Source organism: Gossypium hirsutum, chromosome D05 (genome assembly GCF_007990345.1).
Source record: "Gossypium hirsutum isolate 1008001.06 chromosome D05, Gossypium_hirsutum_v2.1, whole genome shotgun sequence".
Taxonomy (NCBI): domain Eukaryota; kingdom Viridiplantae; phylum Streptophyta; class Magnoliopsida; order Malvales; family Malvaceae; genus Gossypium; species Gossypium hirsutum.
The window spans coordinates 46,853,822-46,925,910 of record NC_053441.1 but is presented as its reverse complement, the minus strand read 5'-3'; the positions used below and the strand labels follow the sequence as shown (position 1 = coordinate 46,925,910).

Genomic DNA, 72,089 nt, shown 5'->3' with positions numbered 1-72,089 from the left:
ATTTCATGGTAAGAGAAGGCATTGTTTTGGGACACAAAATTACAAGGAAAAGAATAGAAGTTGACAAGGCAAAGATAAATGTTTTCGAGAAAATCCCACCGCCAGTGTCTGTAAAGGGCATTAAGAGTTTCATGGGACATGTTGGATTTTACAGGAGATTCATTAAAGATTTCTCCAAAATCTCCAAACCATTTTGTAAACTGTTGGAGAAAGATTCAATATTTACTTTTTATGATGATTGTTTAACAGCTTTTGAAGAGTTAAGGAAAATATTAATTTCAACACCAATCATCATTACCCCTGATTGGAGTTCACCGTTTGAACTGATGTGCGATGCAAGTGATTATGCAGTAGAAGCTATTTTTGGACAACAGAGGAATAAGATTTTCCATCACATCTACTATGCTAGCCAAAGTTTGACAGGAGCACAATTAAATTATATGGTAATAAATAAAGAGCTACTTGCTGTTGTTTTCGATTTTGTCAAATTTCTTTCATATCTTATAGGTACAAAAGTGACAATTTATAGTGATCACATGGCCATTAAATATCTAATGTCAAAGAGAGATGGAAAACCATAATTAATTCGGTGGATTTTGCTACTCCAATAGTTTAATTTGGTGATACAGGATAGGAGCAGAATAGAGAACCAAGTGGCAGATCATTTGTCTAGATTGGAGCAGAAAAATGAAACCCACTCCTCAGTTCCTATCAATGAGTATTTTCCAGATGAACACATCTTCGAGGTAAGTCATTTCCATAAAGCTCATTGGTTTGCAGATTATGCTAACTTTTTAGCTAGTGGTTTAATGTCACTTGATTTAACATATCAACAAATAAGGAAATTCTTTCATGATGTTAGATATTATTTTTGGGAGAACCATTTTTGTTTAAGCAATATGAAGATCAAATTATTAGAAGGTATGTAGTTGAGAACGAATTAGCCAAAATTTTGTACCATTGCCATTCATCCTTGAGTGAGGGACATTTTAAAGGAATAAGAATTGTAGCCAAAGTATTACAAGCTGGTTTCTTTTGGCCAACCCTGTTTAAAGACGCATATGCCTACGTGAAAGGATGCGATTGATGCCAAAGAATAAAACATGTGCCTAGGAGAAATGAGATGCTGCTAACCAATATAGTTGAGGTAGAGTTATTTTATGTTTGGGGTATTGACTTTCTTTCCTTCTTCTTATGGTAACAAGTACATCTAGGTGGCTATTGATTATGTGTCTAAATGGGTGGAAGCCGAGGCATACCCAACTGACGATGCCAAGGTGGTGATGCAGTTTCTTCCAAAACACATATTGACAAGATTTAGGATTCCCAGCGCTATAATTAGCTATGAAGGTTCCCATTTCATGAATAAATGGCTAAAGTGGTTGCTAGAAAAATTTATTGGAAAGTATAAAGTTACTGCAGCTTACCATCCTCAGACGAATGGTCAAGCTGAGTTTACGAATAAAAGAATAAAGGGCATCTTGGGAAAGTAGTGTGCCCAACTCGAAAAGATTAGTCTTGGAGACTTGACGAAGCATTATGGGCTCTTAAACAACTCAATTTAGACCTAAAATCCACTGAAGACAAACGAATGTTACAATTTAATAAGTTGGAAGAGATGAGATTATTCTCTTACGAGAATGCCAAAATTTTTAAAGAAAAAAAAGATGGCATGATAAGCACATCTGTCCCCGTATGTTCAAAGCTGGACAACAAGTCCTTCTCCTTAATTCGACATTGAAGTTTTTCTCAAGTAACCTTAAATCCCAATGGTCAGAGCCCTTTACGATTAATCAAGTTTTTACATACAGAGTTGTTGAACTCCAAAACAATAAATGAGGTACGTTTAAAGTTAATCGTCAACGACTGAAACTGTGATAGCCCAAAATTTACCCTAGTCGGGAAGTGGTTTCGGGACCGCTAAACCGAGTCATAAAAATAATTAGCTATCATATTTGATGCTTATTATATGTATACATGCATGTGTGAAAATTTCATATTTGAATTTTGTTTAAATTGTAGGTGAATTTTAGTAAATAGGACTTATGTGAGAAAATTTTGAAATGTGATAGGTCAAAGCATAAGGATCTATTAGTGCATGAAATAAAAAGGGGGGACTTGCATGTCAATTTCCCCCCTAAATAGTAGTGGCCGGCCATGACAAGGTGGATAAACAAATTCTGATGGGTAAAACATATTATGAAAAGTTTATGACAACATGTTATGTTAAGAACAATAAAATATGAGGGGAGTGGGAGGAGAAACCAAAGTTGTTTCATCCTTTCTCCCCCATTTTGCCGTAACTAGAAGAAAAAAAAAGGCTTCATCCTCTTTGTTCTTCTTGACCGAAAAATCAAAGGAAGAAGAAAGAGTTCTATTGCTTTATGCTCGGTTTGGATGAGGATTAAGAAGAGGTAAGTACCTTGAAATTCTTGGAAAATTTTATATAAAGAAGGTGGTTAGTTCAAGTTCTAATCATTCCATGGCTTAAGTTTTGATTGTTAGGAGGTTTGGTATTTGGCCAAGTAGTTTGAAGCTCTTAGCACATATATTTTTTTCTTCTTTCTTGAAGGTTGAAATTTGGGTTGTTATTAAGAAGGTGCCGAATGTGGTCCTTGAAGGGCCTTGAGGAACAATATATGTGGCTTGGGTTATAACATTCGGCCATGGTAGTTTGATGATTAGGATTTTATTTCTTGTTAAAATTGGATGGATCTTAGTGTGTGAGTGTTTGAACTAACTAAGGATCAAATAGATGCATGGGTACAAAGTAGGAAGAATCGGCTACTATGGTTGATACTAATGCCGAATGTGAAAATGTTATATTAAATAATGTATGTGATTTGAGTTAATAATATGAAAAGAATAACTAGATGTATTATAATTGATTAAGTATTAAATCAAAAGTTGCTAAAATTGCCATTTCTTTAGCCGAATATGTGTTTGATCAATGAAGAATTTGTTGAAGAACATAGGTGAACTTGGTAAGAGTATTCGGCTTAGTGTATAAATGATATAAAGATTTTAGAAATTATTTTGGTTAGGTGTATGTATGATTAAGTATATTCGGCAATATACTTAAAGTGAGTACATGATATTATATTATAATTATTGAGCTTAAGTATATGGATATGTGTATATGTGGTCATATAATGACATTTTGGTTTGAAAATTTAATGATATGTGATTGCCGAATGTGATAAATAAATTCATATTATTGGTTTAAATATTGAATACTCCTATTCGTATTCTTTAAGCTCAAGAGCAAAGGGGAACTAAATCCGATAAAGGGAAGGAAAAAGTAATTGAATAGCCATTAAAGTTGTTCGACAACATCCGAGGTAAGTCTTCGAGTAATGACCCTACTTGAATTATATTGAAATGATTAGTCATACTATGATGGATAGCCGAATGTGCATAGAGACTATGTTATAAAGCCAATTGAAATCATGCTCTTTGTGTGTGGCTATTGAGCCGAAATTGGAAAGGTTTAATAAATGCTTTGTGTTTGAGCCTTAGTAACGAAAGTGAAATATGGATGTGTCATGATTGTTGATATATGTGTGTATGAGCATTTGAATGATATCCGGGCTAAGTCCCGAAGGCAATTGTGCTAGTGATTTTATCCGGGCCAAGACCCGAAGGCATTTGTGCGAGTTGCTATACCCGGGATAAGACCCGAAGGCAATTGTGCTAGTGATTTTATCCGGGCTAAGACCCGAAGGCATTTGTGCGAGTTGATATATCCGGGCTAAGACCCGAGGGCATTTGTGCTTGTGGTTATATCCGGCTAAATTCCGAAGAAACTTGGGTTCGAAGGTGAGCGTGTTGTGCTGTAATACATTCAATTAATAGTATTCGTTTTAATAGTATTCGTTCAATCGACTAACGAACTTTCAACTTTTAGATAGGATAATACCTTGTGTGTATATATTGATGAAGTGTGAAGTAAGTATGTGTATGAGAATGTGTATTAATAAAGTGATCCATTTAGCTATGTGAATGTAATACCTTAGTCAAAGCCGATTTCATTACTTGAAACTTACTAAGCTTTAAAATGCTTACCCCGTTGCTTTGGCTCTCTGTTTTATAGATTTTGTTCGTCGGATATTGGATTCGGGATCATCGAAGTCGAAGTCATCCACACTATCAAAGCCCTTTTGGTACTCTTTTAGTTGAACTCTGGATATGGCATGTATAGGACTACCCTTTTGTTGGGGGTCATGGACCCTTTGGACTTGTATAATTTTGGATAGCCATGCGAAAATGGCTTATATATGTTTGAGTATAATGTTATAATCATTTGGTATGGATATGGTTATTGAGAGGTGTGGATATGCTTAACAAGGATTGGCCATGGGAATGGTTAATCACTATCATAATTTGTGCTATTTATGCTAAAAGGGCTAGTTGAATCATGGAAACTATGAAATAGGTAAAGTCTACCTTAAAGGCAGATGCTGACAGCAGCAGTGATGTAGATTTGGAAAATCACTAAAAATAGTAGGAAGGGAAGTAAATAGTTAATAAATTATGTAAGCGAACCTTGATGAATCTATTTTCATAGGAAAGTAACGAAACGATCATATGGACAGTATGTTAAGAGATATTCAGGTTCTCGTAAGACAGGGCCAGAACGGTTTCTGGATTCCCTGTTTCGACTTTGGAAATTCATTATAAATTAACCAGAGATAATTAGGAGTCATTCCATATATTTATAGATTCCTCTTTGAGTCTAGTTTCTATAGAAACAAACGACATCAGTATTGAAGCCCTGTACAGGGAGATATCCAAGTCGTAATGTGCAAAGGTCAGTGTAGTCGATCCCTGTAACATGGGAGACTTTGAATAATAAACTTTACTAATTGGCCCATCCAAAAATTCTAGAAAAAAATATGTTGATGGGCATATGAGTCTAGTTTCAGGGAAAATTTACGGAACTGGATTCCGAGTTTCTGAACTCAAGATATGATTTTTAAAGTGACTAGTACGCAGATTGGCAGTGTCTGGGAAATTTTTTTTACAAGTGGTTTAAAGTCTATTAACACCTCGTGTTCGACTCCGGTGACGGTCTCGGGTTTGGGGTGTTACATTTGATTGGTATCAGAGCTACGGTTTAGTCGATTCTAGGACTACCGTAATGCGTTGGGTCTAGCTATACATGCCATTTTATGTGATTATTTGATAGTGTGGTGATTTCTAACAATTGTAAATGTGTTTATTTATAGTAATGGATCCCAATCCCGACCGAGCGGTAGCTGATGATCTTGAGAGTGTAGCGCCTGCTCCCGCACAAGGGACAGCGCCGGCGAACTCTCAACCTAATGCTAGTAACCCGAATGATGAAGCTAGACAAGCTTTCTATAGCGTGATGAATGATTGGTTCAACCAATACATTCGAACTAATACGGCTGTTCCACAACCTCCATTCCCGACTAATACCACCCCTGCACCTACAATACCTCCGGAAACTGACCAAATAAGGTCAAATAAGCCCCCAGTTGACAGAATCCGAAAACATGGGGCTACTGAATTTAAAGCTACGGATAGCGACGATGCCGAGCAAGCTGAATTTTGGTTGGACAACACTATCCGGGTACTCGATGAGCTATCTTGTACACCCAATGAATGCCTAAAGTGTACTATCTCCTTGCTACGCGATTCTGCCTACTATTGGTGGAGTACTCTGACTTCTGTTGTGCCCCGAGAGCAAGTAACTTGGGAGTTTTTCCAAACTGAGTTTCGGAAAAAGTATATCAGTCAGAGATTTGTTGATCAAAAACGGAAGGAATTTCTTGAGCTTAAGCAAGGTTCTATGTCAGTTACTGATTACGAGCGAAAATTTGTTAGACTTAGTAGGTACGCTCAGGAATGTGTTTCGTCCGAGGCTATCATGTGTAAACGCTTCGAGGATGGGCTGAATGAAGATATAAAAATGTTCGTGGGCATTCTTGAAATACGAGAGTTCGTAGTACTTGTCGAGCGAGCTTGTAAAGCCGAAGAGCTTAGAAAAGAAAAATAAAAGTTGATGTGGGAAATGGAGAGTTTCGTAAAAGATCCTCGGGAAAGTCTCTTCAACAGGCATCGAAGAAATTTCGAGATGATGTGGGCCGGTCTAGAGGCACTTCGGGCCTTTTTAGACGAGATCGTGATCGACCCCCTGTGGGTACACGAGGCACTTCGGTCGCCAGTGTTGGGAATGAACGTCGAGACAGAACGAAATGTCGATATTGCGGTAAATGGCATTCGGGGAGTTGTAGATTCCCTGACCGCTCCTGTTACAAGTGCGGATCAGTTGACCACTTCATTAAAGATTGCCCGAGGTTGTCTGAACAGAATGTAAATCAGAGTGGGAAACCGGGTGCTACCACTGCTCGAGGTAGACCATCTGGAAATACGGGCAATGCTAGTGGTGGTCAGAGAGGATCTAGAGATGCTACGACCAGATCTGAGGCTCGTGCGCCTGCTAGAGCTTATGCTATACGTGCCCGCGAGGATGCTTCTTCGCCTGATGTTATTACCGGTACTTTTACTCTCTTTGATACTAATGTAATTGCTTTCATTGACCCCGGTTCTACTCATTCTTACATATGTGAAACCTTAGCATCCAGTAAGACTTTACCTATTGAGTCTACTAAGTTCGTAATTCGGGTGTCAAATCCCTTGGGTCGTTACGTGCTTGTCGACAAAGTGTGTAAGAAATGTCCCCTAGTAATTCGAGGTTCCTGTTTTCCGGTGGACTTGATGCTTTTGCCGTTTGATGAATTTGATGTTATTCTTGGTTTGGATTGGTTGACCGCGCATGATGCGGTTGCGAATTGCAAAAGCAAGACTATTGATTTGAGGTGCGCAAATAACGAGATGATCCGAGTTGAGTCTACGGACTTAAAGGGGTTGTCAGCTGTAATATCCTCAATGTTGGCCCAGAAATATATAAGAAAAGGGTGCGAAGCATACCTTGCGTATGTACTTGATGACAAAGAATTAGAAAGGAAACCCGAATCTGTGCCAGTGGTTTGTGAATACCCGGATGTTTTTCCTGAAGAATTACCGGGTTTACCACCTGTTCGGGAGATAGGGTTTGGTATTGAGCTTGTACCTGGGACTACGCCGATTTTGATAGCTCCGTATCATATGGCACCAACCGAGTTAAAAGAGTTGAAAGCTCAGTTGCAAGAATTGACGGATAGAGGTTTTGCTCGACCAAGTTTCTCACCTTGGGGTGCACCAGTATTGTTCGTGAAAAAGAAGGACGGAACCATGAGGTTGTGCATTGACTATCGTCAACTGAATAAAGTGACGATAAAGAATAAATATCCGTTACCGCGTATTGATGATTTGTTTGATCAACTAAAAGGAGCCTCAGTGTTCTCAAAATAGATTTGAGATCGGGCTATTACCAGTTGCGAATTCGAGATTCGGACATACCCAAAACTGCCTTCAGAACGAGATATGGTCACTACGAATTCTTAGTGATGCCGTTTGGGCTCACTAATGCCCCTGCGGTATTTATGGATTTGATGAATCGAATCTTCAGGCCATATTTGGATCGGTTCGTAGTTGTGTTCATTGATGACATCTTGGTCTATTCAAGAGATGAGACCGAACATGCTGAGCACCTGAGACTAGTGTTGCAAATTTTGCGGGATAAGCAGTTATATGCTAAGTTCAGTAAGTGTGAGTTCTGGTTAAGAGAGGTTAGCTTCTTGGGTCATGTGGTATCCGCATCGGGTATTCGAGTTGACCCGAACAAAATTTCAGCCATACTTAACTGGAAACCTCCGAGAAATATTACTGAGGTTCGGAGCTTTTTGGGACTCGCCGGTTATTACCGACGATTTGTCAAAGGTTTCTCGATGATAGCCACACCAATGACGAAGCTACTTCAAAAGGATGTTAAGTTCGAATGGACGGAGAAATGTCAGAAAAGTTTCGATCAACTGAAAACTTATTTGACTGAAGCTCCAATTTTAGTGAAACCCGAATCAGGCAAAGAGTTTGTCATTTATAGTGACGCATCCCTACTTGGGTTGGGTTGCGTATTGATGCAAGAAGGTTGAGTGGTGGCCTATGCATCGAGACAATTAAAGCCACATGAGAAAAATTATCCGACCCATGATCTTGAACTAGCTGCCATCGTATTTGCTTTAAAAATATGGCGACATTACTTATTTGGTGAAAAGTGCCATGTATTTTCGGATCACAAAAGTCTCAAATATTTGATGACTCAAAGAGACTTAAATCTGCGACAAAGACGTTGGCTTGAGTTGTTGAAAGATTACGAGCTTGTCATTGATTACCACCCGGGAAAGGCTAATGTGGTTGCGGACGCCTTAAGCCGGAAATCATTGTTTGCTTTACAAGCGATGAATGTACACTTGTCTGTTCTACCCGACAATGCGTTAGTAGCTGAATTAAAAGCCAAACCATTATTGATTCATCAAATTCGTGAAGCCCAGAAAGTTGATGATGAATTGGTTGCAAAACGGGCTGAGTGTGTTCCGAACAAGGAATCGGAGTTTCAAATTGATGATGATGATTGTTTGAGGTTCAGAAGTCGTTTGTGTGTTCCAAGGAATTCGGAACTCATTTCGATGATTCTGAACGAAGCCCATTGTAGCCGAATGTCAATTCACCCGGGGAGTACGAAAATGTACAACAATTTGAAACGTTGGTTTTGGTGGCATGGTATGATACGAGACATCTCCGACTTTGTTTCGAGATGTTTAATATGTCAACAAGTGAAAGCGGAACATCAAGTGCCTTCAGGATTACTTCAGCCGATCATGATACCTGAGTGGAAATGGGATCGAGTCACAATGGACTTTGTGTCCGGACTGCCATTGTCAGCAAGTAAGAAAGATGCGATTTGGGTTGTTGTCGATAGACTGACTAAGTCGGCTCACTTTATCCCCGTGCGTACGGATTTTTCATTGGATAAACTAGCTGAATTGTACGTTTCTCAGATTGTGAGATTACACGGGGTACCTATTTCTATCTTGTCGGATAGAGATCCGAGATTCACCTCACGATTTTGGAAGAAATTGCAAGAAGCTTTGGGTACCAAGCTGCATTTTAGCACTGCTTTTCACCCCCAAACCGATGGTCAATCCGAGCGGATAATTCAGATACTTGAGGATATGTTGAGATGTTGCATCCTCGAGTTCAGTAGTTCATGGGAACGGTATTTACCTTTGATTGAATTCGCTTACAACAATAGTTTTCAATCAAGTATTAGGATGGCACCTTATGAGGCTTTGTACGGTCGTAAATGCCGTACACCATTGTTTTGGACCGAGCTCGGTGAAAGTAAAATTTTCGGAGTTGATTTGATTAAAGATGCCGAACAGAAAGTAAAGGTAATCCGTGAAAGTCTGAAGGCAGCCACAGATCGTCAGAAATCGTATGCAGATTTGAAACGAAAAGACATTGAATATCAGGTGGGAGATAAAGTGTTTCTTAAAGTTTCGCCTTGGAAAAGGTACTCAGATTTGGCCGAAAGGGCAAGTTGAGTCCGAGATTCATTGGGCCATACGAAATATCCGAACGAGTCGGTCCAGTTGCGTATCGATTGATTTTACCCCCTGAACTTGAAAAGATTCACGACGTCTTTCATGTTTCGATGCTTCGACGCTATAGATCTGATCCTTCACACATAATTAGTCCATCAGAGGTTGAAATTCAATCTGACTTGAGTTATGAAGAAGAACCGATTCGTATCATAGCTCGTGAAGTGAAAGAGTTGCGAAACAAAAGGGTTCCGTTAGTAAAGGTGTTATGGCTCAAACACGGAATCGAAGAAGCTACTTGGGAAACCGAGAACTCTATGAGAGAACGATACCCAAACCTATTTACCGGTAAGATTTTCGGGGACGAAAATTTCTTAAGTGGGGGAGAGTTGTGACAGCTCAAAATTTACCCTAGTCGGGAAGTGGTTTCGGGACCGCTAAACCGAGTCATAAAAATAATTAGCTATCATATTTGATGCTTATTATATGTATACATGCATGTGTGAAAATTTCATATTTGAATTTTGTTTAAATTGTAGGTGAATTTTAGTAAATAGGACTTATGTGAGAAAATTTTGAAATGTGATAGGTCAAAGCATAAGGATCTATTAGTGCATGAAATAAAAAGGGGGGACTTGCATGTCAATTTCCCCCCTAAATAGTAGTGGCCGGCCATGACAAGGTGGATAGACAAATTGTGATGGGTAAAACATATTATGAAAAGTTTATGACAACATGTTGTGTTAAGAACAATAAAATATGAGGGGAGTGGGAGGAGAAACCAAAGTTGTTTCATCCTTTCTCCCCCATTTTGCCGTAACTAGAAGAAAAAAAAAGGCTTCATCCTCTTTGTTCTTCTTGACCAAAAAATCAAAGGAAGAAGAAAGAGTTCTCCTGCTTTATGTTCGGTTTGGATGAGGATTAAGAAGAGGTAAGTACCTTGAAATTCTTGGAAAATTTTGTATAAAGAAGGTGGTTAGTTCAAGTTCTAATCATTCCATGGCTTAAGTTTTGATTGTTAGGAGGTTTGATATTTGGCCAAGTAGTTTGAAGCTCTTAGCACATATATTTTTTTCTTCTTTCTTGAAGGTTGAAATTTGGGTTGTTATTAAGGAGGTGCCGAATGTGGTCCTTGAAGGGCCTTGAGGAACAATATATGTGGCTTGGGTTATAACATTCGGCCATGGTAGTTTGAGGATTGAGGATTTTATTTCTTGTTAAAATTGGATGGATCTTAGTGTGTGAGTGTTTGAACTAACTAAGGATCAAATAGATGCATGGGTACAAAGTAGGAAGAATCGACTACTATGGTTGATACTAATGCCGAATGTGAAAATGTTATATTAAATAATGTATGTGATTTGAGTTAATAATATGAAAAGAATAATTAGATGTATTATAATTGATTAAGTATTAAATCAAAAGTTGCTAAAATTGCCATTTCTTTAGCCGAATATGTGTTTGATCAATGAAGAATTTGTTAAAGAATATAGGTGAACTTGGTAAGAGTATTCGGCTTAGTGTATAAATGATATAAAGATTTTAGAAATTATTTTGGTTAGGTGTATGTATGATTAAGTATATTTGGCAATATACTTAAAGTGAGTACATGATATTATATTATAATTATTGAGCTTAAGTATATGGATATGTGTATATGTGGTCATATAATGACATTTTGGTTTGAAAATTTAATGATATGTGATTGCCGAATGTGATAAATAAATTCATATTATTGGTTTAAATATTGAATACTCCTATTTGTATTCTTTAAGCTCAAGAGCAAAGGGGAACTAAATCCGATAAAGGGAAGGAAAAAGTAATTGAATATCCATTAAAGTTGTTCGACAACATCCGAGGTAAGTCTTCGAGTAATGACCCTACTTGAATTATATTGAAATGATTAGTCATACTATGATGGATAGCCGAATGTGCATAGAGACTATGTTATAAAGCCAATTGAAATCATGCTCTTTGTGTGTGGCTATTGAGCCGAAATTGGAAAGGTTTAATAAATGCTTTGTGTTTGAGCCTTAGTAACGAAAGTGAAATATGAATGTGTCATGATTGTTGATATATGTGTGCATGAGCATTTGAATGATATCCGGGCTAAGTCTCGAAGGCAATTGTGCTAGTGATTTTATCCGGGCCAAGACCCAAAGGCATTTGTGCGAGTTGCTATACCCGGGATAAGACCCGAAGGCAATTGTGCTAGTGATTTTATCCGGGCTAAGACCCGAAGGCATTTGTGCGAGTTGATATATCCGGGCTAAGACCCGAGGGCATTTGTGCTTGTGGTTATATCCGGCTAAATTCCGAAGAAACTTGGGTTCAAAGGTGAGCGTGTTGTGCTGTAATACATTCAATTAATACGCTCGAAAAACCGAAACGATAAGGTATGTTTGCGTGTGCATCGAAAAAGTCGATTCGTTTTAATAGTATTCGTTCAATCGACTAACGAACTTTTGACTTTTAGATTGGATAATACCTTGTGTGTATATGTTGATGAAGTGTGAAGTAAGTATGTGTATGAGAATGTGTATTAATAAAGTGATCCATTTAGCTATGTGAATGTAATACCTTAGTCAAAGCCGATTTCATTACTTGAAACTTACTAAGCTTTAAAATGCTTACCCCGTTGCTTTGGCTCTCTGTTTTATAGATTTTGTTCGTCGGATATCGGATTCGGGATCATCGAAGTCTAAGTCATCCACACTATCAAAGCCCTTTTGGTACTCTTTTAGTTGAACTCTGGATATGGCATGTATAGGACTACCCTTTTTGTTGGGGGTCATGGACCCTTTGGACTTGTATAATTTTGGATAGCCATGCGAAAATGGCTTATATATGTTTGAGTATAATGTTATAATAATTTGGTATGGATATGGTTATTGAGAGGTGTGGATATGCTTAACAAGGATTGGCCATGGGAATGGTTAATCACTATCATAATTTGTGCTATTTATGCTAAAAGGGCTAGTTGAATCATGGAAACTATGAAATAGGTAAAGTCTACCTTAAAGGCAGATGCTGACAGCAGCAGTGATGTAGATTTGGAAAATCAATAAAAATAGTAGGAAGGGAATTAAATAGTGAATAAATTATGTAAACTAACCTTGATGAATCTATTTTCATAGGAAAGTAACGAAACGATCATATGGACAGTATGTTAAGAGATATTCAGGTTCTCGTAAGACAGGGCCAGAATGGTTTCTGGATTCCCTGTTTCGACTTTGGAAATTCATTATAAATTAACCAGAGATAATTAGGAGTCATTCCATATATGTATAGATTTCTCTTTGAGTCTAGTTTCTATAGAAATAAACTACATCAGTATTGAAGCCCTGTACAGGGAGATATCCAAGTCGTAATGTGCAAAGGTCAGTGTAGTCGATCCCTGTAACATGGGAGACTTTGACTAATAAACTGTACTAATTTGCCCAACCAAAAATTCTGGAAAAAAATATGTATATGGGCATATGAGTTTAGTTTCAGGGAAAATTTACGGAACTGGATTCCGAGTTTCTGAACTCAATATATGATTTTTAAAGCGACTAGTACGCAGATTGGCAGTGTCTGGGAAATTTTTTTTATAAGTGGTTTAAAGTCTGTTAACACCTCGTGTTCGACTCCGGTGACGGTCTCGGGTTCGGGGTGTTACAGAAACATAACTGGACCGGTAAAATAAAGCAACAAAACACTTCGCTCATTTTAACTGATCCATGAAATTTTTTCTATCGAAAAACTATTACTTTTGTAAATAAATAAATTTTATCTTTATGTTTAATTTTAATTTTAATTTTATACTATCTTTTTATTTGTAAATTTAATTACATTTTCTTTTTTAGATAAGTTTTATAAATAAATAAATGGATAAATAGAAATAATAGTGTAAATAGAACTCTTAATTAAAATTAAGTTAATCTTTTAACTTAAGTGAAACTAGGGTTATTTTATTTTCCTTCCCTATTTTTTTTTCTTTTTTTTTAGTCGTCGCCCACCTCACCATTAGCACCAGTCTGGTGCTGTCTGAATAGCATTAGCTGATCCCCCAGCCCAGTAGACCCATGCGTGCGCGCACCCTTCAGTAGCAAGCCATTGCATGCTCCTCTGTCACACACCGTCAGCCACCATCGACCATTTATGGCAGTCCTCACGCACCCTCAGCCTTTGTTGATCAGGCCACTATTGGACACTTACGAAACTCATTGTCCACCACCAGCCTATGTAAGATGAAACCCATCGAGCCCTGTAGATCACAATCAATAGAAATCGGACACCATCAACAATAATTGGGCCTTGTCGTGCCGTGTGCACCAGCAGTTGACAACAACAGATTTTTCGGCAATCCCCTTGGCGATAATATCTGACCCCTCAACACTCAGCAAAAACTAATTGCCGCCCCTATCCTATCTTAAGGTAATTGTGGGATTCAATTTTTTCTACTAAGTCATTTTTTTCTTGATTGCTTTTGACAGATCAAATAGAATCATGTCACTTTCACACCATTTTTCCATTTTCTTTCGTCCTTAACCCTAGCTTAGCTGACGTTCTCGAGCTTAAAGTTCGATTGTGCATACCAAAATGCCCCTGCTTCGTGTTTTATTCTCATCACAAAGTTGATGTCCCAACACACTAGGACCTGTGTCGAGACATAGCAACCAGTATGCTCCTCTGTAGCCATCTTCAGGGGTATGTCGTGACATCCTCAGCCTGTGTCGCAACATTGAAGGCAGTTTCCAACTTTCTCTATTGTGATGTTTATTTTACGACATTGGATCTCCCATGTGGCGACATAGCATCTAGTATTGGCCCAAAATGCCTTCTAATGGTCTCCTGTGCACTCACGAAGTACATTAGCTCTCCTTTAGGCCTCGCTCTGTCCTTAAGATCAATAAAAGACTCAATGTGCCACATTTTCTTGAATGTAAGTAAAACTAAAGAAACTTAATTAAAACATAATGAAAATACTTGTATTCAAGCTCCTTAAATGTGAAAGCTACTTTAATCTGCTACATGGAATTACGACAGACCAATAACCAAAACCTTTAACATAGCAAACTGAAATTTCAAATATCCCAGTCTGTACTTAATCTTTTTGCCTAAAACGAATTCCATTCATCTAATTATTCACTTACAACATATTCTCAACCTTTAAACTACGCAAAACTACTCAATTCAAGTATCAAAATTTTTGACATGCTTATGGTAATTTTCACGAAAATTAATTAAATCCTTAGAAACCTTTAACAAAACTTCAATGTTATAAACCTTTTAATCACTTCAAAAAAAGATTAAAAAACACTTTGAAACTATGTTTTTACCTAAAATCCTGAAATTCACCATTAACAACCCAATTTTTGGCTTTTATTGATGATATGTAATTCAATAGCTAAAAACTTAGTTTTAAAGACTAATTAATATTAAAAATTAATGGATAGATGAATGGTTACCTTCGAGTGAAGAAAAACGAGCTTTTGGTTGAAAACACGAAAAACCCACAACTTGACAATGGAAAAATCTATGGTGTTTTGAGTATTTTTCTTCAAATTTTATAGAGTTTTATGGCTTGGGTGTTGATAGAAAATCAGAGGAATATAGTTTTGGAAATCAAAATTCGATGAACTAAGGTTTGGGACAAAAGGACAACCTAAGAATGAAAGGAGAAGAAACTAACATGATATGCTGAAGGTGGGAGATGATATTAGGTTGTATTTTTAAAACTTGGCTTAACTACTTCATAAACACACATAATTTTTCCCCTTTTACAAATCAGTCCCTATTTCAAAGTTGAAAACCTTTTGAACATTATTTTGAAAATTTGATTGGATTTTCTAAATACCATAAAGGAGAACATCTTTGATTACCATGCTTACAAAATTCTCGAGCTCACTAGAGCTAAAATCCTTAAAATACCCATAAAACTCCTAGTCCTAATTTTGGGGTGTGATAATTCTCCTCTTCTAAAAATAATTTCGTCTTTAAAATTACATGAGCTAAACAAACAAGTACATTTTGTTGCATTTTAGGACATTTTAGTTAGCATTTTAAATATTGCATTAGGACTTGGATTGTGTTAGAATTAGGTGCTTCTAATCGCTTATGGTGGAGTTTTTGTGTATTGGTGTGGAAAGAACAGGTTTTGAACAAGAAAATGAAGGACTGAAGTTTTTTCAGGGTAAAGTGCAGACAGTTTGCTAGCACGGATGTCATGGCAATGTCGGGAAGACCAAGTCAATATTTTTCGCACAATAGTCCGAGTTAAAATTCAAAATTTTACCAGATAAATCCCCCTAAAAGAGGAGAAGATAATCATGAGCTATTAGCCGACCCTAACCTAATCTATTTATAAAAGTTGATAAAGGGGACCTCACAAATGGCGAACAAAAAAAAGTGGGAGAGAGCCTTAGGCGAGAATAAGAATTCGGATGTGCAAAGGAAAGGAAGTCAAAAGTAGTCCTTCTAAGCCATCACAGGACGTTGTGCTGCCGAAGTGTGGACTGGTCAAGTGAAATTTGTTTCCCAAAGTTCTTCCGTTATTTACATTAGTGTTCCTTCAAATGATTGAATTGAAGTAGTTGAACACAATGTCGGATGATATTTTGGTTTGGAATTGTATTTATCAGCCCATGAGCTAAATCTCATAGGGTTGGGCTTACTTTCGATGAAACCTTAAATTGTTTTTATGGATGCAATATATCTCTAATTTACTTTACTTTTTCATTTGATTATTCTTATTTCTTAATTAAAATGCAAATGATCTTTAGACATATAGGATTGTTCGAATACTTATAAACTGATTCTAATTCTTAAAAGGTTGGATTGGTTGGATTAAAATTAAATGAAATGAGTAAGTATTCAATATACACTTGTAGTCAACTTTAGACATAGAGTCACAATCATGCAGAAGGAACCCATGCAAGATACCTAAAAAGCCTATAGACACGGGCAAGGTAACTTAAGGTTTTCCTTTTGCTAGAGGCAAGCCATTTTAGAACTCTTCTGTGCAGTAATGTAGATACAATTTTGCCAAGCCATTATTGACAGTAAGGGTTGATTCTGGGTAATCTCGACCTTTCGAACCAACATCACTCTATCCTTATTCTTTGTCATAGTAACTTTGCCACAGCATCTTTAGTTGTTTATTTCTTTGTTTACATACTATTCGGATAATCACTCTCGTTATTGCCATTACATTTCTACTCACTTTTGCCATAGCATTTCCAATTAGTCATCAATTCCATCTATTGCATACATCATCATTCCTTTGAATTATCACTGCATGCTTATCTTAGTTTACCATAGCATCTTAGTCGTCAGTCTTGCCATAACATTAACCATATTGCAATAACTTGACCAATTTTGTGCCTCAATCTGGATCTCGTGGGAATGATACTGGCTTATCACTTTATTACGTGAACTAACGTGTATACTTGCACAAAATCGCGCATTATTTTACACGTGACAAGTTTTTGGTGTCATTGCTGAGGATTAGTAATTTGGTGAAATTTCATTTGGTTATTTTACTTAGTAGTTTTATTTAACTTAGTGTATTAACTTTTTACTGATTTGCCATCAGTGCATGAGAAGAGGCATTTCTGCTAACACAGAGTATCTTTGTGACAACCCAAATTAGACCCTGGTCGGAATGTGGTTTCGAGACCACATTACCGAGCCAAAAATTTATTTTTTTGTTTTAATTGCATAAATTGTTGTGTGACAGTGAATATATGAGAAATTAAATGCTTAATATTAGCATTAGGATTGTGAATTAATTCAAAAAGGACCTAGTTGACGAAGTTAGAAAAGATGATAGATGAATTATAAGGAGTAATTAATAATAGGGTGAGGAAGCATGGCTTTGCATGTCAAATTGCCCATAAAATTCATGGTGGCCGGCCAAGGAGTGATGATGCTCCACTCATTCTAATTTAATATGTTTTCTTTTGGTGAACAAATGATGGGGATAATAATAGAAAAGGGAACAAAAAAAAATGGGTGTCATACTTGCCATCTCCTAGCCGAAAAACCAAGAAAAAGAAGGGGAGAAAAAAAACTTGGAAAGAATTCGGCCATTGCTTGTGCCTAGGAGGAGTGTTTGATGTTGTGGCATGAAAAATGAGGGAGTTTGAATGCTTAATAAGGAGGGAAGAAGGAGTGTTCATGTTTTCTTTCTTTTGCAATTGTTCTAACTAGAGGAAGAAGAGGAAGCAAGATTCGGCCAAGGTGGTCCTTTAAGTGGATTAAGCTCAAGGAGTTAAAGGAGGTGAATCGAGCAAAGGCAAAGAAAAGGTTATCGAGTAGCCGAGTTGGAACCGTCTTACCCAACACGAGGTAAGTCATTAAGCATGTAGTTGGTATTATTTCAATGGTCATAATGTTATGGATTGATGCTGAATGGAATGAATAAATATACATATATATATATGCATGTACGTATGTGATGATGAAATTGTTGAATGAAAGAAAAGAGGTAAGATGTACTGAGTTGTTGATCTCGGCACTAAACGTGCGGGATAACCATTTATGACCATGAGATTGGCGCTAAGTGCGCGGGATTAAATTGTACAGCACTAAGTGTGCGGTTTGACTATGTTGCACTAAGTGTGCGAAATGAATATGATGCACTAAGTGTGCGAATTGACCATGCGGCACTAAGTGTGCGAGTTTGACTATGTAGCACTAAGTGTGCGATTTGATTACGTAGCACTAAGTGTGCGAGTTGATTATATAGCACTGAGTGTGCGGGCTCAATATACATTCGTGAATCATTATGGACACTATGTGTGCGACACTATTGAGTCGATCGCGGACAGCGGATCGGGTAAGTGTCTTGAGTACATGGCTAATATGTGCTATGCTTATACTTGGTGTTGAGCTCGGTAAGTTGAACCTATGTGACAACTATACTTGAAGTCACGTACATAAAATTTATCGTAGGATGGGTGAAAGGCCGTTTTGTTGTTTGATTGTAACGAAAATAAATTGATTTATGGAAATGCTTCAATGTCCTATTGATGAGTATATGGATTGTGAATGCATGAATTGATATGAAATTGAATCGATAGGTTGGAGGAACTATGGTATGGTTCGGTATGGATGGAGTAAATTGTCTCGTTCCATTCTGTTTCCTCTTGTGATAATGTTATTGATGGATGGTAGTGCATTGCTTATGACTTACTGAGTTATAAACTCACTCGGTGTTTCCTTGTCACCCATTATAGGTTGCTTGGACTCATCTATTTTTGCGGGGTCAGGCCGTCATCGAAGTCATCACACCGGATAGCAAGTTTTGGTACTTTCTTCTTAGTTGGCTTAGAAGAACATTTTGGCATGTATAAGCTATTACGTTGTGTTTGAATTTTGGCATGTAAACTTTAAGCCATGCGAAAATGGCACGAATGTTCGATTGAGTTGGATCAAGGGTAGGCATGAGATGGACCTAGTCACTTTCGTAACAGATGCGGGCAGCAGCAGTGTCATGAGATTGAAAAATCACTAAAAATAGTAGGAGTGGAATTAATTGATGAATAAATTATGTAATCGAAGCTCGATGAGTCTGCTTTCATGAGGAAGTAACGAAAAGATCATATGGGCAGTATATTAAGAGATAATCAGATTATAGTGGGACAGGGCCAGAAAGGTTTCTGGATTCCCTGCTCCGACTTTGGAAATTCATTATAAATTAACCAGAGATAATTAGGGGTCGTACCATATATGTACAGATTCCTCTCTGAGTCTAGTTTTCATAGAAACAAACGGCATCAGTATTGAAGCCCCGTGTAGGGAGATATCCAAGTCGTAATGGGCAAAGGTCAGTGTAGTCGACCCCTGCAACTTGGGAGACTTTGACTAATAAACTGTACTAATTGGCCCGACCAAAAATTCTAGAAAAAATTACATAGATGGGCACATGAGTCTAGTTTCTGGGAAAAATTATGGAACTGATTTTCGAGTTACGAAACTCAAGATATGATTTTTAAAACGACTAGTACACAGATTGGGCAGTGTCTGGAAAATAAATTTTATAAGGGGTTAAAGTCAGTTAACACCTCGTGTTCGACTCCGGTGTCGGTTTCGGGTTCGGGGTGTTACAATATTTTTTATTTAGAGATTTATAAGACCTTGTGAAGAAAGAGAAAAGAATTGAGAAAATTGGCTGGAAACAAGAATCATCTGAATAGTAATCCAAATGATCGAAATGAAAATCCTCCCATTGGACGTGTGGTGGATGATCGAGATGGGCTAATTAGAGAGCATGTCATCCCAATGCTAGATGATCTGAATATAGAGATAGTTAGATCAAATATACAAGCTCAGCAATTTGAGTTGAAACCGGTAGTGTTCCAGAAGTTACAAACCATAGGACAGTTCAGTGGACTCCCTACTAAAGACCCACGATTACATTTAAGACTCTTTCTAGAAGTATGTGTTTCATTCAAACAACAACGTGTTCCTGAAGATGCCTTAAGACTTAAGTTATTCCTATATTCTTTAAGAGATTGTGCGAGAGCATGGCTAAATGCTTTGTTGTCAGGATTAGTGGCACCATGGAATGATCTTTGCCAAAGATTTCTGCTACGGTATAACCCGCCTACTCTGAATGCCAAGTTGAGAAATGATATTATGTCTTTTCGACAGATAGAGGATGAGACGCTATATGAAGCTTAGGAATGATTTAAGGAGTTAATTCGAAAATGTCTGATGCATGGAATCCAACACTGGACTCTCGAATGGAGATGTTTTATAACGAGTTGAATGCGTACACAAGGATGGTAGTTGATGCATCTACCAATGGTACGTTGTTGGAAAAAAACTTAGAATGAAGCATACGAGATCTTGGAAAAGATTTATAACAACGATTATCAGTATCCGACCATGAGAGTTGGGACGGGTAAGAGAGCTGCTGGTACCATCGAGCTTGATGCAATCACTTTGTTAACGGTCCAGGTATCTTCTCTAGCTAATATGATTAAAACAATGAAAAATCTAACTGCTATCTATGAGAAGAAATCAGTCAAGCTGTCATGCGTTTATTATGGTGAAGATCATGTGTTCGATGAATGCCCATCAAACCCAGCGTCAGTATACTACATGGGTAATTTTAATCGGAATAATAATCCCTATTCAACACTTACAACCTAGGGTGGAAGTAGCATCAAAATTTTAGTTGGAAAATCAAGGTGCGGGTAGTTCACACAATGTTGCAAGACAAAATATCCACAATGCACCGCGCGGTTATAATCATCCTATGCCGAGAAAAATGCTCAGCAAGGTTAGGTATCATCTTCTCATTCTATTGAATCTTTGTTAAAGGAGTATATGGCCAAAAATGATATTGTGATTCAGAGTCATGTTGCGTCTCTCCGAGCTCTTCAAAATCAAATAGAGCAAATTACAAATGCTCTAAATTTAAGGCCACAACAGGCATTGCCAAGTGATATTGAAAATCCGAGAACCCAAGGGAAGGAGCAGTGCAAGGCCATCACTCTTAGAAGTGGAACTCAGTTGGATAAAGTTGTTCAAGATGCCACGGCAGAAGAAGACAAATCCAACTACAATAAAAAAAAGATCTCTAAATGTAGTAAATGGCAAACAGCACCTAAAAAGAGTACACAGAAAAATGTTGTGACAAAATTAGAGCATGTTGCCAAAAAAATGCCACAGCAAAAGAATATCAGTAACCTGAAGGACGACCACCTATACCATTTCCTCAGCGATTCCATAATTGTAAACAAGAGGCCAAATTCAAAAAAAAATTAGAGGCTTTGAAGCAACTCCATAGTAACATACCGCTAGTCGAAGCTTTGAAGTAAATGCCTAATTACGTGAAATTCATGAAAGATATATTATCGAAGAAGCATAGGTTGGGAGAATTTTAGACTGTTACTCTTACAGAAGCATAGGTTGAAGAATAAGCTGTCTCCAAAGTTGAACGACACAGGGAGTTTCACTATCCCATGTTCAATTGGAAATCATTATGAAGGAAAAGAATTATGTGACCTAGGCGCAAGTATAAATATAATACCTATGTCTATTTTCAAGAAGCTAGGAATTGGGAAAGCAAGGCCTACCACAATGACGTTGCAATTAGCTGACGGATCTTACGTCCATCCAAAAGGTAAAATTAAAGATGCATTGATAAGGGTGGATAAATTTATCTTTCCTATAGATTTTCTTATTTTAGAATGTAAAGCTGACCATGATGTCCCAATTATTCTTGGAAGACCGTTTCTTGCTACTGGTAGGACCCTGATTGATGTGCACAAAGATGAGCTAACCATGAGAGTGAATGATCAGCAAGTCACTTTTAATGTGTTTGATGCCTTAAAATGCACAGATGAGAATGAGGAATGTCACATCATTGACTTTATAGAAATAATAGTTGGATGAATTCAAAATAACTTTCTACGACAATTCTAACAGTGAAGACGATTTGATGGAGCAAGGTGACACAGTAAGTTTTGAAGAGCTTGGTGAATTTATGGAAGTCCGGCATATAGTGGATAAGATAGGGAAGAAATTTGAATCCTTGGATTTATTAGATAGATCTTTTAAGCCTCCTAAACCATTTGTAAAGGAATCTCCCATACTAGAGTTAAAGCCTCTACCACAACATTTGAAATATGTGTATTTGGGAAATAACAGTACTTTTTCAGTTGTAATTTCTGCTAAGCTAACACCTGAGCAAGAGGACAGGTTGTTCGAAGTGTTACGGCGATCTAAAAGAGCACTGGGTTGGACCCTTGCCGATATAAAGGGAACTAGCCCTACATTTTGTATACCCAAAATTTTGCTAAAAGATTACCATAGTAAATCCATTGAACAACAGAGATGACTGAATCCAATTATGAAGGAAGTTGTTAAGAAACAAATTATCAAGTGGCTTGATGCTAACATTATTTACCCAATTTCAGACAGCTTGTGGGTCAGTCATGTGAATGTGTACCCAAAAATGAGGGTGTCATGGTAGTAAGTAATGACAACAATGAGCTCATACCGACTCGTACTGTTATGGGATGGAGAGTGTGTATAGACTACAATAGGCTTAACAAGGCAACTAGGAAGGATCATTTCCCTTTGTCATTCATCATTTCCCTTTGTCATTCATCGATCAAATGTTGGACATATTAGCTGTTAATGCTTTTTATTGATTCCTAGATGGTTATTCAGGATATAATTAGATTAGCACTTCAAGATCCAGAGAAGACAAATTTCACATGTCCATATGGTACATTTGCATTTAGGCGAATATCGTTCAGATTATGCAATGCCCCGACAACTTTCTAGCATTGCATGATGGCCATATTCTCGAACATGGCGGAAAATTTCCTTGAAGTTTTTATGGATGAATTCTCTATGTTAAAAATGATTTTGAAGATTGCTTAAGGAATTTGGAGATGGTTCTTATGCCACTATAAGAAACGAATCTAGAATTAAACTGGGAGAAATGCCATTTCATGGTCTCTGAAGGCATTGTCTTGGGACATAGGGTGTCATAGCAAAGAATTGAAGTAAACAGAGTGAAAATAGAAGTGATCGAAAAATTGCCACTGCCAACCAATGTTAATGGTATTAGAAGTTTTCTAAGACACGCAGGATTTTACATGAGATTTATCAAGGATTTTTTGAAAATCTCTAAACCCTTGTGTACTTTACTTGAACAGAATAAACCTTTTAATTTTGATGATCAATGTTTGCAGGTTTTCAATGAATTTAAGAAGCGACTTGTAGTAGCATCGATTGTGGTTGCTCCAGAATGGATATTGCCCTTTGAACTCATGTACGGCGCCAGTGATTATGTTGTGGGAGCAGTGTTGGGTCAAAGGAGAAACAAGGTACTACATGCAATATATTATTCTAGTAGGACATTAATAGAGGCTTATCTTAATTATACCACTATGGAGAAGGAAATACTGGCAGTGGTCTTTGCATTCGAAAAATTTTGTTCTTATTTAGTAGGAACAAAGATCAAAGTCTACACAAATAACTCGGCTATCAAGTACTTGGTACGAAAGAAAGATGCCAAGCCGAGATTGATTAGGTGGATACTCTTGTTACAAGATTTTGATTTGGAAAGTAGAGATTGGAAGGGAACCGAGAATTAAGTGGCTGACCATTTGTCAAGAATAAAATCGGGAAACGAATATGAAAGCAAGAAACATATTAAGGAAGAATTCCCAGATGAACAGTTGCTCATTGCCAAGGCATTACCCTGGTATGCCAACATAGTAAACTTCTTATTAAGTGGTGTAATGCCACCTAACTTCAATGCTCATAAAAGAAAAAAATTTCTTCACGATGCCAAATAGTACTATTGGGATGAACCATTCCTATTCAACCATTGTGTAGATCAAATAATTCGGAAGTACGTCCCCAACGATGAGATGCATAGTATCTTACAACATTGTCACTCAGCCCTATATGGAGGAATAAAAACAGCTGCCAATTTACTCCAATCAGGATTCTATTGGCCAACTTTATTTAAAGATGCTAATGAATTTTATAGGTCGTGTATCTGTTGTTAGAGAACAGGAAATGTGTCTATGAGACAAAAAATGTCGTTGCAAAGTATATTAGAGATTGAACTATTTGATGTATGAGGATTAGACTTTATGGGCCTATTTCCACCATCTGTGGGCAAGCTATATATAGTTTTGGCAGTATAATATATTTCTAAGTGGGTAGAAACAGTAGCCCTAGCCTCTAATGATGCTAAGCCGGTATTAAAAATTTTGCATAAGAATATTTTCACACGATTTGGTACACTGATAACCATTATTAGTGATAAGGGATCCCATTTTGATTGCAAACTGATGCCCAATGCCTTGCGCAAGTATGAGGGAAACATAGAATTGCCATGACATATCACCCTCAAACGAATGGTCAAGCTAAAATCTCTAATTGAGAAATTAAACAAATTCTGGAAAAAGTGGTGAATTCATCTTGAAAAGACTGGTCTACTAGATTGGATGAAGCTCTATGGGCATACCGAACTGCATTTAAAACACCATTAGGGATGTCACCTTTTAAACTTATGTATGATAAGCCATGTCATTTACCTATTAAAGTTGAGCAAAAAGCGTTTTGGGCAATTAAGAAGTTGAACATTGATTGGGCTGCTGCTGGCGACAAGACATTGCTAGAATTGAATAAGATAGAAGAATTTCAAGCACAAGCATATGAGAATGCTCGTTTATATAAGGAAAAGACCAAGCGATGGAATGATGACAGAATTTTGCCAAGGCAAATTGAACTTGGCAATATTCAACTAATATTCACTAAATGCTACTACTGCTACAAGGTATTCAACTAATATTCTAAAGAGGTCATTTTACTTTGAACATGGATTTTTATTAAAGGGTGAACCACACATGGGGTACAATGAATCGGTATCATCAATTGTAGAAAAGCACAACTGAAGCAGATTTTGTCTACACCTAAGGGATTTTGTGGGTAAAGTGGTAAGAGAGTTTTACGCTAATGTAAATTCCCCAGATTCTCCTGTCATTTATGTGAAGGGTAAATCTGTGCCATTCAACAAAGACCATATCAATGCCCAATTCGACATCGAGGAGGTTAGAGATGAGCATTATGAATTTGCTGAGATTATTACATTGGAGGAGTTGGCGAAAGTATTGGAAGATTTATGCGTTGAAGGAACGCAATGGGTTATTTCAAGCCTAGAGTGTTACACTGTTGAAAGAGCTACATTAAAACCAATTGGAAAGGTGTGGTACCACATTTTAAGGAGTTGTCTTATGTCGTTTGTGCATAATGCGACTGTTTTGAAAGAAAGAATGTTGCTGTTACATTCTATTTACAAGGAAGACAGATAAATGTAGGGAAGATTATCTTCCGAAAGGTCCATAGGTGTGCTGATAAGAATGTCGGGATTTTGAATTTTCCTTCCCTTATTTCTGCCCTATGTAAGATGGAAATGTGCCTTTAGTTGATGTTGAGGACATAACCCCCAATAAGGGTGGGATAACGCGATCAATTTTTTCCAAGCTACGAGGAACTAAGTTTGTCGTAACATCCCAGCACAATCAAGCTTTCCCTACCACACGTGTTCCCACAACAACATCTTCTGCCTCTCATGACCAAAAAATCTTGACTTCTCTAAAGTAGTTAGAACATAGGTTGTCTCTGATTGAGATACAGTAATACCAGATGATGGAAGAGTTGGAACAAAGAAACGCACGCCAGGCTCGGTACTGGTCGTATGTCAAAGATAGGGATTTGGATTTAAGATCGCTCCAAAAAAAATTTTGAGACCCATGCCAGAATTTCCTACTTTCTCAACTACTTTGCTCTCGTCTAAACAGTGCAAAGAAGAGCCAGTTCCATCCGCTACCAGAACTGACTTCATGACTAAAGGAGCCACTATAGATAAAGGAAAAGTTGTTGAAGAGGAGTTAGAAAAGTCATCCTCTGCCGTACTGAAGAAGGATGTAGAAGAAGGAAATGAACAAACAAATGTCCCTACCACTGCACCAACTAAAGCCACTAAAAAAGGTAAAACTCATGTACCGACATCTTTATCCACCTCCATGACTACACAGGATCAAGCAATCAATCAACTGATCAATGAATTAACAGAGACCAACAAAGAAGGTGAGGACGTTGACCTACAAAAAAGGAAGATGCGATACAAAAGTCAGTTCTCACAAGTCCACAAAAAAGAATTGAATGAAGTGCCAATGTTCTAGTCCAAGAAAGTTAAGTTTTTTTTTCTTTCATGCATTGCACAATTTTGTTTGCCATTTGTGTGCATATTCATACTTGTTATATATTGTTCATGATTTTACATGCATTGAGGACAATGCATCCCTTAGGTTTGGGGGTGTATTGTGTGCATCTTGGTTGCATTTTGTATTTGTTATGTTCATTTTGGTATATAGGATATTTTTTCATTGCATAATAACTATGAAATATTGTTTTGTCTATAAGAAGTACATTTTTCTTTATGATGTTCGATGATGAGCTTAAATTTTTTTTTTTGATATACCTAGAATAGGTAACAATGGATTGAATGAAGTTAGCTAGGCTAAGTTGCTTGGAAATTGATTTTTAAAAATGGGATGTCCTATACTCTATTTTTTTGGGGCGAGTTTCGCAATATAGTAAGTATATTTTAATGCCCTTAGGGATTTTTGAAACCAAACACTAGTTAAATTGCTACGGCATTTTTTTAAATAAGTATGCACTCCAATACTTATAGTTGCTAAGTAGGTCAACATCACTTTGTTTCCTCCATCGTGCTGTTGATTAGAAAGGAGGGTCTAAGTAAGATTGTGTGATATAATTTTAGGGGCATTCCGCTGTAGCAAAGGACACAGTAGCTAAGAAGGTAGTTGTATGCTCCGTCCATCTTTTTAGTTAAAAGCCTTAGCTTCATGAGTGACTTTTGGTTTAAATTGTGACATGATGAGGTACTCAAAAATTTGATGTATGCTCCATCATGATTGTCAAGTCAAAAACATTTTTGTGACATGAATAAATCCCTTAATATGGTTTCCATTAAAAAAGAAAAAAAGGGAAAAAAAGAAAGAAAATAAAAGAATAAAGAAGAATAAATATATGGAAATGTGAATAATATATTTTGATATGGGGGTAAAGCAAGTGGCCTCCAATGAATGAGCTAAGTGAATAAAAAGATATTTCCTATAGGACGAAAGAAATAATGCATTGGTACTTTCGAAAATTTTGTTTTCAGGGAGAAATTTTTGCACTGCCTTTGCTAAACAAACCTGACATTCGAATCAGTTTTAGGAAAAAAACAATATTACTGAGAAGGAAGTATAAATTGTTTCTCGAATAGCTAGGCAGTACAAGAAGGTTTTTTTTGCCAAGGCAAAATAGGTCCATTCATGCATTTAGGTGTATTTTGCTTTAGGACAAGCAATAAATCAAGTTTGGGGGTGTGATAACTCTTGAAAAGGGCTATATTCCATGCCTCTAGACTTAGCTAATTTCTTGTACTTAAGTATATTATGTTGCATTTTAGGACATTTTACTTAGCATTTTTAGTATTGCATTAAGACATGGAATGTGTTGGAATTAGGTTCTTTTAATCGCTTGCTGTGCAGTTTTTTGTGTGTTTGTGTGGTAGGAACAAGTTTTGGAACGAGGAAATAAAGGAGTGAAGTCAGGGCAAAGTGCAAAGAGTTTGCCAGCATGGATATCATGGCAATATCGAGAAGACCAAGTCAACATTTTTCACGCAACAGTCCCAACTCAAATTCTAACTTGTACTAGATAAATCCCCTTAAAAGAGGAGAAGATATTCACAAGTTGTTAGCCGAACCTAGCCTAATCTATCTATAAAAGTAGATGAAGGGGACCTAAAAAATGGCGAACAAAAAAAAGTACGAGAGATCCTTATGCGTGAAAAACGGTTCGGATGCACAAAAGAAAGGAAGTTGAAGGCAGTCCTTCTTAGCCATCACAGGACGCTATGCTACCGAAGTGTGGACTGGGCAAGTGAAAGATGTTTCCCTAAGTTCTTCCATTATTTCCATTAGTGTTCCTTCAAAATATTGAATTAAAGTAGTTGAACACAATGTCGGATTAACATTTTGGTTTGGAATTGTATTTATCAGCCCATGAGCTAAATCTCATAGGGTTGAGATTACTTTCGATGAAACCTTAAACTGTTTTTATGGATGCAATATATCTCTAAGTTATTTTACTATTTCATTTGATTGTTCTTATTTCTTACTTAAAATGCAAATGATCTTTAGACATAGAAGACTATTCGATACTTATAAATTGATTCTAATTCTGAAAGGGTTAGATTGGTTGGATTAAAATTAAATGAAATGATCAAGTATTCGATAGACACTTGTAGTTGACTCTAGACATAGAGTCATGATCATACAGAAGGAACCAATGGAAGATAACTAAAAAGCCTATAGACACGGGCAAGGTAACTTAAGGTTTTGCTTTCGTGAGAGGCAGGCTATTTTAGAACACCTCTATGCAGTAACGTAGATACGATTTCACCAAAGCATTATTGGCAGTAAAGGTCAATTATGGGTAATCTCAACCTTTCGAATCAACATCACTCTATCCTTGTTCTTTGTCGTAGTAACTTTACCACAACATATTTAGTTGTTTATTTCTTTGTTTACATTCTATTCGGATAATCACTCTCGTTATTGCCATTACATTTATGCTCTCACTTTTGCCATAGCATTTCCGATTATTCATCAATTCCATCTATCACATACATCATCATTCCTTTGAATTTTCACTGCAGACTTATCTTATTTTACCATAGCATATTATTCGTCAATCTTGCCATAACATTAACCATTTTACAATAACTTGACCAATTTTGTGCCTCAATCTAGACCTCGTGGGAACGATACTAACTCATCACTTTATTACTTGAACCGACGTGTATACTTGCACAAAATCACACATTATTTTACATGAGACACAAACTCAACTTCATGTTCCGATGCCAAACAAGGCAACTCTTTAGGAAACACGTAAGGAAAATCCTTAACAGTGTGAATATCCTGAACTCTCAACTCCTTACTAATTGAATTCATCATATAGGCTAAGTAAGCTTCACAACCTTTTCTCATCATCTTCTCAGCCTTCATAGTTGAAACGACATTAGACATAAATCCCAGTCTTTCACCAACAACAACTTCCAACCCATCACTATTCCTTAAAGTAATTTATTTGTCTCAAATTCTACCTTAGCCTTATGCTCAGTCAACTAATCCATACCAAGAATAACATCAAACCCATAGAAAGGAAATTTCATAAGATTAACAAGGAAAAAGTGCCCTTGAATTTTAAGGGGGCATCTACGATGAACTTTCTTCACTATCACACTATATCCAAAGGAACTAATTATAGTCATACCCAAATCAATAGTCTTTATAGGAATCCCTAACTTACAAGCCAATTCACTCAAAATATACGAATGTGTAGAACCAGGATCAACCAAAGAAAATAATGAAGTAGACTACAAAGTAAAAGTACCTCTGATAACATTCGCCGGATCCTGATCCTCTGATTCTTTAAAAACATAAACCCGAGCTGGCCTTCTAAACTTAACCTATGAAGCCACAGTATTAGCAACAATTCACTGTCCAACCAATCTCCCATTACCTCTACCGCGACCATGGCCTCTAGTAGGTGTAGAAACAGTGTCGAACTTTGAGTCTATGAAACCTCAACTCTGTTTGGGCAATCCCTTAGAAAATGTTCCTTCGAAACACACTTAAAAAAACAAACTATCAACTTACGACACTCACCAGAATGCCTACGCTTACAATGTGCACAAAGTGGCTATCCAGAACCACTTATCGAACCACTAGTTCTAACCACAACGCTACTCTACTGCCTAGACTGACTTGGTCGAGACCCATGTCTCGCACCCATACTAGAAATCTGACTATCACACCCTTGTTTAGGTGGTCAACCTAATGCACCATCAGAAAACCTCTTAACAGATTTAGTAACCACAGAATGAGGCGTCTCAACTACGTTTCCTCCACTATTTTAACTCTCTTGACTAACTCATCAAACATCTCCATGTTCTAAGCTATGAAGTAAACCTGAATCTCACGATTAAGCCCAAATTAGAACCTCTTACAACGGTCCCTATGAGAAAGAACCATCTTAGGAGTACACTGACTAAGTCGCACAAACTCTGCTTCATAGTCAACAATGAACAAATCACCCTGAACCAAATCCAAGAACTCACGTTTACGGCCTCCATATACTGCTTGCCCATGAACTTCCTCTTAAACACCTTAAGAAAATAACCCTAAGTCAAAAGATCAGTGGTAGTACCTCTCTTAACCGTCTTCCACCAACGATGAGCCTCACCATCGAGTAGGGACACAGTACAACCAAACTTCTCCTCGTCAAAAAAGGACATCTCCTTGAGGATCCTTCCAAGTCCTTCCAATTAGTACTTAGCTACAGTCGGATTAGTACCTTTTACCCCAGAAAACTCTTTACTGCCCAACTCATATAAACATTCAAGCAAAAACCCTCGATTAAAAAATGTAGGATTGGCAGGTGTAGGAGTAGGATTAGCACCAGGAATCACTGAAACACTCTAATCATTGCTTTCATTAGAGCGCAAACACCCTCATCAGGTATGTTCACTCTACGCGGCGGCACAAGAAGTGCAGAGGATGTACCATCTTCTTGAGCACTAGCTCTCACATTAACTCGTCTATAAGGCATATCTAATAATCTAACATATAAACAAACAAAAAAAAGTTGTGAGTGGCGTGCAAGCAAACTTTAGAATTAAAGGCAATGTGTTCCTGTTCCTACTCTACATACAATTCAATTAGAGACATTTCAACAATTTTAAGAATTCAGAACAATTTAAACACTTGGGTTTCTAAATCCATGGGTTACGAAAGCCCAATCAACACATCAACAATCACCTAGGTTTGAGTATTAGTGAACCTTGACTCTGATACCACCAAATTTAATACCATATACTTTACCCGATCGTTGAGCCCAAATATTAGGATGTCACACCCTCTCACATGATACATAGTACCAATGAGTTTATTATCAAAGAAACGTCTTTCATTTTAGCATTTACACGAGTTTTAAGTCAAATATACTCTTAATTATCATTAAGACTTACTACACACACTTTAATTAAGCATATAATAATAGTTGCACATGCATGAGGGTCACTTAGCAAAATTTCAAAACTGACTATGTAGGTATCGATATTGGAACATGGGTATTGATATTTTCCTTACACGGTATCGATATCGATTGAAAAATTGATACCAAAATAGTATTTTGTTTCTTGTTTAAAAATAAAACACCAGAAGTTATCGGTACCTTTCAATATGTATCAGTAATTTTACCCCGAGTATCGATACTCATGATATGGTATCGATAAAAAATTACAACCTTTTATTAGATCCATTTTGAGTTGGAACATCCATTGATTTGTTGACTTCCTCTCAAAATTCAAGATCCACCATTAAAGAACCATGTGTTCTTAGAAGAAGATGACATTGATAAAAATCCTTTAACTGGCTCTCAAATCATGTAAAAATATTTCTAATCGTCATAAAAACAAGTTTAGGATTGAAGATTACCTTTGATTCGCTCTAAATTCATTGATTGAAAATATTAATTCATGAAACTTGAGAAATTTCAAAATATATGTGGCTACTTTTGAGAATAATTTCGGGTGAATTGAGAGAGTATTTTAAGAAGAAAAATTTGTTGGATCTATTATATGATAATAGATCTTTAAAATCATGTAAAGAAAATGAATTTTAAGGCTCTGTAATTTGATGTAAAATGTGTGAAAAGTGGGCTAGATACATTAGTTTTAAAACTGAACCACTCCCTTACTTTACCATTTAATCATTTCCCTCCAAAATTCTGAATTTTAAGGTTTATTTGCCATATATATACTCTAAATTTTCCCTTGTTTTACAATTAAATTATATTTAATTAATATTTAAATTTATTCAAATTACCTCCAATAAAAATTATTTTAAAATTCTTTTTCAACCCAAATTGATTATTTTCACTAATAACTATTTAAAATCTTTAAAATTAATTTTTCGAAAATATATATTTTTAAAATTTTCCAGAGTATTGTTTAAGCGATTTTAGATGAAATTAACCTCCTAAATTAAATTAAAAATTACTAGAAGCCCTATAAATTCCTAGTTTCACACTCAAAATCTGAAAAATATACCCAAAACTACTAGACTCGGTCTAGGGAAATTACCTGCCTAAGCTAAAAATAGCAAGCAATCAACTCCCTCCTCCTTCATTCAAGGGCCGACCACATGGGGAGAGAAAATCAAGGCCCTCAAATCCTAGTTTTAGCTATCCCTCGCTAGTATAAATAGACCCTCACTTTGTCATTCATTCATCACTCAATTCACTCATCCATCTCTCTTCATTTCCTCTCCCATTTGTTCTATATTTTCTCTCTTTTCTAATTCCCTATATTTCCCCCTCTCGAAAGAGCATTTTCAAGGTTTGAGAGAAGCCTTATTCGGCCACATTGAGAGCTTCTTGGCTTGGATGTTTGTCAATAAAGGAAGAGCAACGGAAGGAGAAAGCAAGTTGTGCTTCGTAAACCTACCAAAAATGGCTTACAGTTTCATCTTTCCTTTAAATCTTTTACTTTTTCTCAATTTAATGAACATGATTTGATGCGACCCTAGCTCGAGAAGTTACCACTGAACCCGTTGAGCTGCCACAAGGACCTATAACTCAGTCACGAGCTAAGAGGTTTCAAGATGCGTTAGCAAGCTATGTTGTTGATCGAGCTTGGGGAGAGCAAGTAGCCGAATCCATTGATCATGCTTGGACCAGCTCAATAGGTGTCCCTTGAATTTATTGCAAGCTGAACTTTAATTTAATTAAACTCATCTTAGTTAATAATTAAGTTGCTAGACTTTATTTTTTTTTATTAAACTCATTTTAGTTAATTAATTGCTGGAATAAATGCTTATCTTAGTTTATTTAATTGCTGGAATAACTTATTGTTAAATATGTTTAATTACAGTTTATTAAATTAAGTTAAGTGTTTACAGTTTATTAATTACGCTTATTTAGTGTGTTTTAATGTGTTTTAATGTGTTTGTTAATAAATGCTTGTAGGTGACTATTTAGTTGGAATCAGTTATGTACAAGGGCTATTACAAAGTGATAAATGCGAATATTCAGCTGGAATTGGTTACATACAAGGGGCTGTTACAACAATAAAAGGAGAGCAATATGCATCATTAAAAGTCGTCAGCCTCTCCATCTTCTTCAAGGAGCTGTTCAAGAATAGCAATGGACAAAGGAGTGATTACAAATTCCATAACTGATTGCCTCTTTAAGAACACTCCATGGTCTGTTTGTATGCCCAAAAATATCATGAATGTTGTTGGTGTTTATTCGGCTGTCCAAGGGAGAATTTAAAGCTTATCCTAAACTCTTTGGCTGGTCAAAAATGAAACCTAATCGTTCAAGCTTATTAAATCAGCTGAATTAGAACATTAAATCTTATTGATAGTTGCTGTTACTTAGGCCTAGAATTTCAAGAGTTGTGCTTAGTGATTAAGTTTTATTTCAGCTCATTATTAGCTCATTTAAGCTGAACAATTGTGACTTTTCGGCTAGGCCTTATCTAGCACTATAAATACTTGTAATCAGCTCATTGTAAGGGACTTTTGCCAAATTTATGCTTAAACTGAAACTTGTGAGATTTCCAACTCTCCTAGTCACTTCAAGACTGAATTGACTTGTCAAGTTTTCTTATGGCATCATTCTTTCTTTTGTTTAAACCGAATTTATCACCTTTTTGTATGTGTGGCATTCATATGCCTTCGGTTCCTATCACTTTTGATAGCGGGTCAAGGTCCTTGCTGTTTGTTATTATTTTTTTGAAAACCATAAATCACCTAAGAGCCATTTTGAGACTCGGGTCAACAATCCAATATTGTTTGTTCATTCTTGGTCTTAGTCAAAATATCCATTATTTACTAAACCATTTTACCTACTACCATTGTTTGAAGTCATTTATCCTATTTTGTTTCGTTAACCCCGAGACAACTTTATCTTTACTCAATTCACGATCAGGCAATCTAAACGACTCGAATCATTCCGAAATGAGTTCGTATCATGATTGCAACTAAGTGTTTTGTTTTCAATAAAATCATGATTGCTTAAATCTGTTGGTGTTAGAATACTTTGATTTTTATAGTTTAGTTTATTTAATTATGTTAAAGGTATTATATGCTTTCAATCTATTTACTTATGCAAGTAAGAATCGACGTTCTCGGCATTACGGTATTGTAGTTCATTTAAAAAAAAAGCATCCATTCAAATTCAAGGAATGAATATCAAGTTTTGCAAGTAAAACAAAAAGAAAAAAAAGTTAGTTTTGAAAATTCTACTTGCTGCCCAAAATCATCCATTCAATATCCTACCAATCGGCCACACCATAACCCAACCATTTGTTTCTAACCTACCTTCTTGTCCTACAATAATTCCTACCTTTAAATCGACAACGCTTTGTAAATCGACCCACAACAACTGCTTCTAAGTCTAACTAGTCCTTTTGAAAACTTGGAGAGGCAGAGTGTGATTTCTTTGTGAGTGGATAGTGAGGTTTTTTTTTTGTTGTGAGTTCCTAAAATGTCACAAAGCCCGGAAAGAAATCCAAAAGTAGAACGCAGGTTCCGTCCTGTAAGAAACGTTAGAGTAGGCATGCCATATCTCACCCTTCAAGCACTCATGCGAGAAATGGAGCGGTTATTCGATCGTAAACTTGAACAAAACGAAATCAATTATTTCGAGTCGACACACAAGAACAGCGTGTGGCAATTCCAGAAGGTGTAGGCAAGAGCACGGGCATCAAAATAGTGATCATTCATCTGCCTGAAGTGTACATCAACGAGGCCGCCAAAAACATTGGGGCCCTAGAGACGGAGATCGTCCAGGTGACAACCTTAAGAATATTAAGATGACGATTCCACCATTCCAAGGTAAGAATGACCCTGAAGCTTATTTGGAATGGGAAAAGAAGATTGAGCTCGTTTTCGAATGTCATAATTATTCAGAGAGCAAAAAGGTAAAGCTCGCGGCAATTGAGTTTTCAAAATATTTATTTGTGTGGTGGTACCAGCTAGTAACGAGTCAAAGACGAAATGGTGAAAGACCCATCTCCACTTGGGCTGAAATGAAGTCTGTCATGCAGAAACAATTTATTCCTTTGTACTACCATCGTGATCTATATCAACGACTCCAAAACCTTACTCAAGGTAATAGAAGCATTGAAGACTATTATAAAAAATAGAGATAGCAATAATCCGAGCTGATATCAAAGAGGATCAAGAGGTGACAATGGCCAGATTCCTTGCAGGCTTAAACCGTGATATTGCCAACATAGTTGAATTACAACACTATGTTGAAGTGATGGACATAGTCCACATAGAAATTGAGATTGAAAAATAACTCAAACGAAAAGGAGTTAGTCGATCCTATGCCAATCCTTCCACTAACAAATGAGCCATGGAGTCAACAAACCCCCTATTCGAACAAATGAGCCAGTTGTAACAGCTAAATCCAATCAGTCCGTTGGCAAGTCAAGTCGAAATAAAAATGAGCAAGTGCAAAATCGCACGAGAGACATAAAATGTTTCAAGTGTCAAGGCTGGGGGCAAATAGCTAGCCAATGTCCCAATCGACATATTATGGTGGTAAGAGGGCCAATGGTGAAATCGAATCCGAGGAGGAGGATGAAAATGAGCCTAAAATGTCATCCAATGATGATGATGAAAATTTAGAGTTACCGGTTGAAGGTGAAATCCTTGTGGTGAAACGAAGCCTCAACGTCTAAAGTGATGAAATTGATCAACAAAGGGAGAATATTTTCCACACACGATGCCACATCCAGGGCAAGGTATGTAGTATGATCATTGATGGTGGAAGCTGTACTAATGTAGCAAGTAACATGCTGGTGGAAAAGCTAGGTTTGGCCACGACCAAACACCCAACTCCATACAAGTTGCAATGGTTGAATGATGGACGCGAGCTTAAAGTGACAAAGAAAGTTGTGGTAGCATTTTCCATCAGGAAGTACCAAGACGAACTGGTGTGCGATGTAGTTCCCATGCACATGGGACATCTCCTTTTGAGGCGTCCATGGCAGTTTTATAGGCGCGTGATCCATGATAGTTATACAAATCGATATACATTTAAGCACTGTGGCAAAAATGTAACCTTAGCGCCACTGACTCCAAAACAAGTGTACCAAGATCAATTGAAATTAAAAGAAAAGAAAGAAAAAGTACAAGAAAAAAGATTGAAAAAGAGAAAGAAAAGAAAAACGATAAAAAGAAAGGAAAAAGTGAGGGAGTGGAGGTAAAAGTACGAGAGGAACAAGAAAGTCAAAAAGAAAATGAGAGTGGTAAAATGAGCATATTTTCGAGGGAAAAAGAAATAAGAAAGTCCTTGTTGTTACACCAGCCCGTGTTTGTACTTATGTACAAGGAATGTTTATTCGATGCTAACGAACTTGATAACTCTTTGCCTTTTTCTGTTGTTTCGTTGCTTCAGGAATTCGAAGACGTTTTCCAGGAAGAAGTGCCTAGCAGATTGCCTTCTTTTCGAGGTATCGAACACCAAATAGACTTTGTTCTTGGGGCTACGATTCCGAATCGACTAGATTACCGAAGCAACCCTGAAGAAACTAAGGAGTTGCAATGCCAAGTAGGGGAATTAATGGAGAAAGGTTATATACGGGAGAGTCTAAGTCCATGCGCAGTACCCGTTCTATTTGTGCCTAAAAAGGATGGTTCATGGAGGATGTACGTAGATTGCCAAGCCATCAACAATATTACCGTCAAATACCGTCATCCCATCTCTAGACTTGATGATATGTTGGACGAGCTTAGCGGTGCTAAGTTGTTCTCTAAGATCGACCTGAAAAGTGGCTATCATCAAATTCGCATACGGGAGGGCGATGAGTGGAAGACCGCGTTCAAAACCAAATACGATTTGTATGAGTGGCTAGAGATGCCATTCGGCCTCACCAATGCCCCGAGTACTTTCATGAGGTTGATGAACCACGTTTTGAGTTCTTTTATTGGTCATTTCTGTGTAGTTTATTTTGACGATTTAATTTATAGCAAATCCTTATCTGACCATCTTGAACATTTGCATGTTGTTTTGGGGGTTTTACAAAAGGAAGTATTATATGCAAACCTTAAGAAATGTAACTTTTGTACTCACAAAGTTGTTTTTCTAGGTTTTGTTGTAAGTGCGAGTGGTCTCAAGGTGGATCAATACAAGATTAAAGCGATACAAGAATGGCCACGTCCGACCAACATCAGCCAAGTTAGAAGCTTTCATGGCCTTGCAAGCTTATATAGGAGATTTTTATCGAACTTTAGCACTCTTGTTGCCCCATTAACAGATATTATCAAAACAATTCTTCTTTCATTTGGTCTGATGAACAAGAATCTGCTTTTGATAAAATCAAAGATTGTTTAACTAATGCTCTACTTTTGTGTTTACCGGATTTTAACAAAATTTTCAAAGTGGAATGTGATGCTTCTCGCATAGGAATAGGTGCGGTTTTAACACAAGATGGGTGTCCAGTGGCTTATTTCAGCGTGAAACTTAATGGGGCTACGCTCAACTACCCTACCTATGACAAGGAAATGTACCTGTTGATACGTGCATTAGAGACATGGCAGCATTACCTTTGGCTGAAGGAGTTCGTTATACACATGGACCATGAGCCTTTGAATCATTTGAGAGGGCAAACCAAGCTTAACAAACGTCACGCAAAATGGGTTGAGTTCTTAGAATCTTTTCCATATGTCATTAAATATAAGCAAGGTAAGGAAAATATCATTGCAAATGCTTTGTCACGAAGGTATACTCTTTTAAACCGTTTGGATGTTAAATTGCTAAGTTTTGTTTATTTGAAGGATTTATATGCTAATGATTCTAATTTTGGAGAAATTTACAAGTTATGTGTGCAAGGTGCGTATGATAAGTACTATCGGCAATACAGATTCCTTTTTAGAGAAAACAAATTGTGCATACCCTAAGGATTAACTAGAGACGTGTTGGTTCATGAAGTACACAGCGGCACTTTAATCGGACATTTCGGTATTGCCAAAACTTTGGTTATTCTTCAAGAACACTTCTATTGGTCGAAGATGAAATGAGATGTGGCTAAAGTGTGCTATCTTTGTATTGCTTGCAAGAAGGCGAAATCAAGGATCTAGCCACATGGCTCTATACTTCGTTGCCAATTACGGAAGCACAATGGATGGATATTTCTATGGATTTTGTTTTAGGCCTTCCTAGAACAAAGAGAGACAAAGACTCTGTGTTTGTTGTAGTTGATCAGTTTTCAAAAATGGCTCATTTCATTGCATGTAATAAAACTGACGATGCTATAAATATTGCTAATCTATTTTTTAGGGAGATCGTGCAGCTGCATGGCGTTCCAATAACCATCGTTTTGGACTGAGACACCAAGTTTCTCAGCCATTTTTGGGGGACCTTATGGGGAAAGCTTGGCACTAAGCTGTTATTTTCAACAACAACCATCCCCAAACCGAAAGCCAAACAGAGGTCGTTAATCGAGTTTTATCAACACTACTGCGGGCCATTATTCAAAAGAATCTAAAGACTTGGGAGGAGTGTCTACCTCACATTGAATTTGCGTACAATCGATCGGTACACTTGGCTACGAAGTATTCGCCATTTGAGGTAGTGTATGGATTTAATCCATTAACTCCATTGGATTTGTTACATTTACCTTCTGATCAGCTGGTGCATGTAGATGGAAAGAAAAAGGAAGATTTTGTGAAACAATTACATCAGCGAGTTAGGGATAATATTGCACGTAGAACTGAGCAATATGTTTGTAAAGTCAACAAGGGACGTAAACTAGTGACGTTTGAACCCAGTGACTGAGTTTGGATTCACATGCGTAAGGACAGATTCCTAGTTCAAAGACGATCCAAACTTTTTCCAAGGGGAGACGGTCCTTTTCAAATCTTGGAAAGGATTAATGATAACGCCTATAAGTTAGACTTACCTGGTGAGTATGGGGTTAGTGCTACTTTTAATGTTACTGATTTATCCTTTATTGATGTAGGTGACGATTTGGAGACAAATCACCTAGAAAAGGGAGGATGATACGACCCTAGCTCGGGAAGTTACCACCAAGCCCGTTGAGCTGCCACAATGACCTATAACTCAGTCACGAGCTAAGAGGTTTCAAGATGCGTTAGCAAGCTATGTTGATCGAGCTTGGGGAGAGCAAGTAGCCGAATCCATTGATCATGCTTGGACCAACTCTGTGACAGCCCTAATTCGACCCTAGTCAGAATGTGGTTTCGGGACCACAAAACCGAGTCATAAAATTTAGTTAAAATTTTATTTGCATATCTTATATGTGTGATAGTACTTGTACAAAAATTTGATGTTTTAATTTTATATTAGGAATGTGAATTTTGCTTGAAAGGATCTAGTTGAAAGACTTGGAAAATTATGATAGGTAAATAAGTAAGGACCAAATAGTATTAAAGTGGGAAAGTGTTGTCCTTGCATGTCAAATTAGCCAAACTAAAGCATAGTGGCCGGCCATGCTATGGGTGGAAACATGTCTCCAACATGTTATGCTAGTGATGTATGTTAAGAAAAATAAAATAATGAGCATGGTGATTAAATAATGAAAGGAAGGGTGATGAAAAAAAAATATGGTCTCATCCATACCCCCTTGTTGCCGTGAATTGAAGAAAGAAAACAAAAAAAAAAGTGTTCATTCTTGAACATCCTTGGCCGAATAGAGGAAAGAAAGGAAGGGGAAAAGCTTGAGAAAATCGGCTATGGTGGTTTGCTAGACTAAGGTATGTTTGATGTTGTCCTTGAGATGCATGCATGTTTTAGTAATTGACTTGAGTTCTAAATAGCCCATGTTCAAATCTTGAATCTTGTTGGTAACATGAGCAATCGGTCATGAGAAAGTGTTCAAGAAATGGTTGTTGTTCATGTTATTTGGATGAGAAATGGTGAGTTTTGTTGTTTCATGTTAAAGTTAGGTGAATGGTGATAGAGGAGTGTTTGAACTATAAAAAGAATCGGCTACCTTGTTATGAGCTAGGGCCGAATGTGAGTTTGGTTGTGTTTGAATATTACATGCTTGGTAGAATGGTGGATGAAGGTGCCGAATGTATGTTGGATTGATAGAGTCTCCAAATTGATTTTATGTGTGTATGCATGACCGAATATACGTGGTCACATGAGTAAGGAAATGAGTTATTTGATATGTGGTAAAAGTTAAGTACTAAATCGAAGGTTGCTAAAATTGCCATTTCTTTAGCCGAATATGTGTTTGATCAATGAAGGAATTGTTGAAGAATATAGGTGAACTTGGTGAGAGTATTCGGCTTAGTGTATAAATGATATAAAGATTTTAGGAAATTGTTTTGGTTAGGTGTATGTATGATTAAGTATATTCGGCAATATACTTAAAGTGGGTACATGATATTACATTATAATTATTGAGCTTAAGTATATGGATATGTGTATATGTGGTCATATAATGACATTTTGGTTTGAAAATTTAATGATATGTGATTGCCGAATGTGATAAATAAATTCATGTTATTGGGTTAAATATTGAATACTCTTGTTTGTATTATTTAAGCTCAAGAACCTAAAGGAGAGGCGTCCAACAAGGGGAAATCGAAGGTCATCGAGTAGCCGACTCGGAATTATTTTACCCAACATAAAGTAAGTCATTAAGCATATAGTTGGTATTAATTCAAATGGTCATAACGTTTATGTAATGATGCTGAATGGAATGAATAAATATATAAATATGCATGTACGTATGTGATGATGAAAGTGTTGAATGAAAAGAAAAGAGGTGAGATGTTTTGAGTTGTTGATCTCGGCACTAAATGTGCGGGTATAAACATTTATGACCATAAGATTGGCGCTACGTGTGCGGGTTTAAATTGTGCAGCACTAAGTGTGCGAATTGACTATGTAGCACTAAGTGTGCGAGTTTGATTATGTAGCACTAAGTGTGCGAGTTTGACTATGTAGCACTAAGTGTGCGAGTTTGATTATGTAGCACTAGGTGTGCGAGCTGATTATATAGCACTGAGTGTGCGGACTTAATATGTTCTTGAATCATTATGGACACTAAGTGTGCGACGCTATTGAGTCGATCACGGACAGCGGATCGGGTAAGTATCTTGAGCTCATGGCTAATAGGTGCTATGTCTATATTTGGAGTTGAGCTTGGTAAGTTTGAACCCATGTGACGAATATACTTGAAGTCACGTACATAAGATTTATCGTGGAATGGGTGAAAGGCCGTTTAGTTGTATGATTGTAACGAAAATAAAATGATTTATGAAAATGCCTCGAATATCCTATTGATGAGTATATGGAATGTGAATGCATGATTTGGTATGAGATTGAACCAATAGGTCGGAGGAACTATGGTATGGTTCGGTATGGATGGAGTAACTAGCCTCGTTCCATTTTGTTTCCTCTTGTGATAATGTTATTAATGGATGGTAGTGTATTGCTTATGACTTACTGAGTTATAAACTCACTCGGTGTTTCCTTGTCACCTATTCTAGGTTTCTTGGACCCGTCTCTTTTTGCGTGGTCGGGCCGTCATCGAAGTCATCACACCGGATAGCAAGTTTTGGTACTTTCTTCTTAGTTGGGTTAGGAGAACATTTCGGCATGTATAGGCTATTATGTTGTGTTTGAACTTTGGTATGTAATCTTTTAGCCATGCGAAAATGGCATAAATGTTCGGTTGGGTTTGGATTCATACGTTAGGTCGCAAATCTTGATAATTCGACCTTTTTATGCCATACGTCATGGTTGATTATTTTGGTGTTAAAATTCATGATATGGCAATAGTGTAGTAGGGGGAAGTTTGACAATGATTAGCCTTTGGCATGGTTAGTCATGATCATAATTTGTGATATGCATGATGAATTATTAGTTAGATCAAGGAGTAAACACGAAGTGGGCATAGTTGCTTTCGTAACAGATGCTGGCAGCAGCAGTGACATGAGATTGAAAAATCACTAAAAATAGTAGGAGTGGAATTAATTGATGAATAAATTATGTAATCGAAGTTCGATGAGTCTATTTTCATATAGAAGTAACGAAAGGATCATATGGACAGTATGTTAAGAGATAATCAGGTTCTCGTGGGACAGGGCCAGAACGGTTTCTGGATTCCCTGCTCCAACTTTGGAAATTCATTATAAATTAACCAGAGATAATTAGGAGTCATACCATATATGTATAGATTCCTCTCTGAGTCTAGTTTCTATAGAAACAAACGGCATCAGTATGGAAGTTCTGTACAGGGACATATCCAGGTCGTAATGCGCAAAGGTCAGTGTAGTCGACCCCAGTAACATGGGAGACTTTGACTAATAAACTGTACTAATTGGCCCAACCAAAAATTCTAGAAAAAAATATGTAGATGGGAATATGAGTCTAGTTTCAGGGAAAATTCACGGAACTGGATTTTGAGTTCCAGAGCTCAAGATATGATTTTTAAAGAGACTAGTACGCAGATTGACAGCTTGTCTGGAAAAATTTTAATAAGTGGTTTGAAGTCTGTTAACACCTCGTGTTCGACTCCGGCGACGGCCTCGGGTTCGGGGTGTTACACTTGATTGGTATCAGAGCTATGGTTTAGTCGGTTCTAGGACTACCATAGCGCGTATGAGTCTAGCTATACATGCCTTAATGTTAATGTTTAAATGTGTGATGACTTCTGACGGTTAAAATGTTTTTGTTTTGATTAGTAAATGGACCCCGGTGTAGAAGGAACCTTAGTGGATGACGTTGAGAGCGTAGCGGCTGCTCCTGCACAAGGGACGCCGCCTGTTGAACCTCAGTCATCTGCGAATAATCAAGGTGAGGGGGCTAAACAAGCCTTCTTTACCATGATGAATGAATGGGTCGCGCAGTATGCCCGAACCAATCCGGCTGTCCAACAATTCCCGAATTTGAATAATCCACCCCCGGAGCCAGTAATGCCATCAGTTACTGATCCTGTGAGGCTGAGTAAGCCACCTGTAGACTTGATTAGGAAGCGCGGGGCTGAGGAGTTCAGGGCCATAGTTACTGATGATGCTGAAAGGGCCGAGTTCTGGCTTGATAACACCATTCGGGTGTTTGATGAACTGTCATGCACACCCGATGAATGTCTAAAGTGTGCTATATCCTTGTTGCGGGACTCAGCCTACTATTGGTGGAGGACCCTGATTTCCATAGTCCCAAACGAACGAGTAACTTGGGACTTCTTTCAGACGGAATTTCGAAAGAAATATATTAGTCAACGGTTCATTGATCAAAAGCGTAAGGAATTCTTGGAACTCAAGCAAGGCCGTATGACAGTATCTGAATACGAACATGAATTCGTAAGACTCAGTAGGTATGCCCGGGAGTGTGTAGCTGATGAGGTTGCTATGTGCAAAAGATTCGAAGAAGGATTGAATGAGGATTTAAAGCTACTAATGGGTATTTTGGAAATAAAAGAATTCGTAACACTAGTCGAACGAGCCTGCAAGGCGGAAGAACTTGGAAAGGAGAAGAAGAAGGCTGAATTTGAAGCTAGAGACTACCGTAAAAGATCGACGGGTAAAGCCCCGTTCTCAGCCGTAAAGAAGTTCAGGGAGGACACTAATAAGTCGAGGACGACTGCGGGAATTTCCATCAGAGCAAGACCATCGACGGACTCCCGAGCTACTTCGGTAGCTAGTGTGGGCAATAATCGTCTAGAGAAACCTGAATGTCCCCAATGTGGAAGACGACACATAGGTGAATGTTGGGGTAAGTCTATTAACAGGGCCTGTTACGGATGCGGTTCGAAGGACCACTTCATTAGAGATTGCACGGAGCTTGATGAGAAGAATAAGATTCAAGGTGCAAGACCTAGTGGAGTGACAACTAGAGGTAGACCACCGAGAATTTTAGGAGGTAGGGGTGGTAGTCAGAGAGGGGCCTCTGATACGGCTGTTCGAGCCGAGAACCGCACTCCTGCTAGAGCATATGCCATCCGCGCACGAGAGGAGGCATCCTCCCCTGACGTCATCACTGGTACCTTCACTCTCTTTGATACTAATGTGATTGCATTGATTGACCCTGGCTCTACTCATTCATATGTATGTGAAACCTTAGCATCCAGTAAGACTCTACCTGTTGAGTCTACTGAGTTCGTAATTCGGGTGTCAAATCCCTTGGGTCGTTACGTGCTTGTCGACAAAGTGTGTAAGAGATGTCCCCCAGTAATTCGAGGTTCTTGTTTTTCGGCGGACTTGATGCTTTTGCCGTTTGATGAATTTGATGTTATTCTTGGTTTGGATTGGCTGACCGCACATGATGCGGTTGTAAATTGCAAAAGCAAGACTATTGATTTGAGGTGCGCAAATAACGAGGTAATCTGAGTTGAGTCTACGGATTTGAAGGGGTTGCCAGCTGTAATATCAGCAATGTTGGCCCAGAAATATGTAAGAAAAGGGTGCGAAGCATACCTTGCGTATGTACTTGATGATAAAGAATTAGAAAAGAAACCCGAATCTGTGCGGGTGGTTTGTGAATACCCGGATGTTTTTCCTGAAGAATTGCCGGGTTTGCCACCTGTTCGGGAGATAGAGTTTGGTATTGAGCTTGTACCTAGAACTGCGCCAATTTTGATAGCTCCGTATCGTATGGCACTAACCGAGTTAAAAGAGTTGAAAGCTCAGTTGCAAGAATTGACGGATAGAGGTTTCGCTCGACCAAGTTTCTCACCTTGGGGTGCACCAGTATTGTTTGTGAAAAAGAAGGACGGAACCATGAGGTTGTGCATTGACTACGTCAACTGAATAAAGTGACGATAAAGAACAAATATCCGTTGCCGCGCATCGATGATTTGTTCGACCAACTGAAGGGAGCCACAGTGTTCTCGAAAATAGATTTGAGATCGGGCTATTATCAGTTGCGAATTCGAGATTCGGACATACCCAAAACTTCCTTCAGAACGAGATATGGTCACTACGAATTCTTAGTGATGCCGTTTGGGCTCACTAATGCCCCTGCGGTATTTATGGATTTGATGAATCAGATCTTCAGACCATATTTGGATCGGTTCGTAGTTGTGTTCATTGATGACATCTTGGTCCATTCAAGAGATGAGACTGAACATGCTGAACACCTGAGATTAGTGTTGCAAATTTTGCGGGATAAGCAGTTATATGCTAAGTTCAGTAAGTGTGAGTTCTGGTTAAGAGAGGTTAGCTTCTTGGGTCATGTGGTATCCGCATCGGGTATTCGAGTTGACCCGAACAAAATCTCAGCCATACTTAACTGGAAACCTTCGAGAAATATTACTGAGGTTCGGAGCTTTTTGGGGCTCGCCGGTTATTACCGACGATTTGTCAAAGGTTTCTCGATGATAGCCACACCAATGACGAAGCTACTTCAAAAGGATGTTAAGTTCGAATGGACGGAGAAATGTCAGAAAAGTTTCGATCAACTGAAAACTTATTTGACTGAAGCTCCAATTTTAGTGCAACCTGAATCAGGCAAAGAGTTTGTCATTTATAGTGACGCATCCCTACTCGGTTTGGGTCGCGTATTGATGCAAGAAGGTCGAGTTGTGGCCTATGCGTCGAGACAATTGAAGCCACACGAGAGAAATTATCCGACCCATGATCTCGAACTAGCTGCCATCGTATTTGCTTTGAAAATATGGCGACATTATTTGTTTGGCGAAAAGTGCCATGTATTTTCGGATCACAAAAGTCTCAAATATTTGATGACTCAAAGAGACTTAAAACTGCGACAAAGACGTTGGCTTGAGTTGTTGAAAGATTACGAGCTTGTCATTGATTACCACCCGGGAAAGGCTAATGTGGTTGCGGACGCCTTAAGCCGGAAATCGCTGTTTGCTTTACGAGCGATGAATGTGCACTTGTCTGTTCTACCCGACAATGTGTTAGTAGCTGAATTAAAAGCCAAACCATTGTTGATTCATCAAATTCGTGAAGCCCAGAAAGTTGATGATGAATTGGTTGCAAAACGGGCTGAGTGTGTCCTGAACAAGGAATCGGAGTTTCGAATGGATGATGATGATTGTTTGAGGTTTAGAAGTCGCTTGTGTGTTCCAAGGAATTCGGAACTTATTTCAATGATTTTGAATGAGGCTCATAGTGGCCGAATGTCTATCCACCCGGGTAGTACTAAAATGTACAACGATCTGAAACGTCAGTTTTGGTGGCATGGTATGAAACGAGACATCTCTGACTTTGTTTCGATATGCTTAATATGTCAACAAGTGAAAGCAGAACATCAAGTGCCTTCAGGATTACTTCAGCCGATCATGATACCCGAGTGGAAATGGGATCGAGTCACAATGGACTTTGTGTCCGGGCTGCCATTGTCAGCAAGTAAGAAGGATGCGATTTGGGTTGTTGTCGATCGGCTGACTAAGTCGGCTCACTTTATCCCTGTATGTACGGATTTTTCATTGGATAAACTAGCCGAATTGTATGTTTCTCAGATTGTGAGATTACATGGAGTACCTATTTCTATCGTGTCGGATAGAGATCCGAGATTCACCTCGCGATTTTGGAAGAAATTGCAAGAAGCTTTGGGTACCAAGCTGCATTTTAGCACCGCTTTTCATCCCCAAACCGATGGTCAATCCGAGCGGATAATTCAGATACTCGAGGATATGCTGAGATGCTGCATCCTTGAGTTTAGTGGTTCATGGGAACGGTATGTACCTTTGATTGAATTCGCTTACAACAATAGTTTTCAATCAAGTATTAAGATGGCACCTTACGAGGCTTTGTACGGTCGTAAATGCCGTACACCATTGTTTTGGACCGAGCTCGGTGAAAGTAAAGTTTTCGGAGTTGATTTGATTAAAGATGACGAACAGAAAGTAAAGGTAATCCGCGAAAGTCTGAAGGCAGCCACAGATCGTCAGAAATCGTATGCGGATCTGAAACGAAAGGACATTGAATATCAGGTTGGGGATAAAGTGTTCCTTAAAGTTTCGCCTTGGAAAAAGGTACTTAGGTTTGGCCGTAAGGGCAAGTTGAGCCCGAGATTCATTGGGCCGTACGAAATCTCCGAACGAGTGGGGCTAGTTGCGTATAGATTGATTTTGCCCCCTGAGCTTGAAAAGATTCACGATGTCTTTCATGTTTCGATGCTTCGACGCTATCGATCTGATCCGTCGCATATAATTAGCCCATCAGAGGTTGAAATTCAAGCCGATATGAGTTATGAAGAAGAACCGATACGTATCCTAGCTCGTGAAGTGAAGGAGTTGCGAAACAAAAGGGTTCCGTTAGTGAAGGTGTTATGGCTCAAACATGGGATCGAGGAAGCTACTTGGGAAACTGAGAGCTCGATGAAAGAATGATACCCAAACCTATTTACCGGTAAGATTTTCGGGGACGAAAATTTCTTAAGTGGGGGAGAGTTGTGACAGCCCTAATTCGACCCTAGTCGGAATGTGGTTTCGGGACCACAAAACCGAGTCATAAAATTTAGTTAAAATTTTATTTGCATATCTTATATGTGTGATAGTACTTGTACAAAAATTTGATGTTTTAATTTTATATTAGGAATGTGAATTTTGCTTGAAAGGATCTAGTTGAAAGACTTGGAAAATTATGATAGGTAAATAAGTAAGGACCAAATAGTATTAAAGTGGGAAAGTGTTGTCCTTGCATGTCAAATTAGCCAAACTAAAGCATAGTGGCCGGCCATGCTATGGGTGGAAACATGTCTCCAACATGTTATGCTAGTGATGTATGTTAAGAAAAATAAAATAATGAGCATGGTGATTAAATAATGAAAGGAAGGGTGATGAAAAAAAAATAATATGGTCTCATCCATACCCCCTTGTTGCCGTGAATTGAAGAAAGAAAACAAAAAAAAAGTGTTCATTCTTGAACATCCTTGGCCGAATAGAGGAAAGAAAGGAAAGGGAAAAGCTTGAGAAAATCGGCTATGGTGGTTTGCTAGACTAAGGTATGTTTGATGTTGTCCTTGAGATGCATGCATGTTTTAGTAATTGACTTGAGTTCTAAATAGCCCATGTTCAAATCTTGAATCTTGTTGGTAACATGAGCAATCGGTCATGAGAAAGTGTTCAAGAAATGGTTGTTGTTCATGTTATTTGGATGAGAAATGGTGAGTTTTGTTGTTTCATGTTAAAGTTAGGTGAATGATGATAGAGGAGTGTTTGAACTATAAAAAGAATCGGCTACCTTGTTATGAGCTAGGGCCGAATGTGAGTTTGGTTGTGTTTGAATATTACATGCTTGGTAGAATGGTGGATGAAGGTGCCGAATGTATGTTGGATTGATAGAGTCTCCAAATTGATTTTATGTGTGTATGCATGACCGAATATACGTGGTCACATGAGTAAGGAAATGAGTTATTTGATATGTGGTAAAAGTTAAGTACTAAATCGAAGGTTGCTAAAATTGCCATTTCTTTAGCCGAATATGTGTTTGATCAATGAAGGAATTGTTGAAGAATATAGGTGAACTTGGTGAGAGTATTCGGCTTAGTGTATAAATGATATAAAGATTTTAGGAAATTGTTTTGGTTAGGTGTATGTATGATTAAGTATATTCGGCAATATACTTAAAGTGGGTACATGATATTACATTATAATTATTGAGCTTAAGTATATGGATATGTGTATATGTGGTCATATAATGACATTTTGGTTTGAAAATTTAATGATATGTGATTGCCGAATGTGATAAATAAATTCATGTTATTGGGTTAAATATTGAATACTCTTGTTTGTATTATTTAAGCTCAAGAACCTAAAGGAGAGGCGTCCAACAAGGGGAAATCGAAGGTCATCGAGTAGCCGACTCGGAATTATTTTACCCAACATAAAGTAAGTCATTAAGCATATAGTTGGTATTAATTCAAATGGTCATAACGTTTATGTAATGATGCTGAATGGAATGAATAAATATATAAATATGCATGTACGTATGTGATGATGAAAGTGTTGAATGAAAAGAAAAGAGGTGAGATGTTTTGAGTTGTTGATCTCGGCACTAAATGTGCGGGTATAAACATTTATGACCATGAGATTGGCGCTACGTGTGCGGGTTTAAATTGTGCAGCACTAAGTGTGCGAATTGACTATGTAGCACTAAGTGTGCGAGTTTGATTATGTAGCACTAAGTGTGCGAGTTTGACTATGTAGCACTAAGTGTGCGAGTTTGATTATGTAGCACTAGGTGTGCGAGCTGATTATATAGCACTGAGTGTGCGGACTTAATATGTTCTTGAATCATTATGGGCACTAAGTGTGCGACGCTATTGAGTCGATCACGGACAGCGGATCGGGTAAGTATCTTGAGCTCATGGCTAATAGGTGCTATGTCTATATTTGGAGTTGAGCTTGGTAAGTTTGAACCCATGTGACGAATATACTTGAAGTCACGTACATAAGATTTATCGTGGAATGGGTGAAAGGCCGTTTAGTTGTATGATTGTAACGAAAATAAAATGATTTATGAAAATGCCTCGAATATCCTATTGATGAGTATATGGAATGTGAATGCATGATTTGGTATGAGATTGAACCGATAGGTCGGAGGAACTATGGTATGGTTCGGTATGGATGGAGTAACTAGCCTCGTTCCATTTTGTTTCCTCTTGTGATAATGTTATTAATGGATGGTAGTGTATTGCTTATGACTTACTGAGTTATAAACTCACTCGGTGTTTCCTTGTCACCTATTCTAGGTTTCTTGGACCCGTCTCTTTTTGCGTGGTCGGGCCGTCATCGAAGTCATCACACCGGATAGCAAGTTTTGGTACTTTCTTCTTAGTTGGCTTAGGAGAACATTTCGGCATGTATAGGCTATTATGTTGTGTTTGAACTTTGGTATGTAATCTTTTAGCCATGCGAAAATGGCATAAATGTTCAGTTGGATTTGGATTCATACGTTAGGTCGCAAATCTTGATAATTCGACCTTTTTATGCCATACGTCATGGTTGATTATTTTGGTGTTAAAATTCATGATATGGCAATAGTGTAGTAGGGGGAAGTTTGACAATGATTAGCCTTTGGCATGGTTAGTCATGATCATAATTTGTGATATGCATGATGAATTATTAGTTAGATCAAGGAGTAAACACGAAGTGGGCATAGTTGCTTTCGTAACAGATGCTGGCAGCAGCAGTGACATGAGATTGAAAAATCACTAAAAATAGTAGGAGTGGAATTAATTGATGAATAAATTATGTAATCGAAGTTCGATGAGTCTATTTTCATATAGAAGTAACGAAAGGATCATATGGACAGTATGTTAAGAGATAATCAGGTTCTCGTGGGACAGGGCCAGAACGGTTTCTGGATTTCCTGCTCCGACTTTGGAAATTCATTATAAATTAACTAGAGATAATTAGGAGTCATACCATATATGTATAGATTCCTCTCTGAGTCTAGTTTCTATAGAAACAAACAGCATCAGTATGGAAGTTCTGTACAGGGAGATATCCAGGTCGTAATGCGCAAAGGTCAGTGTAGTCAACCCCAGTAACATGGGAGACTTTGACTAATAAACTGTACTAATTGGCCCAACCAAAAATTCTAGAAAAAAATATGTAGATGGGAATATGAGTCTAGTTTCAGGGAAAATTCACGGAACTGGATTTTGAGTTCCAGAGCTCAAGATATGATTTTTAAAGAGACTAGTACGCAGATTGACAGCTTGTCTGGAAAAATTTTAATAAGTGGTTTGAAGTTTGTTAACACCTCGTGTTCGGCTCCGGCGACTGCCTCGGGTTCGGGGTGTTACAAACTCAATAGGTGTCCCTTGCAATTTATTGCAAGCTGAACTTTAATTTAATTAAACTCATCTTAGTTAATAATTGAGTTGCTAGACTTTATTTTTTTATTAAACTCATTTTAATTAATTAATTGCTGGAATAAATGCTTATCTTAGTTTATTTAATTGCTGGAATAACTTATTGTTAAATATGTTTAATTACAGTTTATTAAATTAAGTTAAGTGTTTACAGTTTATTAATTACGCTTATTTAGTGTGTTTTAATGTGTTTTAATGTGTTTGTTAATAAATTCTTGTAGGTGACTATTTAGTTGGAATCAGTTATGTACAAGGGCTATTACAAAGTGATAAATGCGACTATTCAGCTGGAATTGGCTACATACAAGGGGCTATTACAACAATTAAAGGAGAGCAATATGCATCATTAAAATTCGGCAGCCTCTCCATCTTCTCCAAGGAGTTATTCAAGAATAGCAATGGACAAAGGAGTGATTACAAATTCCATAACTGATTGCCTCTTTAAGAACACTCCATGGTCTGTTTGTGTGCCCAAAAATATCATGAATGTTTTTGGTGTCTATTCGACTATCCAAGGGAGAATTTAAAGCTTATCCTAAACTCTTTGGCTGGTCAAAAATGAAAGCATTCAAGCTTATTAAATCAGCTGAATTAGAACATTAAATCTTATTGATAGTTGCTATTACTTAGGCCTAGAATTTCAAGAGTTGTGCTTAGTGATTAAGTTTTATTTCAGCTCATTATTAGCTCATTTAAGCTGAACAATTGTGACTTTTCAGCTAGGCCTTATCTAGCACTATAAATACTTATAATCAGCTCATTGTAAGGGACTTTTTGCCAAATTTATGCTTAAACTGAAACTTGTGAGATTTCCAACTCTCCTAGTTCACTTCAAGACTGAATTGACTTGTCAAGTTTTCTTGTTGCGTCATTCTTTCTTTTGTTTAAACCGAATTTATCACCTTTTTTTTGGTGTGGCGTTCATATACCTTTGGTTTCTATCACTTTTGATAGCGAGTCAAGGTCCTTGCTGTTTGTTAGTATTTTTTTGAAAACCGTAAATCACCTAAGAGCCATTTTGAGACTCGGGTCAACAATCCAATATTGTTGGTTCATTCTCGGTCTTAGTCAAAATATCCATTATTTACTTAACCATTTTACCTACTACCATTGTTTGAAGTCATTTATCCTATTTTGTTTCGTTTAACCCCGAGACGAACTTATCCTTACTCAATTCACGATCAAGCAATCTAAACTGCTCGAATAATTTCGAAATGAGTTCGTATCATGATTGCAACTAAGTGTTTTGTTTTCAATAAAGTCATGATTGCTTAAATCTGTTGGTGTTAGAATGCTTTGATTTTTATAGTTTAGTTTATTTAATTATGTTAAAGGTATTATGTGCTTTCAATCTATTTGCTTATGCAAGTAAAATAATGACTATATTTCTTATGCATTATGTATGTAAAGTAATGATTGAATTAATTAATTAATATAATCCAAGTTTTAATTAATTGAAAAAATACTTGTATGGTCTATGTTTAATTAATTAGGGATTAAGTTTGTAATAACACCAAAACTATTATTACCTTACATAACCCTGTAAAATGTTTTGTTTATGAAATTATATGTGTATTAAACATAGAAATATGCTAGATAGACTTAGTAATTAGATTAAAGTTAGTAAATGATCGACTTGCCACAAAATCTTCGTAACATTTTTTAACCGTGCTTAAATAAATCTAAGTTTAGAAAGTAGATTATTCTAACACAAGCATGCTATTGTGATAATTCTTAAAAGCTTGTATATTTTCTGTCTTTATTTTATTTTGCATACTTAGGTAATTTTTAGTTAATTAAATTAGTTAGTCAATCCACTCTTACTTGCTTGCATCATATTTTAATCTATATTATTTTCACCACCAATTTGTTTAAGTTATAATTTTTCTCAAAGAATTTCTTATACAGTCCGTGTGGAGATCATATTCTATATTTATCACTTTATTGTCAACGATTGTGTACACTTGCACATTTCGTTGAACCAACGTTGCATGCTGGTGTTGTGACACTACAATCATCCTTCGTATTCTTTGGCTTGAAATGGCACCCTGCACACTCAAGTAACACATTAGTCATCTCGAGGTCCGAGTTGGCATAAAGGGTCGTCGAAACACTAGAAAATGCGTAAAAACGCTTATTTTACTAATAATTAAATCTAAACTATTGAAACGGAAAGTGCATTAAAATAACATAAAATGACTAAAAAACAAACTCATTAAGTGCCGAAAGGTACCTAATTTGTCACAAAAAATTGTGGCAAGCCAATTATCCTATAATCAACTATATATTTGTAATTAAAAATGCATATAAATTCATTATCAACATAATTAGTTAAAAAATCATGCCTTTGAGAACATTGGCCTTGGCTTCGACCATCATTCCTACATATTTTTCAACATTTTGATTGCCTTTTCTCCTTGAAGTCCATTTCGTTGCAGATTTTAGTTGATTAAGGACTAATTTGTAGATCTCTCTATCGTTTGGCTTGCAATACTCCTCATTTAGGAGTGGTTCAAACTCATGTAGATAAACATGGAACCTAATTTCAAATCTGCTAACATTGCCAACATGTTGTATGCGATCAACATGAATCTTGGTGCAAGCAGTAACCCTATACGAGCATAAGTAATGTTGCACCTAAAAAACGCCCACAAAAACATCACCTCTCACTAAGACCGACTTTAAACCAACTTGGTGGCAACTCTCGTGCTAGTTAAACCAAGTTCTGAACCTTCCATACGTGATATGGAGAAATCCTTAATAAGATTGGTCTTAGCTTTTTAAGTATCCTTAATAAAAACTGCCCTATGTCCATCATTGCAACTTGTTCCTTTACATCTATAAAAAGCTTGACCAACTTGAAGTACTTTGAATCAATTACATTAATATATTTAACATGATTTTTTGTCATGAGTATAGCATTGGCCTCCATCATTAGACTAAGCTCATTTCTCCTTCAAGATTTATCCGGCTCATTTCTTCAAGTCTATCATTACATTAGTTAAAACTAAAATGGAAATCAACGTAATTGGAGTCTAGTTAAAATGTACTTTTAAAATAAATATATATATATTCAAAAGTAAAAATATGAAAATATGTTTGATACTTATTCTTATAATTGAAACATGAGAAGTAAAATTAAAATTAAAATTTTTACCTATATGGAGTCAAACTAGTGTCATGGATTTGACATATAAAATTTGTTTAAATAAATAATATTTTAAATTTAATAAAGTAAAAAAATAAATGAATCTTTTTTTTTTCCAATTTGTAAAATATTTTTAATAAAAAGAATGAAAAAAATTTTATTTTCTAAAAAATCAACTTTTAAACTTTCAACCAAAGACAAAACATTCTCTTAATTTTTCTTACTTCTCACAAATTTTCATTTTTCAAATATCAATGTTCCAACCAACCATACGGTAGAGCTTTCTTAACTTAGTAAACAAAGTTACATGGTTAAAAAAATATATCACGATTTGGGAATCAAATAATTATAATTTATCTTTTAAAAAATATTATACTCTAAAAATTCATGAGTTAAAAATGAAATCAATTTGTTTTTTAATAGAATAATATTAATAACACGAACCGCTCAAATATGACTAAACAATGATAAAACCTAAATAAGATTTATATTTTACTAAAATATGTCATTAATCCTTCGTAAATTTTATTTTTAAAAATTTAGTCCATTAATTTTTCAAATTTTAAAATTTAAATCCAACTGTTAATACTGTTAAAATTATTTTGTTAAATTTAAATTCATTTTTTATTTACATTGCTATCAAGTAAATCTTTTTTCTACTTCAAAATATCGCACTAGTAAATTTAACAACAAAATTTAATATTAACAATTGAATATAAATTTTGAAATCTAAATAATAGAGGGACTAAAAATGCCTATAAATAAAAGTACAATAATTAAATTTCAAATTATTGAAAAGTATAAAAACCTATGTCGCAATTTTATACCATGCTTAAAACCACAAATAACTCCTCACCTTAAATAAGAGGATAAATGCATTCGAATCTAAATATCTTGTTCTAACAATAATACCTATATCAATGAGCAAATAACTTACCTTCACAAATGTCTTGTTTCCATCCTTACCCCGCACAATCTCAATGATAACGAGCTAAGAGCAATGAGGAATAACTTTATTAAAGCTGAAACAGTGGATCAAAATGACAGAAAGACGAATGCCAGAAATAGGTCAACATAAATTTTCACTGACAGCCAATCATGATGTACAAATATTCTACCATTCTTGGCTTAATCCTCAAACTTATCGAGAGTAGATGAACAATATTTGAACAGGAAATGGCCGGGGTGCATCAGCCAAAAAAAAAATGGCAGCTTTTTTATGGATGGAAAAATCATCAGACCATGTATGTCATACCTACCTGCAAGATATTCATGTGCGGTACGCTCATATTTGCGGCCCCGGCTCGACAGTTTCTCCTTAGGAATGCATAGAGGTAGTTTATGACGAGTTTCTTGAGGAAAAATGAGTTCTTTTTGGCTCTCACATCTCCATGTGCCAGGAAATATGTAAACCCAGAATCGATTGCTTCTCGCAATGCTGAAAGCTCATATTCCAAACTTGGATCTATTTCTGATGACATGATGCTAGAAGGCAACGCTGCTGAAGCAGCTTCTGAGTTGGATGTTTCTGCTTCTTCTGATCTCGTGCCAAGCATCAATGGGACTTTAAGCTCCTCATTATCAGGAACATCCCTGGTACTGTAATCCCTTGAGCTCACCGAAACACTATCAAGATCCATTTCCTGCAAACCACTCTCCAAGGCAAGCTCTTGAGCTTCTTTTCGCAAGAAATTCTCGAGGCTTTGAACCAAAAGTTGCTCAAATGCATGATGATCCTCCTTTCGTATATCTTTGTAACCATATCTAGCAATACACCTAAACATATGGTAGTCTTTCGGGCAAACTCTTCGGAAAAGAAATCTCTCCTCCTGTGGGACCACAGGAATAGGGACGTATTTGATGCAAACAAACACAATAGTAGAATGGATGGCAGGCAGGCTAAGTAGAAACTGCCCGAATATCGAGGGAATGCCATGTACAAGCTCATTGTATAACAAACCAATCCCCGGAGTTCTCACAGTCCCAAGTGTAGAGCCGAGTTCAAGCATGAAGTCCATGGATATTTTCTCTCTGACCTCACTCTGGTACTTCAACACACTGCCATAGTTCCAAATGTACATCACAGAGAGAAAGAAACTAGCAAAAACGAGTGGAAGCCAACCTCCCTCTAAGACTTTGGAAAGAACAGCAGAGAAGTAGATAAGCTCTATTGATCCAAATACGAGCGGAAAGCACAAAGCCATAAACAAATTGGTCTGCCATATTAAAAGCATTACAAGTGTCACCAATGTGGTCGTGACCAACATAACACCAACTTCGGCTATGCCTGCAAAAACAATTTAGATGGGCATCAGAGAAGCAACCATCATAAGATTAGACTAGAAGCTATTAGCTTTATGAGCTCCTTCCTTGTTCATGAATCATTATGATTTTAGGTGGAAAGTGCCGTATCAGTATTTCTACTCAATAGCATAACAATAATACGATGTTTTAGAATCAATTAAGCATTAGATTTGACAAAAAACTATACAGCGAAATATAACATTAAGTGTTGGGATAGACAGCAATCAAATAAATAAAAACAAATAAGAATCCAAAACAAAGTGGGAGTTATTGCGCTACGATGACATGAGAAAGTATCAAGAGAGGAAAATAGCAACCATTTGTTAATGACCAATTATAAATCTCAAGCTCAAAAATATAGAATTGCAATGTTTACACTAAAAAATCTGTAAATCAGAAACTATGCAAATACATGTGAAACACAATCAATCTATATTAGAGTAAAAACTCCGAAGCTGCATATATCATTAATAAAAGTAATAGTATATTTCCCGAGTCTGCCAGAAAAGACACTTAAAGGGTACCCAAAGAGCATGTAAAAGCAAGGGATCCTTCTTAACATTGTAAAAAAACATTAAGAAAAGGAACTATCATTTTTTTGAATGAACCAAAAGGACACTTTCCGGGAATGAGAGGAGCAAAGAGGAGAGAAAGAGGGGTTGATGTAAGAGAAGTTGCTAACCATATGCATTGGCGATATCAGTGGTACTGCGGAAGATGGAAACAACAACTACACACATGATCATCAAAAACCAATTTATCACAGGGATATAAATTTGGCCCATCAGTTTCCTCGAGGTGTGAATTATCTTCATTCTTGGGAAGCAACCAAGAGCCATAGACTGCTTGACACATGAAAATGTAGCAGATATCATTGCTTGGCTAGCAATCATAGCAGCAAGTGTAGCTATCACGAAAACTGGCCAGAAAAGGCTCTCTGTTTGTTCATAAGAAGCAAAATATAATGTGTCAAAACCAGCACCAAGCAAAAACCAAAATTTCCTGATTATAGTATTTGAAAAATAAATGAAATGGCCGAAGAAGATAAGCAGCACATCGGGCAACAGTAACCTGGAACAGAATCATAGAAAATTCTATCTGAAGACTCAGGGTATTTCATTAGAAACGCAGCCTGGCCCATGTATGCGAGGAGAAGACAGGGAAACACTACAAAGGTAAAGGCAATCTGAAAAGGGAATACAATTTTGTTATAAGAGTCATTTAGTGAATGGGAAAGCCAAGGTCATTCTTCAAGAAAGTGCTAAGATGAATTAATAGAAGAGCCAACCTGTATGGCTGGTACAGAGAAATGCCCTAAATCAGCAAACATCGCTTCAGCTCCTGTAATAACAAATAAGCATGTTATGCTACTAAAAGAGGGTTATACACTACAACTTCATATGGAGAAGTTGCTCACTCAAACATTAAAAAAAAGTATAGTGTAATATTTTTTTCAGGTTATAAAAGTATATTCATATAAATCAACAAAATTTTAAGGGCTTCAAGAAAAGTATTTGCAGGGTGATATTCTCTAGCATGTGCATCTTTCGCATTCCACTAGGGCATCATCAATATATATAATTTCATCTGCACTTGAAGCGCGATCGTTTTTGCAGATTTTCAACATTCAATTATTCCTAATGACATGACCTTTATGACAATAATCACTACTTCAATGCTAAAGGTCTAATATTTAAAAGCATACTGCACCTGTAATGCACAGAATGCAACCTCCAAGAGCAGACCATGCATCTTTGCTGTTCTTCTTGAAGAAAAAATAAATATAAGCTGGATTGACTGCCTTGATAACTGTAATATCATACTTCACTAGATTGTAAATTCCTATTGAACCCAGAGAGAAGAACCACAAAGCAAGAGCGGGAGCAAACGAGAAACCAACTTTACTGGTTCCAAACTGTTGTATGCTGAACAATGCCACAAGGATTACAATTGAAAAAACAACCACCGCAGCTGTGAACAAATAGATAAATGAAGGTAAACGTTAATGTTCATCAATGAAAAACCAAATTAGTTTATATGCTAAAGCTTGAATCATTATTTATTAGATAAGAATTGCCTTGTATCATGTTGCACATGTAATAAGAACCAGTATCCAGTGGGTAATACAATATTCAGCCAAGTAGAAAGTCATTTAGAATCAAACTAAAGGCTCCTCAACTTCCCCCAACCATCAAGATGCTCCTTCAAATAAATATAAGAATACACACAAGTACCTTATGGAAGAGAAGAAACAATGGAATCATATGGTGGGTGCCTTATGCCCCTATTCTCCATCTACTAGAAATACTTTTTCAGTTCTTTTATAGAAGATGGCACTTAATGAACCATAAATATTTTATATGAAACCAAAGCAAATGAAAAGTACCCACTTGTATCAAAGCCTTTTACTGCACCCTGAAGACCACTTACAGCAGACATAACTGCAATAGAAAGTAATTACAAAATCTAATATTAGTATTAGCTCGGGCAAGATGGTGCACATAGCTAACTTAGCAGCAGCTAAAATTAGGAGCACTACAGCAAGAAAAAGAAAAACCCATACAAAAAATGCCAATCAATTCTATCAAGCAGAGAAAGTAACATCATTTCGCCAATTCAACTACCAAAGAACAAGAGCAAAAATTTGGTTTGCTGTTTGATAGGCAAGTGGAAATTAACTCAGACATGCAAGTAGAAGACTTCAAGTTCCTTACCATGCTTAGGCTACCAAAATATCAAAGCCATAGCTGCAGTTCTCTGACCTTACAGTGAGCAATTGCACAGTAAACACCAAACTTATTTAACTATTGGATATCAATGAAATGTCCTAGGGAACTTTACAATTCGTTTCAACAAAGATGCATAAGCAGAGTAGAACTTAACTACATGTAAACCCAGGCCAGGGAACCTTGTTCACAGAAAAGGTTGTAAAGTCTTTATCTTAAAATTCAACTTAAGCTTCAGATTCAACACATTTCAAGGTTTGAATATCCTCCAATAAAACTTGCAAGAAATTATCTTGTCTATATAATTGCAGAATTTGCAAACCGATTCTCCGTAAGGAATCCATTATGCTCCAATACTCACATTACATGGATGACCCTCCAAATGATGTCTACTAAAGATAATAGAAGCTTGCTCTCTTCATAGCATATTAAAATTTTGAGGTCTGCCCCAACAACTGTCACATGGAACTAATGGACTGTATCAAATCTTTTTCATTTTCTAAGGTAGAATCTATTAAGTTATTCAACCATGAGTTACAAAGCATTTTCTTGAATCACATGAATTAGAAGAAGCTGCCATACTTAAGACATCATGAAATCTAAATAGTTGTGAGACAAATTTTAATGCAACTAACAAAGACAACATTCAGGTTCAAAGCATCAAATACCAGTCACAGAAAAAGCAAAGACAGAAATTGCAATACTTGTTTAAAATTTGATTTTGTTAACTTAAATGGAAGATTGGTACACATCTATCTACCTGATATTGCGGGGGTCAGAATACCATCCCCTATGACCATGGAAGTTCCCATCAAGACCAATAGCAACAGGAGGGTCTTCAAGGATGATCTCCTTTCCAAAGTCTCTTTTATGCTTAAAGCCCTTTCTAACTCTGGAGTAGGCAGTTTGAGCCTAAAACTTGATATCTGTTCATCTGCCGGTTGACGATTTGGCAGCATGTTGACCTTCGCATACCTGCAAATCAGTGAGTACAAAGCAAAGGTTCCCCCTACAATTGCATCAATTTATATGTTAACATGTATATGATCTTCAAAATATCCAGTAAAAAGTATGGAGAATAAGAGGATTACTATGAAAAGCCCTTACCCTCCCCATTATCATTGGCTTTAAGCACTACAAACACGTATTTTACCAAGGGGAGTAGAGCTATTGTATACATCACCAGTGATAAAGCACCCAAGATATCCACTTCTGATTCTATTTTGACTTTGCTGAAGACATCACTGAAAACATACAAAGGGCTTGTGCCCATGTCACCATACACAACCCCGAGTGTTTGAAAGGCCAATGCAAGAGTGCGCCAAGTGGATATGTCCTGATTGATTAAAGTACTACATTTTAGTAAGAGAATATAGTTGAGCTTAATGGAAATAAGTTCATTCGCAAAAATGACAAAACAATTCTTTTAAGTTATTGAAGACACTATAAGGTCCGTAGTTGACTTTCAATGACAGAAATACATGCATTCTCAGTATAAAAAGCTAATCACTAACGAAAGAAAAACAACTTGTATAATTCCCTAGCTATAGTCTGTTGGACCCTAATCATTTTCTCCTCTAGAAAGTAAAGGTTTAGGTACTAATTCCTCTCAACCGTTGATCGAAAGACACTATTTTCTCTATATACCAACAAGAAAAAACTTGCCCAAATTTGTAGTCCATATAAAAGTCATAAATGAGCCAAGTTGAGCCAAATGAATATAACAGAAACTTGAGGACCCTTCAATCACAGCACTTGCTAGAGCAATGAGTCTAATGAATCTCTTCCCACTGCTGAACTCATTTATATATCAGAAGAGTATATATCAGAAGTTGAAAAATAGAGCTGTTCCAAGAATTAACATTGAAGAGTAAAAGAAACAAAAAGCATTATCATATGCAAATATCTTCGAAGTGCAGAATCTTCACGAAATGGAGATAAAACAAATTCAATACCTTAGGGTGGTGACCATGAGTACCAGCAATCTCCATGGCTTCAACATCAAATGAATCAACTCTTTTGGGCTTCTTAACCAGTCTCCTCCTCAAAGATCCATACCCTTCTTTGGCTTCGTTATCATCAAACAATGACAAAGGAGGTGACTCTGAGTCCACCTCACTACCATCCACCCACCTTGACTCGTTCACCCCTCCACCACTGAAAGTTCTACCCCTCAGTCTCACGCGGCTACTCTCTTCAATCCGATCTTCTTCTTCCATATCCCCTCGAATACCCACTTCAAAAAGGGCCTCCTTGTCTGTAAAAAGACTTCCTTTTTTTCTGGAGGATAAGATAAGAAAAGCCTCAGCCAATCAAATCTTTGTGAAGAAAAAAGAAAATACTACCCTTCGTATGTCTAGTGCTTCTTCTTCAGTCTCAGGATTCAGTCTCCTGTTTTCTCCTAAGGTCAATAACTTGATATGGGGGTGTTGTTCTTAACTCCTTCAGTGGGTCCCCTTCTGAACTTATTGCAGAGACCAGAGCAATTATTAGTTAGGATAGGACAGCAAAGGCTACTAAATATAATTTTTAAGAATAAAAGGATATACACGGCTAAGTTCAATGTTTTTTTTTTTTTTTGCCGGGGGATTACTTTTTCGTGGGAGTCTGACACAATGTAATTAAGGGATGCCAAGAATTTCAGACAAAAAAAAAAGGAAGAATGTAACTGTTGAGTAGGATGATTATTACAAGTAATGTTAAGCGTTGCTGTCTTGGCTGGCTTTTGGTGACGATGAAAGGATTAAGGCAATCAACGACTCATTGAGTTATTTGTTTTATATTCTGGGTTTTGTGCTAAAAAAAAGGTCATGTTCAAAATTCGATTTATTTCAATTTTAATTTAATCGCAGTGTTTTGATGATAAACACAAAGAAACGACCTTCCAGTATAACCTATAAAAGGAATGCTATTGGCGGATAATTGCAGCAATGGTGGGACAAAGACAAATTTATGTTTCCTTCCTTACTCCACATGCTACATCTTAAACCTAATGGTTCATTTGAACGAGGGTGGGATACATTTCGATAATATTAAAATAGTGACTGCAGTAAAATTAATTACTTTAAAGATGAAATTAGATATTATAATAATAAAATTAAAATTAATTAATTACAATTGTTATGATGAGGTGAGAATAAAAATAATAAGGATATTAAATGAAAATATGTATTAATATAAATAATAAATTATCCTTTGTCTAAAATTGAAAATTTGTTTGATCAACTTGAAAGTTTTCAAAAGAGTATTTGATGGTCACTAAACTAACTATAAATACGACTAAGGCAAGCGCATCTATCGAACAATAGTATAGTTATGGTGAGTAGGGAATATTGTATCCACGAGGACTAAAAGTACTAGTAATTACCGTTTTTCTATTATTTAGCCGACAAATTGGGGTGATTGTTTTTAATCTAAATTTACTAATCTAATTTAACTAAGAAAGACAATACTCAGGAAAGAATCCACCTAGACTTCACATACTATTCTAAATCTGAATTAAACGATTTATTCACTTGTTCTCTATAACAGTACGTTTTTCAGTGAAATCGAAACAGTGGTTTCGGGATCACAAATCTGAGTCAGGAAGAAATTTTATTTTAATATTAATGCATGGTCTGCATTATGATAGGAAAGACGTATGAAAATTTTGATAAGAAAATTTTACTGATTTCATGTTTAATTGTCAGTAAGGACTAAATTGTATAAAGTGCAAAAGTTGAATTCTATTAGCTAGAGGGATTAAATAGCTATAGAATTCAAAATTTGAGGTCCTTGTAAGGAAAATAGACCATTAAGAGAAGTTAGTAGATATTTATGATGATTCATCCATGGAAATTTAAGAAAAGAAAAGGACTAAATTGGAAAGTGGGAAAAATAAAAGATGATAGTTAATTAAAAGATAAAAGTATCATTTTATATCATCATCTTCCCCAAAATTTTCTATGGAAACCCTAATTAAGAGAGAACTTCAAGCAAGCTTAATTGCGTAAGTAATCATGTCACCTTTTTAGAAATTTTTACATTTCCTAGATCATAATAACTTAATCTATCTATTTTGGGGATCAATTTGCAAAGTTATCAAAGTATTAAAATTTTTCCATGGATAAGTATGCTAAAATTTTGAAATTTATGGTAAAAAATGAAAGGTTGTTGATAGATAAACAACTTTTGTAAATGAAATTTTCATGAAATTGTGATTTAGGGATTTAATTAAAAAGATGTAAAATTCATGGAAAAATTCTGAATTTTGTGAAATACATGGACTGTTATTGTTATATGAAAAATTCAGTTAGTCTTGGAATAAGGATTAAATTGCATGAATTTCATTTTCTGATCCTAGTGATGAAATCGTCATTTATTAAAAGTATAGAGGCAAAATGGTAATTTTGCTTAGGATGTGAATTGGATTGAATTGAATATGAAATGTGTTAAATTGTTGTTAAATTCATTTATATAGATCCAGAAAGATCAAATAAAGAGTTAGATCAATGAAAAGAAAAAGTATCAGATTAGTAGATTTTCATATACGAGCAAGTGACGAGGTAAGTTCATGTAACTAAATTGTGTACATTTATATGTTTGAATTAAATGTTATATATGTGAATTTAATAATTTCCATGTATATGAAATTGATTAAATATTTGAAAATGCTCGATAAATGTTAAGTTCCGTTTGAACAAATGAAAATCGATAGATACAAGTTTCTCGTATTGATTGTAGTCCTGCATATGTTGTGGACACAACACAGCTCGGAAGAGCATCCTGTTATTAGTCATCTTAAGCTTCCCGTTATATTGTTCTTACAAGCTTCCCGTTAATAGCTCTTAGGAGCATCCCGATTGGGTGTGATCCTACATGTGTTGTGGACACACCACAGCTCTTATGAGCTTCCCGATTATGGCTCTTTGTGAGCTTCCTGATAAGGTTCACTTGAAATTCCCAATATTAAGCTATTTGGAGCTTCCTATTAATGGCTCTTCGGAGCTACCCGATATTGGCTCGCATGAGCTTTCTGAATATGGCTCTTATGAGCTTCCCATTATAAAGTCCGGATAAGCTTCCCGTTTCATGGCTCACATGAGCTTCCCGTTGTATGGCTCGAGAGAGTGCTTCCCGTTAAGTGTTCTTATGGACACTCCTGAATATGAATTGACGAATTATAGATTCGTACACTTCATGTATACTACCCGATGTCTATCGATATTTCATAAGGTTTAACGAGCAAAGTTTTGATATAAGTTAAGATAAGGTCTGAATGAAATAATAATTGTACCTTCCTGAAAATATATGAAAATGTTTATACGATGAGCTCATCTCTGTTACTTACTTAAAATGCATTTGAAATATATGACTAACTTGCTTGAGGATGTATATGTGCTAGGTTATTGATTAATTTGATTTGGATGTACTTTGTATGCTTATTTTAAATGAATAGGAATGGTAAGTCAATTTTCCCGTTATACGAACTTACTATGCATAATATGCTTACTTTGTTTTATTTCCTCTGTTTTATAGTACTCGGAAGCTCATGAAGGTTGGAACTTAGTCGGAGACACATTACACTATCCCTCGGACTTCTCGGTATATAAAGCAAGCTAACTTTTAGTATAATGGCATGTATAAGCTAAGTTAGGCATAATGATGAAATATTTTGATTGTAACTAGCCATTGGAATGGCTAGTATAAGGCTTATTTTGATGTAATTATATAAGGCCTTAACAAGTTTGATGTGTGATAAAATGGTGATATGATGGGAAGTATACAAACCTATTGATGAATGATTTTGAATTAGCATAGTTGATAAAGTATGTCTATAAGCATAAATGTGTTTTTGGTAAGTTTAACACTTGAACATATGAGATAATATGTCATGCATAAAATTTGGTATTGATTGATTTGAGGATTATGAATTGGCTTGTGAATGTGTTTGGATGATGTTGTAGGTGAAAGGAAAATTGGGTGAGAAAATTGGCTTGAAAATGACCTATTTTTCGTCCACACGGTCAGAGACACGGGCGTGTGTCTCAGCCGTGTGTGACACATGGCCATACGTATGGGCATGTGGTTTGGTCGTGTGTCCCCTGCACCTAATTTTAGAAAATTAAATTGTCCACACGGCCTAGTACACTGGCGTGTGGCTGACCGTGTGATCCAAGTCAAAGAGTTACATGGGTATGGAAACGGGTTGGGACATGGCCGTGTGCCTCACATCAGATGCCCACATGGCCTGGGACACGATGTGTCACTTGGCCATGTGAGCCACACAGCTTGGCCACACGGGCGTGTGTTCCCTGCACTTAAGCAAAGTTTTGAAATTTCGTGAAAAATTCTCTAAGTTCCCGATTTAGTCCCGACTTGTTTCAAATGCATAAATTGGGCCTTGAAAGTCCATTTAAGGGACAATATGATTGAATATGATTGTTTTCATATATGAATAGTAAATGACATGAATTAATTGTATTTGTTCTGTAAACTTTGGTAATGCTCCATAACCCTGTTTTGATGACGAATATAGGTTAGGAGTGTTACAGTCTCGATTCTTAGAAATCCCTAAATTTTATTAAAATCTCTTTCGGGAGTAAGAACAACTAACTCTAGGTCGATTAATTGAAATCTCTTTCTAATTAAAACCCCTATCGTCGTGTTAACTCGATCTATGTATTCCTCTATTAGATTTGACTCTAATCCAATAGATTTATGTCGTCCTATTTCTAGGATTGCATGCAACTCCACTAATTATGATAGATCTACTCTTAAAAAGTGATTTTTTCTCCACTGAAATAAGCATATTAAACATGAATTAATATCCCAAAAATATTAAAACACAAAATAAGCATACATAATTGAGAGCAAGAATAAAGTATTTATCGCGTAAAAATAGAAATTAAATAAAAAGGTTCATCATAGGTTTCATCCTTTCTAGGTATCTAGGGAATTTAGTTCATAATCCTAAATAGAAGCATCTAAAAGTTAGGATAACCACAAGACATAAAGAAACTCAATAAAACTTTAGAAGAAATTAAATGGAGATCTTTTATCTTGAGGGAGATATGTTTCCGAGTTGATTCTGATGGCGTTCTTCGAGTGTTTTCTTCGATCTTCTCTGATTGCCCCCTTAGGTTTTCTTTTAATTGATATTTATAGACTTTAAAATGCTTAGAAAGCCTAAAAATTGGGGTTTTTTGCATATTTGGGAAGCAGGGTGCAATATCAACATGGGCTGGCATATGGGCATGTAGTCAGCCCATGTGAGTGTGGCCAACTCATGTGGAAATGCCCAGGCCGTGTGGGTCTTGGAAACAACTTTATTTGTCTAATTTTGGCTCATTTTTCACTCCTTTTACTCCTGAATTCTCTCATAACTATAGAAACATGAATTTAATGGATTAGGAGCATCAAATTCACTAATTTACATAATTAATCATCCAAAATGCATTAAGAATGAGATAAAGATATGTTACTTTTACAGCTTATCAAATATTCCCACACTTAAGCTTTTGCTTGTCCTCAAGCAAAATCCTCAACTCACATTAAAATTAATATTTCTCAACTTGTAATTCCCATCAATAATGTCTCAAAATAATTCACAAATAGTCATGCATTGACAATTCAACCAAAAGATCACTAAAGTCTCAAACAATCCAAGCTAACATTTTTAAATACGAAAACATAGGTGTCTCCCCTTATTTAAGTAGTTACCTTTAACTCAAAATCAACAAGAATCGACATCCTCACTAAAGATTCACTCAAATCACTCAAAGTGTTTAAGGTTCAAGAATAAGCACTCAATAGTCAAACATGAAAAGTCATTACCATAGGCTTGCATGAAAATCAAATCTCCACCACTATAAAATGATATGAAACACAAATCAAAATGTCTTTAAGAGGTTGTAATGGGGCTTACGTTAAGGGTGTGGAGAAAGGCCGAAAAAGATGGTTAAAATCGAGATCGAATTGATACATTACCAAACTAGAAAAATAACAAATGCTGAATTAAAAACAAGTGCATAAATCAAGAACTATTCAAGAATAAGAAAATGGATTTCTTCTCAAAATATGAATTTAACTATTCAAACTCCATCATAGAACTAAAATAATAATATATATATGTGTGTGTGTATTTTTTTCAATTTTTTCTTTTTTTTTGTTTTTTTTAACAATAAGGAATAATTCAACAAATTAAACAAAATAGCATAGTTAGACAACTAACAAAATCAAATCTCGACAAAAAGGGAGTCAATAAAACAGGAAAAATTCTCAACGAACAAAAAATGAGTTATGGGTTAACATTAACGGGTAAATTAAGAAACGGTGTGTTAGGCTCAACGGGGTTCACTAAGGGTTAATTAAAAATGTAGGCTTTTTATGGAGTAAATGGGTTAAAACCTAAGTGCCTTTATCATCTAAGTATATCAAATCAAATGTGTGGTCTCGACATGTATAATCGACACAAGTAATAGAATAACAAATCAAATTGACACACTCATAACCAATAATAAAATGAACAAGAAAAATGTATGCTCTAAAGGCTCAAAATCTCACAAAAATTCATGGTTTTTGATGTCAATCTTGCAAATCTCAAACTTCAAGATAATACTTCAATTTAGATAAACAACCTAAATATTTTAATTTCTGAAAAATAGCTTATCATGCTTGATTCTCTCATGTCTTCAAGTTTAAATCAACCAACACACAATTATCAGCAAATTAATCTAAAACACATCAACAAAAATTTCAAATCGACAAAAATTCATTCTAATGGAAGTATGAGAAAATTACTTAAATACAAGACATAATTAAGAGATTTTCTAATAATTAAATAAATAACCTCCCCACACTTAAGATGTACATTATCCTCAATGCACAAACAGATAAAATTACAGTATAAACAGAATATCATAAGAGAGAGAGAAAACTGAAACTACCTTGAATATTGGATGAAATTACCAGAATGGTGAAAATGGAATTGTAGGCAAATCTAGATGTATTGCATGATGCCGAGCAAAAAAATAAAAATAAAAATAAAAATAAAAAATGACATGGAAAGCTACAATCGACAATGAAAATAATGAAACACCAAGAGGAAGTAAAATAAGAACACATAATAATGAAAAGAATAAAAAAACATAACAATGACAATATTAATAGAAACAGTGAGCAAAGAATTCAAAGGAATAAATTAAGGATGAATCATAATAATAGTTATAATAATAAACTAAAAAAGTAGCATGAAGAATAAAAAATTGGATGATAAGAAAATTAAATAATAATAATAAGAGCAGTAACAAGGAGAACTAGAAAAATAAAATAATATAACTAATAATAAAAATAATAGATAAGAAACAAACAAATAAAGAAAGAAATAAAATAGGGTAAACAGTGGTGGGTGGTGACTGGAGTAAATGGTGGTGGCGACAGGGAAACGGCGGTGGAGCTGTGGTGGGCCGGGGAGGTTGTGTACGTGGGTATGTGAACAAGGGAGAGGTGCTGGTGATGGGCAGAAAAAGAAGAGGAGAGGGGCTGTTCTAGGATGGGAAAGGAAACGGGGGAAAGAGAAGGGAAAAGAGAGGGGGAATGACAAGGGTGGAGGGCTAGGGGGCGGGGATGGGTCGGCGCAAGGGAGAAAAGGGAGAGGGGATAGCGTAGGTGACTCGAAGGCTAGGATGATGAAGAAGGGTCAGGGGTGGGAGGGGAAAATACTCGTGCAGGGGAAGAGGATAGACTTAACGGTGGAAAGTCAAACAGTGGCGATGGTGATGAGCTTGTGGGTGAGCGGCGGCTAGGGCTTGTGGCTGAAATTTTAGGGAAGATGAAGGTAAAAATAAGTTAGGGTTTGGGGGTTAAAAAAGGGGGACATGGTCATGTAAGGGCTCATGTTGGGCCACACGGCCATGTCACATGCTCGTGTGATTCCTTCTCAGTCTGTGTACGATAAAATTTTGAAGCCAGTCTTCACACGGCTGTGGACACACCCGTGTGTCCAGGCCGTGTGGCACACATGGCCGTGACCGTGTCTAGTCTCATTTGCTTCTCCCACGCCCATGTGAGCGCCTACACGCCCGTGTGGCTCGGTCGTGTCCCGCACACGACTGTGTGCCTTGCCCGTGTAACTCTCTAATTTGTTTTAAAGTTGAAAAAAATAGCTTCAAATTTCACACGGCCTAGAACACGCCCGTGTGGCACACACGGCCATGTCGCATGCCCATGTGGACTATTTTAGGTCGTGTCTCCATTGAATTTTTGAAAAATAAAGTCCCAAGATCGACATGGCCAAGGACACGTCCTTATGTCCAGGCCATGTGGGTCACATGGCCATGTCGCCAGGCCATGTAACTCACTGTCGAACCTCTTTATAGTGGACACAGCCTGGGACGCACCCGTGTGTCTAGGCTGTGTGGGTCAAAAACATTTTTTTTAATTTTTAAAATTAATTAATTTTAAAAATAATCATGAAATAAAATTAAGAAAATTAGACGTGTTCACATTCGGGTTGCCTCCCGAGAAGCGCTTATTTAAAGTCTAAGCTCGACTTACCTCGTATTCGCACAGTCATGGTGGTTCACGGAGTCGAAACTCCTCTCTCTCATTATCAATTCTATTATCAAAATAAGGTTTAAGTCGAGTACTATTGGCTGTAAATGTGCCAAATTTAGAATGAGTTACCTCGACTATATTGTATAGAAAGACATTCGATACCGTAAAGGGATTTGATCCATTTGCATCAAGCTCTGAAGTGGCAATTCGAGGATCCGTTTTATCTAGTACTACCTTGTCCCCAACCTTAAATTGGCTTGTTCCATCCACATGCTCATCATGGTGTCACTTTGGCTTTGTATCGTGTATTCTCAGTTTCTCCTTGACATCTGTTCACCATCCGTCTAGTTCATCGATCTATAACATTCGTTCTTCATGAGTCGTTTTTTCTATTGCATGGACTGGAACATAGTTCCATCACGTTTTTCTGAGGGGTTTCCTGCAAAGAAGTTTGAGCCACATGGTTACTCATATTAACAGAACTTGTAAAACTATCTCGATCACTAGATGTCTTAACAGAATCAAGAGCTTAGAGAGTAATCATTTCGTCACCTACATGAAGTACTAATTCACCCATGCCAACATCAATAATAGTTCTATCAGTTGCTAAAAAGGGCCGGCCTAGAATCAAAGGTACATCACTATCCTCATCCATGTCTAAAACAAAAAAAAATCAACTGGAATATGAATTTATCAATTTTTACAAGTACATCTTCAATAATACTCCTAGGAAATCTAATGGTTCTATCTGCTAATTGAATACTCATCCTAGTTTGTTTTGGTTTCCCAAGACCTAATTGCTTAAACATTTTATAGGGCATGACATTAATACTAGCCCCTAAATCAGCCAAAGCATTATTAATATTCAACCTACCAATTACATATGGAATAGTACAACTCCCTGGATCTTTAAATTTGTTGGGTAGTTCATTTTGTAGTATGGCTGAGCAAACTGCATTAAGCTCCACAGTCGACGAATCACCTAACTTCCTTTTGTTCTCTAAAAGCTCCTTTAAAAATTAACGAAATTGGGCATCTGCAAAAGAGCTTGAATCAATGGTAAGTTAATATGTAATTTTTTTAGAAGTTTAAGAAATTTACCGAATTGTTTGTTTGTGTGGTCTTTCTTCGTCGTGTTAGGATATGACACTCGAGGTTTATATTCCTTACCAACCGACTTTTGCTCATTTTGGCTTACTCAACCTTATCGTTACTGACCACACTTTCTTACCTCATTTCTAATTCAGATTCAACTAACCCCTCTTCATCTTGAACAGTAATGCCATGAAGCTCCTCCCTTGGGTTAGTTTCGGTATTGCTAGGCAAACTACCTTGTGGTCATTTTGAAATTAACTTAGCAAGTTGGCCTATTTGGTTCGCAAGCCCTTGAATCGATGCTTGTTGATTTTTAAGTGCTGATTCAGTGTTTTGAAAACTAGTTTCTGACACTGAGATAAACTTCGTCAATATCTCCTCAAGGTTAGGCTTCTTCTCTTGTTGGTAAAGTTGTTGTTGGAAGCCTAGAGGGGCTTGTGCTCTCTGATTACCTTGACCACCCCAAGAGAAATTGGGATGGTTCTTCTAACCTGCATTATATGTATTACTATAAGATTTATTTTGAGGCCTAGAATTATTACCCATATAATTGATTTGTTCATTCTAGATTGTTCATTCCCCCTACATTCGTATCGCATTGCATTACCGGATGTACCCGTATAGAAACATATAAACCATCAATTTTCTTATTTAATTGTTCTACCTGATTCGATAACATGGTGACTACATCTAAGTTGAAAACACCGGCTATTCTATTTGACTTCATCCTCATGACTTGCCACTAATAATTATTCAGTACCATCTCCTCTATAAATTCATAAGCCGCTTCAGGTGTTTTATTGTTCAGAGTTCCACCAGCTGCTGCATCGATCAATTACCTAGTCTTGGGATTCAAACTGTTGTAGAATTTTTGAACTTGTAACCATAAAGGTAACCCATGGAGAGGGTACTGTCTCAATAAGTTCTTATATCTCTCACGTGCATCATATAAGATTTCTAAGTCAATCTGAACGAAGGAAGATATATTATTCTTCAACTTGGCTGTCTTAGCCGGTGGGAAGTACTTCAGTAAGAATTTCTCGATCATTTGATCTCATGTAGTTGTAGAACCTCGTGGTAAAGAATTCAACCATTGTTTAGCTTTGTTCCTCAATGAGAAAGGGAATAACTGTAGGCGAATAGCGTCGTCAGAAACACCATTTATCTTGAAAGTATCATAGACTTCCAGAAAATTAGCCAAATGAGTATTTGGATCTTCGTCTTGCAAACTATCGAACTGAACAAATTGTTGTATCATTTGAATAGTGTTCGGCTTCAATTCAAAATTATTCGAAGTAATTGTGGGTCCTACAATAC

General features: G+C 36.7%; 2 protein-coding genes and 1 non-coding gene across 3 annotated transcripts; 2 read left to right on the top strand and 1 right to left on the bottom strand.

Annotated features, from left to right (window-relative positions):
- Positions 1-20,206: 20,206 nt before the first annotated feature.
- Positions 20,207-21,902, top strand: LOC107939213 (uncharacterized). Its single transcript, XM_016872506.1, has 4 exons — positions 20,207-20,284; positions 20,331-20,459; positions 20,826-21,239; positions 21,354-21,902. Exons 1-4 carry the CDS (start codon positions 20,207-20,209, stop codon positions 21,900-21,902), a joined length of 1,170 nt encoding a protein of 389 aa, XP_016727995.1.
- Positions 21,903-55,103: 33,201 nt separating this feature from the next.
- Positions 55,104-61,952, bottom strand: LOC107903978 (putative potassium transporter 12). Its single transcript, XM_016830215.2, has 9 exons — positions 61,097-61,952; positions 60,249-60,477; positions 59,902-60,150; positions 58,806-58,856; positions 58,126-58,386; positions 57,704-57,756; positions 57,487-57,601; positions 57,098-57,352; positions 55,104-56,398 (listed from the first exon to the last, which is right to left on the bottom strand). The coding sequence occupies exons 1-9, from the start codon at positions 61,358-61,360 to the stop codon at positions 55,347-55,349; spliced, it is 2,529 nt and encodes an 842-aa protein (XP_016685704.2). The 5' UTR covers positions 61,361-61,952; the 3' UTR covers positions 55,104-55,346.
- A 9,713-nt stretch (positions 61,953-71,665) lies between these two features.
- LOC121218024 (small nucleolar RNA R71) lies at positions 71,666-71,772 on the top strand. Its single transcript, XR_005914296.1, has one exon. It is a non-coding gene; the product is annotated as a small nucleolar RNA R71 (small nucleolar RNA).
- The last annotated feature ends 317 nt before the right edge of the window (positions 71,773-72,089 follow it).

Bases quoted from the DNA above. Each gene is read 5' to 3' on its own strand.
- LOC107939213 (XM_016872506.1), top strand. From the start codon at position 20,207: ATGTCTGATGCATGGAATCCAACACTGGACTCTCGAATGGAGATGTTT. The intron at 20,285-20,330 runs GTAGTTGATGCA...AAAAAAACTTAG, and splicing joins TGAATGCGTACACAAGGATG to AATGAAGCATACGAGATCTT. The intron at 21,240-21,353 runs GTAAACAAGAGG...AATTCATGAAAG, and splicing joins TCCTCAGCGATTCCATAATT to ATATATTATCGAAGAAGCAT.
- LOC107903978 (XM_016830215.2), bottom strand. From the start codon at position 61,360: ATGGAAGAAGAAGATCGGATTGAAGAGAGTAGCCGCGTGAGACTGAGG. The intron at 58,857-59,901 runs GTAGATAGATGT...TTTCTATTGCAG, and splicing joins TCTGACCCCCGCAATATCAG to TTATGTCTGCTGTAAGTGGT. The intron at 57,602-57,703 runs GTTGGCTCTTCT...TTCCCTTTTCAG, and splicing joins TCTCTGTACCAGCCATACAG to ATTGCCTTTACCTTTGTAGT.